The sequence below is a fragment of the Ischnura elegans genome, chromosome 6 (genome assembly GCF_921293095.1).
Source record: "Ischnura elegans chromosome 6, ioIscEleg1.1, whole genome shotgun sequence".
NCBI lineage: Eukaryota > Metazoa > Arthropoda > Insecta > Odonata > Coenagrionidae > Ischnura > Ischnura elegans.
This window is the reverse complement of record NC_060251.1, coordinates 101,037,406-101,109,494: the sequence shown is the minus strand read 5'-3', so window position 1 is coordinate 101,109,494 and position 72,089 is coordinate 101,037,406. Positions and strand designations below refer to the sequence as shown.

Sequence of the window (72,089 nt, the reverse complement as noted above, 5' to 3'; positions counted from 1 at the left end):
CTACACTAAAAGTCCTTTGGCATTGCAAAATGTTGGATTCTATGAGACAAGCATGAAATTTGGTACAGTTGTTCCTTGAACACATTCAAGCGATTCTGTCAGAAGCACTCAATCCTGTAGGGAATGGGGTGGGGTGAGATAAAGAGGTAGATATTGAATGTTGAGCATTTTTTTTTTGAACCAAAATATTTTTTTAAAAAGTTTGGAAAAAATATGGAAAAAATAGGAAGCATTAATATTTTTTTCTTTAGATACCTCACGGAAAGGGCGTAAGCTCATTCATCGGTGCTATGCGGGATGATTATGTTCTTCTTCGCTTATTTCTGGCACTGCTTGATGGGAAAAGAAATTCTTCGTTACTGGCCTCTTTCTTTCTGGGGAATGATCAAATTTAAGCCACCCAAATTGACACATACGAGAATTGTCCGCAATATTAGGTTCCCAAGACGCTAAAGAACGTTGTTACGCGGGACCTGACGATTATTAAATGTAGGTTGGTCCACCCTCTCCTAATCATTGCCCAGGCGTATTGACTGTAACCATTAACAATTACTTTTCAATTGGCAGCCGTTAGAGATGAATCTGCCTCTCGCTTCTCCCATCAGGTGCCAACTATCCTCTAAGATTCGTTTTTTGTGTGCAAAGAACACTGCGCCAATGGAATATCATTCGCAACTGTGTGAAGTGTACGGGACCATGTGCATGAGGTTGCAGCACGTACGCAAGTAGTGCGCAGAATTTAACGACGGACGAATAGATGTCCATGACGAAAATCATTCTAACAAAACATGTTTTGCGAAAGTGGAAGCAGCAATGCTGGATGAAGGAAGCACCACCTTCGTGGATTGGCGCGCCGCCGTAAAAATCATGACCATTCCCGATTCGAACTAATTAGGAATTTTTTAAAATTAAATATAGAACTAATCCGTGAAAACAGTATACTATCTCTGAACGGAATTAATAACTTCTTCAATTCACTTACTTCCTCATTATTTTCCCAAACTTAAATATTTGATACACATGAATTGTCATGAGTAAGAATTCCCGGTCCAGGGAATTTTATCTCATTGTAATGCCGTGCATTGTAATATCGCCGTTCACGTGGCAGACTTCGAAATATTACTTAAGTATTACTTTACTATTATTTACTAATAATTACTTAAATATTACTTTTGTCCCGTCAGGTCGACCTTTCCGACCACTGTGTGCCGATAGAGTTGCACGTTGCAGGCGTTGAAAATGCGGTACACCTTAAGCAAAGTTTCATTAATCACAACGGCCATTATGTAGAATAATAGCGAAAGGTCCATAACCTCTACAAAGATCTTATTTGACCCCAATGAACTTGTTTTTTTTTATTAAAAATTATTGGAAACCATATTATACTAATCAATCTTGTGCCTTCAACCAGTTTTTTTTATTTCCGAAAAACATCTTCTTTTAAGTTAGACGTCGTCCATCGAGCTGCTGTACCATTTACCATTGACCTTTTACTCTTATTCGTTTTTACGTGCAACAGAGGAGGGATGTTGAAGTTTTGAGATAATACCTCGTTTTTCCAGCTGTATATAAGTGGTTCCTGCGCCATCACAGTAATGATCTTTCAACCATGGGAAAATATCCAGCCTTTTATTCTAAACTCTAAATGGTCGGAAACATCAACCACTCGAAGAAGCTCATATGCAGATGATTAGATGTAAGAATCTGAAGCGTTTAAAGAGATATTAATACTGATGCTTAATAGGTACGATACGAAAGGTATATTGCCCGCGTATATAGTGATACATCTTTGTCCCACTATCATTATTATCACGATAGCTGGACGACAAATATTTTAAAAGTATTCTACCAGTTATGGAGGACATTTTGTATAATATAAGGCCAACATTTCGGCGCCATAATGATCAAACTGAAATGACATCAAAGAAATGCACAGTAGCCATTATCTCCTTCCTTGATACGGTGCTAAAAAATCATGATAACCGTTTTCGGGCTTTGAAGTCTCCGGTATTATGTACCATTAGGTATACCAAAGCAAGGTGGCATCCTGGCTAAGTTCTCAATTCCATCTCTCGTAATCCTGTGAAACTTACATCCTCAAGCCAACAGATGTTTACCTATTTTGTATTAAATACCAAACAAGGTTTTTGTATATTAGATGAGCATATACAAAACCTTTAATGAAAACTTTTATAGGAGATCTACGAGTAAAATCGCAATCAAATACATATGCTCTAAGACCAAGAATAAATTGGCACTGTAACTCTAAGGAATAAAAATATTTGTTTTTAATCGAGTTCGTTATTTTTGATAGATGCAATTTTAAGGAGTTAACTCATTACAATGGTCATCTCGATCATCAATGATGATCTTCTTTTCACCTATATCAAGGCTTCTTCGGTTTCCAGGCAGAAGAGACGGTCGTTTGTTTCTGTTATCTCTTTAGCCCTCATCTTTTTCTCTTATAACAGCCTCATGTAAAAATTATTCGCGCCGTTGAATTAGCCCATTCTCTAACGTTAACAATTCCATTCATCTGCATCTACATGCTACCACGAAAGCTGCCTCAAAAGGCGTGTGGAGGAAGGTGTTAGGATACGAACCGTTAGCAAAAAAAGAAGAACGAAATACCGTTGGAAGAAGTAAGAGGAAATGAGATGCGCCAAATGAGCCTAACCTAGGATTTAAGTCCATTTTTGCTGTGGAAAAAAACAAATTTTTACACCTGCTCGTTCTTTATCGTTTATATAAGATACACAAATACTATGGAGGTTAGTAAACTTCTCTCGGGTTTCCCACCGGGTTAAAGGCTTCATTATGGCCGACGCACAGTGGGGCCAAATGCTTAAAAGGTGGTCATAATTATTAAATATCATGTAATGTGTTTGAAATTTGGAATATAACAGTTTTTGAGGTCGCTGATTCCGAATATGATATTGAAATATAAAGAAAATTTATATTTTGCCAAAAAATTGGAATTTTTGCTAAAATAAGACTGTAATTGTTCCTTATGTCCAGTAAAAAAGGGGGAATATTTTTATTTATATAATATTACGAATATGAAACTGATTTTGAAAATTATATGAAATGCATTTCAAAGCTTTAAGGCAACCGATTAATAATTTTATGAATTAAAAAAAAATAAATATCATCATTGTATGGCTATTTTTAATTTTCAAACATTCTAAACGAATTAATTTCCGATATTGTTATATGTATCTTAATTTACACGTTATAAGCATGTATAAATACTTAGAGCTTAAAAATATATCCTGGAACACAATAAGGTAGCAAAGAAATTATAAACATTATTATATAACAGTCAGTCTGCGTAGAATATGAACAGGCCCGCGACCACTCACTTAAAAAAATGCAAACACTAAATATAATCCTTCTCTAATTCGTCCCATGAATAATTATCTAAGCACAAAACTGCATTATTGAATAAACTCACTTATTATTTTGAATATTAAATGAAAACTAATAAGTTAAATGTCTTTATAAGAATATATAAAACGTTAACAAACACATTTACATCACACATTATTATATAGTAGGTTTTCTACGTTGAATATGAAAAGAGCTGCGCACACAGGCTTATAAACGTAAACACAAATTTCAATCAGACTTCTTTCCATCCAAGGAATCGTCTACCGATTCCGATGAAGATCCTGATTCCATCAGGTAAGATTCATACAAAATATTCATGGCTCGGGAACATAAAACTGTCGATGACTTGGACCGCATCACAATCTGACTTACAATAATCGAGTCGGAATGTAACATCAATCTCACGACCAAGTACACTACAGTTTTTTCCTTGAGTACTTTCGGGTAAAATTTTCCCTGAATTTCCTCAACAATTTGTTGTACGCTTCCTGCCCTTCCTCTGACATTTTTTCGATTGGCAACAATGAATTTTGTATGGCATTCCTTTCGTGCAACAGTATTTGGGGTAAACATTGTTGGCATGCAAAACCAGTGATATAATTCAACAATAGCCGTGCTGTTTAGATAGAATACACTTCGCAGATATCTATATTTATTCTATAGCCAGAAGACAGCTTGTAAAACAGTATTAAATCTCTGAAGAAGCTCCAAATTGAGGCCTGTTATATTGGCGGAAATTTCAGAGCTCTCGAGCTGTGTTGTCGTCATTACTACAACCATACACCTGCTTTGGCCGGTTTAAACTAAGCTCCTTTTTAAGTCCTTCTCCTTCTTAGGCTCCTCCATCAATTTTTTAGCGTTTGTATTGCAGATCTGCCAGGTTTTAACTTACATTCTGAAAGCCACTTGGAAGCAGCATTCGAAATTTCGAATCCATGCATGCAACGTGGTTAAACTACATTAGGGATATCATTCTTTAGTGGACGAGATATTATAGCATCAACTTTGTATATACTTTGTCTTGAGTCTTTGTTGCGTCAATTTATTGCAAAAGAACTCATTTTGTTTCGCTTATTATAAAGTAAGTGCTCCCTGTTGCATGCAGCATGTCAACGAACTGCGCTTCGGCGTCAATACGGTTGGAGATTACTTACGTATTTCTTCATTAATTCACGAAGGGGCGGGTTGGGGCGGTCAATTTTTTTTTGTTTTGATAGCCGAGAGTTGTGGCTACAATAATATAACTATATAAGAGCACTGCAGAGCACTGCTATATAACTTAATGATGTTCGTATTTTTATTTTTGAATAAAAGTTGTGCAATTTATTGGCTAATATTTATGTAAATAATAATTTTAATTTCATTTCAATGTCATGGTAAAGCAACATTTTTTATCTATGCACATTACTGCGTAGATTCTATTTTTAAAATTTTAAATTTAGCCAATTGGGTAGCTGAGGAGGAGTCTAGAAGAGGAGGGTATTTCGAAGCGAGAGGGAGGATGTGTATCCCAGCAGTACACCTGTCACTTTGAAAGCGATTTTTACGAAGAGGTGCACACTTACCTGCTTCTCAAACTTATTTCTCAGCAGCTCAAATAAGTGTCTTCCCAACCATGTAAAAAGAAATCATAACCCCGAACTTTTATTTTTCTAATTATGGCCACCTTTTATAGATTTGGCCCCACTGTACGACGTTTCAAGCGCCGAGTCGGAGCTCGAAACGTCGGCCATTATGAAGCCTTTAACCCGGTGGGAAACCCAAGAGAAGTTTACTCACATCATTCGCCGGGAAAGCATCAAATCTTTCTTCACTATGGAGGTTAAGAAATTGATCTCATTTCGTACTAAAAGGTCGCATTAATGAGATCACCGAAAAAGGAGTTGCACTGGAGCAGTGGCGCAGCGAGGGAGGGGTTTTGAGGGATAACCCCCCCCCCCCCCCAGAGCTCAGAGTAATTTTTAAGTTTAATCCATTTTACTAAATTGGATAAGTATTACTTGTAAAATAGTGTTAGGATTAATCAAATATCCCTCAGAAAGACGTAAAACTCGCCATTTTGGACCATTATTATTTTTTTTAATTCTGGAGGAGGGCCCCCGCAACTCCTCCTTACCCTGGCGGGTATGCAATACCCCCACACCCCCAAGTATTAGTTGCGCCTAAAACCCCCCTAGCCTCAATTCTTAGCTGCGCCCCTGCACTGGAGAGCACCACAAGGGCTTACTATCCTGAAAATATCAATATTCAAGGGGAAAGAGCTTTCAGAGAACTACCTCAATACCTGAACAATTTCCCCTACGGCCACCGCGTTGTAGCACAGTGTGACTGGTCAGTCATTTCTCGAAGCGGCCGCTACTTGCCTGACCACTCGTCGCTAATTGGCGGGAGCTCAAGTTTTAGCTCATGGCGACCAGATGTTGGCTCAAGATGACCAATGGTATGTTGTAAAATGGTTCTAACGCTCCTAGATAGCGCCCAATGAACTTTTTCCGTTCGGGAAGTCTAAGAATGTGCTACGTTCCATACGTTCCCTTAAAGAGCTATAATAATGCTCTGAGTGCTCACAAATCCAATAAGAGAAGGTGGCTAAAATGATATTTCCTCAGTAATCTCATCTTGTCCGTTCCATATTATGTCTCAATGATTCCAATTACATTAACCGTCAACCGCTTCCACGCAAGTTTTTTCGTGAACAAAGCAATTAATTTTCTACCATAAAGCATGTCACTCTTACATTCCATTTCTTTTCATTCCGCAAATATAGCTTAAGCGTGTATCACTCACGCATATGGTTTCAAGCGATAAAAGTGTCTAATACTGGTATTGCAATTTAAAGCAGGTTGGAAAGCGGTTAAAGCTAGGCATTTGCATTCAGGTACAGACGAAGGTATGAGAGAAAGAGAGCTTTACCCATTATTTCCCATTGGTTTTCACTGATCGGAATTTCCTATCCAAAACCAGAAGTGAAGTCTCTAATTGCCTTGATTCTTTTTTGTGCTCGACTTTAATAAGCCAATATTATTCCTAGTCAGTAATTATTCAAGTTATAGCCTGGATTCTTTCACATCAAGGATTATTTATGCAATTCCTGATTTTCTCTTATTTTTTATTTCCACTCTCTCAAAGGTTTCGTTCCTGCATACAAAGTCACAAAAAATGTGTGATAACATAATTTCCGGCAAGTTTTTCTCGGAGGGTTATGATTTTTGTAGAAAAATTCTTATCATTATTCTTTTTTGTAGTAAATTATGAACGCATCAACCATCAAGCTCAAGGAATCACTTTTCCATAGAGTAGCATTTTCACTGACGATGAAGATAATTGCATTTTTTTACGTTAGTTTCCCTATCAAAGTTGAAGAGGAATAGATAGCGGTGGTGAAATCTTACGTTCCATCAAGTTTTATGCTTTGTGACCTTAATCTAAATTTAAATTTGTAAAGTCATACATGGTAGGCGACAAGTGACTGGTTATAGCGTAGGCCAAATCCAGCAAACGTGAGAAAATTTATTTCAGTTCGTATAATGGGCATATGACACAATTTTCATCGCTAATGGAGAGCAAGAAGGCTTTGCCCTTCAACCGAGAGCAATGCACCTTTTCAACCTTTCAGAGAAAAATTTAATGCTATACGTGGTAAAGGCCGACGAATCTAGAACGGCAATTATAGTTTAAAATATTTTTTTTTAAATTTTCCTCACTATGACGATATAATTTTTTTCCAAGAAATATTTGGCATTCACGAAATAGAAATTCATATACCTAGTTGGTGATGGATTAAAATTTGTCACATATTCATTTTTGAACCTGTCTATTAGCTCGGAACTGGTTTTCTTGAGCTTTATATGGACAACGACAATAGGGATCACTGCCTGAGGCCAAATACGATGCCATCTTTCGTAAAAAGTCCCAAGTAAGATGTAAATAATCGAAGGGGTACTAACTTATATCACTTATGTATAGTATACTGCTGAATATCCTATATTAAAAATTTTTTCATAGTATATTTTTAAATTAATCTTCGAATTCATTTGCATTCAACCATCAACTAATCGACGCATGGCGGGCCAATTTAATAAAATAATACCTTCGAATAACCCTAAATAAGAATTGAAGTGTAATATTTTTCCTGTATTTCCGATATTAAATCCATTCCTTCACTGTGCATATCGTGCAATGGACTGAGTAAACATTGAATAGAACAAAATATTATTATATCATTATAACATCTCAAACTTTGCAGTATCCGACTACCCCTTTCATTCCTTATAGAGCTGAGTCGTTCATGAATGAATTGTTCGATATGAACCAAGGACATGAACCGAATGAATTGAATCTGCGCTTTCCACTCGAATTGTTCAAAATGAAGGATTTGATGGACGATTCAAATCCTCTAAATCCAAATTGTTCAATAAGAACGAATTGAATTCGGCTTGACTGCGTTGATGCTAAGATTCTGACTAATTACCTCACAGGTTGGCAATAAAAATAAACTCTTCACCATAATTACGAGTACCATGGGGTTGACTTGTAGGTATATGCTGTGTGTATTTTAGTGTGATAGAACTAAATATACACTGATTTCGTAGAAAGTGATAAAAGCTTTTACACGAAGTAATCAGTTTTACAAGCATTCTTCTGACTATATCAGTGAAATCGAAATTCTTGAGGGATTTTTTAAAATGGAATTAAAATGAATTCTTCACTCTCACAATATATTTTTTGTGAGTATGAAAGTGATTGAGAAATAGGTGCATACAATGAACAGTTACAAAAATCTGTAATCTGGTGGATTGAACTTTGTTTAAGAGGTATTTACAAAAAGAGTAATTGCATTTCATAATTAATTTATCGTGGACTACTAATTTTGCATAGCAAAATATTCAGACTAATCGAAGAGGTTTTGAAATCTGAAAACAATTTATTAAAGATGCCTTTAAAATGAATAATAATAATCACTGTGATTTGCTATCCGTCATAATATTTTTAATGCAGTAAGTTGACAGATTCTCATGGATTCAAGATTCACACAGATTCGAGATTCAGATGTATTCGAGATTCCCACGGTTCATTCGGTTCATTATGAACGATTCAAAGAACCGATTCATTGCCACGAATCAACTCCAATGAACCAAATTCACAAAATTAACAGGAATTCCCACCTGTAATTCTTTAATCGAAAAGTCTACCCTCTTTATAGTAAGATCTTTGCACCCAAAAGGATTTTCATATTGGAATATATTTAAAATGCAACAAAACATGTAAGTTATTAAAATATAATCACATCATGCATCCATACATCCCGCTCAAATTTGACCCAGCTTTTATAGCTGGTAAGGAGCCAGCTGCTGGAGTGTATACCACCTCTTCAGCGGCGAATATTGTGCGAAAATGCACGTAAGGGACAAATGACTCGACAAGCGTAAAGGCAGAAATTATAATTGGAAAGATAAAGTGATACAGCGTTAATACCACGCCGATAACGGTTTCAAAACACTCGATTATTACGGTAATTCTTTTGGAAATTGGTTAGGGAAAAAATCAGCACACGCTTCGGATCATAAGAAGTTTAATTTCACATGCTGCATTTTTTGCTTGAGATGATATCACAGATAAAGCTGTTCATGCGATAGAAATAATTTTATTGCGGCCAACGCCCTCTGATTGAGTAAAATATAACCTCATTCATTTTGTCCGAGAGCGGTAAAAAAGATCTAATGCATGCTGCTTGATCCCATGATCATAGTAGAGGAGTAAATAGTAGTGGGAATAATTCGTTTCGCTAACGTGCATAAAATCTATCTCCCCCAGATACTTTCCCTCTGAACGTATAGAGAGAGCTTTCGCAGGTAGAACCACCAAGAGATGTGGGGAAAGACAAATGCTGAGAATATGGGATGGAAATAAATGCAAATACATGCAAGTATGTTTATATGACATCATAGTATAGGTGTTATAAATATGCAAATTATGGCTAATTATTTAATTTTTTCAATGTTCATTTTCAATACTGTATTTGAAAAATAATATGGAATTAAAGGTAATTAAACATTAAAGGCATACGGACCCATTAGTCTATTCAACGATCACACATACCTAAAAGGCATTATGAATATTTTATTTAAGAAGCAATAATGTTCCTGGAGTTATGTATGGACAAATTATGTATGATCGTTGTACAGGATTGTAGAGGCTATCGTGTTCGTATACTAAATTTTTACCCGTTTAATACTAAAGCTGGCTTTCCTCCCCACCACTATATATATACCCTATAACCATCACTCCAATAGTTACTTTTTATTTACCGGGGATAAATTATGTAATAATGTACCAAAAAAGTTAATGAAAAAACAAGTGCTTCCGTTGTTGGCGCAATTTATTTCCTTACATTGCTTTGCTCCGTTCGTTTCTAATTTTCTACCTAAAGAGTTGAGCTTCTCCCTCTCGGTCAAATTAGTTTTCTACAAAAAAATTGAAAAACATGGATATGCTGCGAAGCGGCTAAATAAAGGAAAGGAAGTGCTAAAATTCCAAGGACAATTAGTTAACCACCTTGTTTTGGCCTCAAACTGGAGATTTCTTGTCAAGTTCTTTCACCCAAGTAAATTATCAGTTTCCCCTGGAAATCATTTGGAGAGCGCACTATACTTACAGGTAAACGATCAGCCTTAGCCTCATAGGCTTATTCGCATTAATACAAATCACTGTGGTCTCTGGTGGCAGTGTTATACCCGGTGTTATGCAACGAAAAATATCCAAAGCCTACATGCCGACAGTGGAGAGCAATGCCTCAATAGACAAATTTCGTTCGGACTCTGATATAAAAATTCATTATTAAGGTCCTAGTGCCGGTTCCTCTGTTGAATTACCTTACTTAAATTCACTTCATGGTGAGTCCATAATGGTTCATCTCTGGGTATTCCTCGGTTATCATCTAACATCTACATAAAAAATGAGAACACAGGCATTGAATAACCACGGAGGTGTTCGCGCTAAAACCTAAAAAATGTTAGCACAACGGTACGGGATGAGTTTAATTGTCCCCTTAACCCTTTATAGCCCAATGTTGCTTCTAAGTAACATAAAAACTGTATACATTTTCAACTCTATTCAGGAAAGAATTGAACTACGTGTTCTTTTGTGGTGTAAATTTTAATAGCGAAATATGTAGCTGCCACAATAATTATGAGCGAGTAGAAAATTTCCACACTATTATAATGAGAAGTCTTGAAATTTAATATCTCCCAGAAGCAGCTCCTGGTTAGTAAGGGTTAAAATGAGAGCCAACCTCTATTATGCGGGTGACTGCCACTGTTGAAAATCCGCGATAATGAGTGCAGCTCATCCAAATCCTCCCTACCTTGCGCTTTCGTTGCTGTGGGTGGACACACATTAGTAGAACCGTTCTTGTCTTTCCCCACGACTCTTGGTGGTTCTAACTGCGAAAGCTCTCTCTATGCGTTCAGAAGGAAAGTATCTTGGGGAGCCAGATTTTATGCACGTTACTCAGCAAAACGAGTTATTGCCACTACTAGTTTCTCCTCTACCTTTATTATACGACTGTCACCCTGCATACGATAGATCTTTTTTACCTCTATCGGACAATATTAGAGAGGTTATATTTTACTCAATCAGAGGGCGTTAGCCGCAATAAATTTATTTCTATCGCATGAATAGCTTGTTCTGTGACATCATCTCAAGCAAAAAATGCGGCATGTGAAATTAAACTTCTTATGATCCGAAGCGTGTGCTGATTTTTTCCAAACGAATTTCCACAAGAATTACCATAAAAATCGAGTGAATTGAAACCGTGGTGGATGTGGCATTAACGCTGTATCGTATGAATATGTTTCCAATTAAAATTTCCGATGTCATTAAAATTCTATGACTATGAATTCAATGAATATTCCAGGATGGAAATCCTATTGGGTGCGAATATGTTGTTGTGAAGGAGAATGGATATTTTGATTAAGGACTGGAAGGGGTAGTCAGATGCTGTAAAGTTTGAGATGTTATAACGTTATCATCAATATTTTGTGCTTTTCAATTTTGACTCAATCCATTGCACAATATTTACAGTGAAGGGGTAGATTCAATATTAGAAATATAGAAAAAATTGCTCTTCAATACTTATTTAGGGTTATGCCAAGGTATTATTTAACTAAATTGGCTCGTCATGCGTCGATTAGTTGATGGTTGAATGTTAATAGATTCGAGGATAAATTTACGAAATTTACTAGAAGAAATTTTTGAATCAAGGTTAGTCAGCAGTATGCTATATTAACTTTGTCCACTTCGATTATTTACATCTTATACTTTTTACGAAAGATGGCGTGAATATTGGGCATCAGGCATTGTTTCCTATTGTCAGTTGTCGTATAAAGCTCAAGGAAACCAGTTCCGATCTAATAGACAAGTTCAAAAATTAATACGTGACAAATTTTAATCCATCAGCAACTATATGAATTTCTATTACGTAAATTCCAAATATTACTGGAGAAAAAATAAATTTTATATGGTGATAATAGGGAAAATTTTCATTATTTTCCAGTTAATTTTCTAACTTCTCAACATTCAGCAATAACATTGATTTAACTATGACTGCACCTGTAAATAGTAAGACCCTGTGAGTATAAATCACCATCATTATTCACATTAATGAGTGACTCTTAGAACAGAGTGGTGGGTATATTATGGGCAAGATATATCTATTTTGACTAGTTGAGGGTGTGAGATGAGCATTAGAAGGCCCTGAATAGGCAAACAGAGGGTTATTTCATATCACAAGGTGATTAATTATTTCGAAGTTACCCAACCTCTCTCCCTAGCCTCCCTTAGTTACCTAACGTTTATGCATAGGTAAAGCTTATATTTGCATTTGAAAACAATTTCTGTTTATTTGCAGTCATGGAAAGCCATTCAGCCATCTCTTCGCTTGGTAAAGGAAAGAATATTTCATACCCCTTCCGTATATATCTTGCATGTCCTTATATTCCATCATGTCTTGCAATGAACCCAGCTCCTACATTGACCTCATAAATCTTCCTCATAATATGTATTGAAAAATCTCTTGAAATACTTTAAACTATAATTGACGTTCTACATTCATCGACCTTTACCAAGCTACAAGCGTAGGGCTCGTCCATTGAAAGCGAACATGCGCTGCCAGTGGACGTGTGCATTCGTTACAGGCAGAAGTCAGTTTCGTTATGTTTGAAAAACGACCTTATCAGCAAATGTGGATTTCTAGGAATTACACCTGCTTGACAGTACTTACCTCATAAGACGTCGGATGCAAGCTGGTAAGGAAAGATCTTGTTTTGTGAACCGAATTTATCAGATGAATTGGACGATAGGCGAGTTCAACCATTTGTATATGAATTTGGAAAATGAACCGCCAAAGCTTTTTTTTACTACTATCGGATGACACAAGGCACTTTCCGTGATATGTTTAATAGTAAAGAGAAAAAAATTGCAAAATTTTAAATTTGGTGACTATCTATTTGATTATATGTTACAAATGACTATTTTTTTACACTCATGTTAAACTATTATTTGAATATATATCTATCGAATGTATTATTTATTTTAATAATTATTGTATCCTTATAATAAACCATATTATATTATTATTAAAATAATTAGCACAGTTCCGTCTCCGGTTAAGCATCTACCAGCAACAGATCCAACGCAAACAGGATATTTAGCACGAGCGTGTGCACGCCTGAAGCTCCGCACAGGTTGGCGCCTGCAATGGACGAGGGTATGTCTGACTCTGGGTTATGGGATTTGCCGCGCGAAGCCGCTTGCGTCGCGTGAGCGCGTAGCCGCCTGAATACGTTCCAGTGTATGACTAGCGTAAATGTGGATCTAGATAACAAAGTCGATTTTTTATTGGCAATGGAAAGATTGCTTTCACAAAATCCCACGGACACTCCCATAATCACTGAAGAAAGAGATGATCCAGGGAAAGGAACTGGCTATTACTCTGAATACGTAAATTTTATACACCGTTAGTTGAACTTAGTTTAGGGTGAGCTCTGCCCTCACCCATTCAAGACAATCAACCAGTGGTTGATTATTCGGACCACCGACGGAAAATCATTTTTTTAAATCAATGACTTCTGGCGATTGCTGAAGAATAATTTCATGGCTTCAATTGGACTAAAAATATCTACTGTATAGCTGACGGTATAAAAATCATCCACTATGAATTTCCATTCATCGAATCGACGAGCAACCACGGAAAGTTATGAGGGGCACGAGGGGAAAACGCTTAGTCGAGTCGTGACGAAAGTTTTTCAGCATGCTCTCATCTGAGTGGAGTGCAGACGGGAGGAGGGGGAGAGTTTGGGTGGAGTGGGGGAGCTCGTGAGTAGAGAGACGGGAGTGCGTTTGGAGGGGAGGGGAGGGGGGTTGAAATGGGGTGGGGGGAAAGGGAAAGCCCTCGGAAGGAGGCATTAGGTCAGCCAGCCCTCGTCCGCGGAAGGAGATATTTCTCCTGAAGTTCATGCTGCTTACTGCTTCGTTCATACTGATTACTGTGTTAGAGCTTGAAATCTATGGGGATCGGGTTGGTGTGGTGTCTAGAGTGCTGGCTTCCCATCCGGCGGACCCGGGATCAAATCCCGGCAAGTGGTAGAGAATTTTCAGAGAATGTCCGATCCCTGTTAGAATGTTATGTGGAGGATATCTCAAGCTCAATACTCTGTCCATCGGATGGGACGTTAATCCCCTTTGTCGCCTTTCGTTAAGAACAGGCTAATGCCGATACCGGGTATCTCTCCACCCTTCCTTCCTTCCCTCATGGCGCAAATGATCTCAGTTGTCGGTCGCCTTCTCCAAGTACCATACCATACCACCTCGGAATCCGGAAAGTGTGCATATCTAGAATTTAATTTTTACTCATATTTGTTTATTTTTATTTTTTTAAACTGGTACACACTATATTTGTCTATTTAGAGTGCTTTTTATAACAATTATGAAAAATGAAACAACGAAACTACTAAAATTACAAATCACTCGGTAACAAAATGGCAGACCGATACGTTGGTCATATTCTGAGTAACTAGCAAGTTATTTAGGTATTTATGATAAAAGAAGTTCATGACAAGTCAGAAAAATTTTAACGAATGAAGATAAGGGTAGAAGTTCATATGGGTTATCAATGATCAACTTATTCAATTCAATAATATCTATTTTTGCATTCTTGTTGCAATTAGTTCCGACAGTTAGTCAATTAGACAGTTAGACAATTAGTTCAGCTAATTATCATGCGCTGTGCGAATAAACATGCCGAACAGTTTTTCGGTGAGGGTTATTCAGGTGTCCTTGTGCTTAGATCTTTCTTTATCCATTGAGGCGACCTCATTTTCACCCTGTAAGAAGCTTACAGGCAGGAAACAAGAGCATCACGTTAAGGCATGAACAGTCTATCCATCCGACCTTAGTCTAGGCCGAAAGTAACTTACCTCCGGCGATTAGCCCCCATGCTATGCCTTCTGAATCTGCATGTAAGATATCACTTACAAGGACCACTGTTGGAGGTACTTATCTCACGTTGATATTAAGGCAATGAAGCAATTTGAAAATCGATGAAAGTTTGTCCCTAGCAAATGCAAGGGAGCGAAGAGATTGATTGGTTAAATATCATATCAGTATTCCAGGAGATATTTCCTAAAAAATGGTCATATTTTATAAGTTTGATCCCATACTATCAGGGAGAATCTGAAGGATCTTACCTCCTAGAAGCAACTGAGTATAAAACCCATAGACAGCGACAAGATATGAACAATTATAAGAAAACATTAAGTGCCATGATTAAAAATTTAGCATGTAAGTGGCGCGCAGTAGCGCGCGGCTCTTTTATTGTTCTCAGATTTTTTTATTAAAACCCCATTCAAATATGTTACTGGCATAGCATAGGATATCTAACACAATTAGGTCCAATTCTCCACATTGACATATTGCTAAAGAAGTCTACACATAAAAAAATTATTTTTCCTCAGAAGAGAAGAAGACTATCCATAAAGTTCTCACTATATTTCTAGGTCCAACAAAAGCGATAAATTAAGAGGTATATTTCACCAGCCGCAGAGGTATAAGAATTATTTTTTTACCCTGAATAGTAAAGGATAACAAATTCTAGGAGGCACTATCGTTCCAGCTTCTTCTATTCTTTTAAATAGCTAGTTTCCGATCACCCACCTCCACATGCCTATTGAGGCTGCTTGAGTAGATGTAGACATAGATTAGGGTCATGCTAACGTGTGTAGCTAAAGAGTAAAACATAAAGCTTCGCACGATAATGAGCGAATTATACCTTACAGCTATGCAGGCCAAAGGCTTGCACTCACGGCTCAGAGGGTGCCGGATAAACGTTTGCGTGTACTTGCAGTCATCAACATTCATCGTCCCACGATTTAACGAGAGACGGAACTTAAGGGTGAGTCATAAGTGATCCAGAAAAACCATCATCCTTCCTGTTAAGTGGAAAATTCAGACATCCAAGGCCAAAAGATTGCCGAGCCCCACCGTAACCTCACTACACAATGGTGGCAGAGTCTGCGGGGAGGAGTTATTTCCCACAAGTCCGAGACAAATATTTTTACTGAGGCTAGCACAACACAAAAACTCGAATGGTGTCAGAGATGGTGTCTGCGTTTGAAGCAAACTTTCGATTCGGGACATGACTTAGGATGACAACCTCAAAATGGGTGACATTGCGCAATCGTATCGTTGATACTCGCTTTCGCTGTTTGGGGGGGGCTCTGCCCTCCCAGAACCCCCGCAAAAGACGTGCGACCTGTTATGGCCTCTTTGCTAGACCTTTTTTTCCGCCATTTGTTAATTATCGTTTTTATTCAAATATGCAGATTAAATGTAAGCAATATTTCCTTTTTCACAGTAAAATGAGCGTATAGTACATAAGTTACAATATAAAAATATTCAAAGAAACGCTTTTCTAAGAGACTAAAAATGGAAAAAATAAATTTTCTATGAGCCTGATAAAACATTTAAATTATTTGCTTCATATACAACGAAGATCGTTGAGAAAATTTTCCACGATAACACTCAATTTGTACTTAATATCATGGCATAATGAATTAAAATGAACTTGAATTGAATGAAATTGCACTTGGTAGCGACAAATTCTACCAACCAGACTAATCGGTTGTCATAATAAGCCATGTCAAAAATGCCTTAATTTATTATTATTCTAAATACTTTACCAAATTCTAATAAAATATGAATAAGGTGTGACTACAGTTTCCTTTCGTAAGCTTAAGAGAGAATAATACACACAATAGCATTAGGAAGGGTCTGAATGGGTCTGATTATGAATATCGAGCGCAGATGCGCAAGAACGCTTTTCTACAGGCGTTTTACATTGACGTAATAAATTGATTGTAACATGCTAGGTGAGATCCTTGGCATGAATTGGGTCTAGTATGACGAATTTCATCACATCACATGATGATGATTCATCATTATCGCGAATGATAAGTCTGCAGGAATATCTCTCAATAAAGTTTCAATGCGCCGGAATTAACAAACCTCTCATTACAGCTTTAATATCCATGATAATGCGCAACAAAGTAATCTCGTGATCAGTAGATGACAGCTTTTGATGAATAAGACATTACAAAAGTTATGACTTCGAAGATGTTAACTGCAAAACACCTTAGTCACTGAATGGAAATGTGAATGATGAATATGATTATGAAATACCTATAATTGCACTTATTCTATTCAGTGCCTTTGATGCATCAGCTTTCGAATATTATTGCATATTAAAACGCAAAGTAACAGAAAAATGAACTTAAACGTTAATCTTGCTGTTGTTTTTTTAATTTTTAATAAGGCATGTGAACTTGTTAACCTTGCAATTATTAACCACACTTTCGATCATGATGACACCGAAATTTTATATGCAGAATGTAATTAATAAAAAATAATGTGATTTCCTGCCTTATATTTACTTTATTTTTGTTTCATTACGCTTTGATTTAAACAATCTTTTGTTCATGTGGAAACAGGCAATGAAGACTGACTTTTCAAAAATTTCATTGCAAATAGCCTACCTTATATTTCTCATCTTTTCGTTTTCGCTCCATCCTCTTCTTTTCCACTTTTCCTATTTCACTTCTGCTCCTTTTTTGCATAAACAAATTTTTCTTCGTGGTGATATGGTCGCAGCACCTGCATGTGATTTTGGTGGCCATTTTCTGAACTAATCCCCAAACTCAATTTTAAATTAATAAAAAAGATAAATGAAAGAAAGATGTAAAATAGGAAATTTAGTGATTTGACAATATTCTTAGGGTGTCAGACGATTTTGTTGGAGGCTTTAATAAGAAATGTTGTCGTATCTCGTCTCGTTCACCCCAAACATTTGTATGAGTGAGTGGTCGGAAGTGGGAAGTAGTATATTGAAGACTCGATCACATCTCTCGTTTGAGTAAGCTCAAAGATTGTTTCAGGCAATTATAATCCCAAATTTTCGTCCAACCTTAATTATTTAATGTCTTTTAAAATTCAGGGTAATGAATAAAATGTCGAAAAGACTGGATAACCAGGAAAAACCGTTTTCATGGTAACTGCAAACTGCATACAAAATAATGTATGCGTTGCCATTGGTCAATAATTAAGGAGCTGCGACCCCATAATTGTTGACAAAAAATGCTTCCAAGTGTCTTACCTACTGCTTCTATTGATTGATATTGGGACCCAGAAGCATTTTTTTTCTGTATCACTAACTTTTAGTATTAGAGAGGGCAGCATAGACGTGTTCCACTGAAATACCCGTGGGAAAACGTTGAAATTGCCGACGAATTTCCTCTTTCAAATGTTTTATATCGGCACTATACTTGTATGTACAAATTAATAAATTGTACCCAATGGGTTTTATTCATATACTATATTATAAATGCTACGTCCATAAATACTAGTGCAATTGTTTGTGGTATGGCTCTCCAAAAGTTTGATTTATAAGAAACAAATGTCTGAAACGAATGACTTTATTAGAAATAGTAATACATTGGTTGACATAAAGACCCAAAATCCCCGAATTTTATCTGTATAACTTCTTGCATTTTTAGATACAATCTCGAGGAAAACAAACTGAAGGACCGACGAGTTTAAGATCATATCTAAGGGGATCTGAGTTTGACCTTTTAACGCAATATTGATCCTAGGAGCTGTTTTTAACCTTAAATATGGAATATCATAGATATTGAAAAGGCAGGAAGAAATTGTGCTCACAGATACTCATATCACATCGCTTTTGCGCACATTTTGGAGGATACTTCCCTTTGGTATTAGCAAAATATTTTCAATGGTCAATATTTTGAACATAATGAGCTACGCCGTGGTCCTCAAGAATTGCAGATTCCTCTTGAAACATCCTGTCAATATTCAAGAAGTTGAGAATAATCATTATTATTTTAGTATTCTACCGATTAAAGCAGGTTTATATGAAGTACTTAAATTGCATTCTGGGAGCCTCCCCTTCCTTCAAGCACTTCCCTCTTCATTCACAATAAGGCCTACTGACTTTCATTCTATCTAAAAATCCTATTCCCTTCCTTCCTCTCCATCGTTCATCTAGCATTCTACATTCTAACACTATTTTCAACATCCCCTTCCCGCTAAGTACTCGCTCCATCCATACCTTCTGTCTCCTCCGTATCTCATCAAAAAGCTGCCCCTCATCATCCACCATGTCCAGCACTTCGTCGCTCCTCCTCCTCACCGTCCACCTCACCTTTATAAGAGTTAAAGAGTCACAGTGGTTATTCCCCCTGAAGGCGGGGAACTTTTCCTCGGCGAAGACTGCGTACGGGGGAGAGTGTGGTACGTTGGAGGAGTAGAAGGGGAATGCTTTGTTTGGGTTTGAAAGTGGAAGAAGGGGGAAGGGGTGCACCCCCCTCCCATGGCACTCGACTTCTCGCAAGGGCGCCTCTCTCACTATTCGCTCCCTCGATCGCCTACAGAGTGGTCCTATTTTTCGACGCTCTTCTTCTGGATTATAACACAACAGCAGCACTCTTCCAGTGAGTCCACCGTCCAACCCCGAGCACGGACTGCAGTCCAGAGCATCGCATCTCTTCATTTTCTTCAACGCAGCACGTTTCCCGGCGGCAGTACTTCCGTCGGAATTCCATTCGAGCAAGCCGACTGAATTGGAGTTCGTTCCGGCTTCGGGAAAGTTGACGGTCTTTGCCAGGTAAGCAGTGAAACTAAACGATGCTCTGACCCATTCGCGAGTGAAATCAATCTTAATTAGCGTAAACAATGAATGTACCTTGCACCAGGGTACGTCGTAAAGAGGTGTTATCAATATTTTATTTTTGACAGTAACGAATGATTAATGCCAAAGGGCCTAAGGGACAATAGGCTATGGAACAATGAACAAAACATAATAAAGACCTCGCAAGCAATAAAAAACTAAACAATGCGCTAACCCCTTCGCAAGTGAAATTTATTTGAACTATCACAAAGATTGGATGAAGGTTTTACCAGCATCGGTCATCAAGCGAGAATATCGCTATTTTAAACTTCGAATTTAGGAATTATTTCTTCCGCAAAGTCTCATTACTATCCAGCTTATATTTAGGCTACATGAATTTAATCTACGCTATACTGCATGTAAAAAATATAAAGTTACACCTGTGGATGTAAAGGGCAAAGGTTTTTATAAGAAAGTTTACGAGAGAAGAGGGTTATCTGTGGGATTGAAGGGATTAAAAATGAAAAGTCTGACGCTAAACTGCCAATGAATTCAAGTAAATTAAATTGTACAGAGAGGGACAATACATTCACAATAAGTTGGAAAAAGAATGAAATAGGAAAACATCTTAAATCCTTACTATATTTCCAGATCCGACAGAAAGGGTAAATTAAGAGAGATAGTTTTCCGCACGGATAAGTACAGGAATTAGTTCGTCTCCCAAAATATGGAGAACATTAATATATGCTTAGTAGGACTCAATGTGCGCTTCTATTTAAGTACTTTCTTTTCTTTCTCCTTTTTCGTGAATATCTGGTGCCGTACACTTCTCGTCACACCCCTAACGAGGGTCCTTGCGGTATAGTATGTAGAAGTAGATGTAGATACAGTTAAGGGTCATGCCTCCGTAGTAGCTACTGTATTCTAGTATTGTGTTGTGTGGGATTTTTTCGGAAAATCTCTCATGTCTCTGTTATGTGCTGTCATTTAGAAAGTTAAGGTGATCCATTTGATATATTTCGTCAAGGGAGCATTAATGTTGACGGAGTGATTTCCTTTCTGCTACCCTCTTACCTTTCCTCTGAATCCCAATGCCTGTTGTCCAAACTCACAATCAGACGTTGCTTCGGGTTGCTCTGACTAACAAAAAATAATTATAGTGAGGATGAATGATTTGTGACGCACGATTTTCCTCTTTTGAGAAAACCATTGAATAGTGACTAGTTTCCTTGGAACAAAACTTAAGTTATTTTTGACACTTGGGTTATTATCTATATTGAATACCTAAACAATTGAATTTGAAAAAAAGTATTTCCGCACACGCATCGATACTTTTAATGTGAAAAAGGCGGCAATTTTTTGTCTGTACGTTTCCTTCACACTTGGAAGAGAAATGGGAAGAAAGCTTTGATATTACCGAGATGAACGGGTTGTTGACTAGCCAGCCATTGGAGCATGTCATAGGTCAAGGTCATGGGTTAGTATCATATACTTACAGTCGCGGAAATATTGCTTTGCCCGAGTAGGCAACAACTGCGCTCATTATGTTCACCAAAATATTGACAGTTGAAAACAATTTGTTAATACCAAAGAGAAGTATTCTCCACAATGTAGGCAAAAACGATTCAATACGTGGATCTAGGAGCACAGCTTTCGCTATGCCTCCTCGATATCTATAGTAATCTATATTTAAGCCTTTAATACAGCTCCCAGGATTAATATTGCGTATAAAGGACAAAATGCAGTCCCTCTCACATTAGATCTAAAACTCATCGTTCCTCTACTTTGCTTTTTTTTAGATTGCTCTAACAATGCAAGATGTGATATAGATATAAAAATTTGAGGCTTCTGAGTCCTTGCTTCATCTAATAGGCTCCTATATTTCTGAAACAATTAGATTTAGATTAGATCTGAAGACCAATTAGATTATTATATTTTTTTATTTTATACTCAAACCACCGGATACAGCTCTTGTTATATCATATGTTTGGAGAGCTATACCATAAGCAATTTTAATGTTAGTATTTATGAACTAAATACGTAAATATAAGGCCTAAAAGAAAGCCCTGTGAGAACCAATTTTTGTATTATCTGTAAAATTAGATTGTCAATTTATAATATATAAGAAAGAGAAAATTTATACGAAGTTTTTATACATTTTCACATTCCGTTTTTCAGTAATAAACGTCTATGCATCCCCCTCAAAAACCGGCTTCGCAGAAATGACAGCAATTCGCTCCCCCATGCTATGTAAACCGCAGTATTCACACAGATCAAGTTTGGATACCGCAGAAGTGTCATCTCCCGAAATTAGAAAAAAAGCAATCAAACACCTCCAGCAAGGAAAGGAAAAAAACAGCGGAAATTGTCTCAGTGCCTATCCGCGCGATGAAACATTAGCGTTTCCCCATGGCCGCAGCGTGGTTTTCTGTGACTTGTACAGAGAAAAAACGATCCTTTCAGGACTAGAGATTCTATTTCGAACCTCATTGTGGCTATTATTTGACCTATTCACATGGTCAGGAACCAGGCTTACTCATTTCCACGATAAGGTTGTTTCGTAACTTTGATCGCCGCATGATAATCTCCGAAATTGAAATGATAAGGCACGAGATGTAGCAATTCCCATTCTCTCTTTCCCTACAACTTCGTGACCCCATCAGTTTTCCCACAGTTCTATAAATGCATTCTTTAGTGGCAAGAAACTTCTGTCCTAGGTTTTGTCAATTTTTTTATTTAGGTGTGGTAATAATATCAATTATTTTCGAATTAAAAGTACATTTTTCCGAGAGAATGACGTTTGTTGTCCTTAAAGTAGGCAAATAATTTCCGTGATAAATAAAAACAAAATTAAAAAGTTGAAGCAATGATTCAGAAAATGTAATAATACTCATATTTGTAGTTAGAAGAGCTTCATGGGCTCCTAAATTGTACAAAATTTAATTTTGTAAGATTGTCACCTGAGGTGCAAGAGGATTTTTGAGTCTGCAAGATCTCTCAAAGGAGGAATCGCTTTAAAAAAATTGGATGACGTTTCAAGAATTTTTCAACTATTTATCCATGTCAACCGATGATCTGATCACTTATGACGATTGATAAATTTAATTACTATGCAGCTTAATCATCATAGTCCATAGTTCTACATTACATATGTTAATTTGTGGTTAAATAATCAATAAATCCTCATAGGGATTGCATATTTATCACAATTACAAAAATACAATTTTATCACATGTAGATGTTAAAATGAAAACAGCAGTCAAACGTGCAGTTCACACAACAAATATGCGATTGGATGTTATGGATAACTCACAGAGGCATAATTAAATTTTAGGAGCATTAAATCAACTTAATTTCAATACATCAAATGGTAGAGATACAGTATTCAATCCAATTAAATACACCTACCTGCAGCAACAAGGGCGCATCCTGCTCCACATTTTCCAAAATGATAATATAGGGAAGAGAAATCGAGATATAAGCTTCCTCAAAGTTAAAAAAAAAAACATATTCACTTGGTTTCCAACATTTAATATACAGTGAATCCCATCCACTGCGTACAACGGCATACAAAACTTTCCATTTCGACATTAAAAAAACTATAAAGTATTAAATGGAGAGTTTCCAGGACGCTAGCGGCTTTTTTTTTCACTCTCAGCCCTCGATGTGTTTTCGAGTAGGAGAAAATGATGTAACATTTTTGTAAATTCTGATTCTTGCATTGCGAACATGGAGAACTTTTCAATCGCTGAAAACTTCAGGCTCATGAATGTTAAAATTTTAACAATTTTTCAAACACGCGGAAATGAATCACCATATTGCCAAACCAGATTCTTGTTTTGTGCATAATGAGAAATTTTAATTAGAAAATGGAGTAAGAAAAAATGACCCATGTCCTTATTGCTGCTTTGAATAATGCTAATTGTATTTGTCGATTGTTCAATAATACTCTATATTTTCTAAGTCGATCAAGTTGAATTTGGATATACTTATTGAAAGTCCTATTTTTAATTGATTAAAAATTTTACTATGCATACTTTATAAGTGTTTTAAGTGCATATTTTACTTTTGAATTCAGAATACATCAAAATATTCCCAATCAATCGAAGATTAAAAAAAAACGGATTGGGTATACTTCAGTGGTCCATATTCGCAGCCTGCGCGAAGAAGTGAAAATTTCTGTGGTCACCCTTTACCGACCTTTACCGACCGGCAGCGTGGCATTTTAGCAATTCCACACACGTTGAGGGACTCCGTTTTGAAACTCAGAGACCCAGAGAATGCTGCGAAACCGCTTCTCGCGGACTGCATTTAAAAACAATTCCCATTTGACTCGCTATCCATGCGATCGGTGCATCTCGCTCGACGAGTTGAATACTTGCCTTGCCTGTTTCTCAGAAGGTGATCCGGACAAGGCTTTTGGATGCGTGGATGTCAAAGGCTGGCCAAAAAGAGAAAAAATAAGAAAGAAAAAGGGATTGACTTGGGGTATCGTTGATAGTGATGAGCGTAGGAGGGTGAAAAATATAAATGGAGCTATATTATAAAAATATGTGAACAATACTCCGTTTAGTGACACGTTTATGAATATATTAATCCTTTTACCTAGGCTACCTATTGTTATTTTGATTTTAAATTATACTATACATGCCACATTAAAAGGCATGAAAAGTGCATGTTTTTCTTTTAAATACTAAATATATTAAAATATTCCCAATAATCGTCAGAAAAAAACGGACCGTTATGCCTTCAGTAATCGCATTAATGAAGGTCTTTCTGTTTGGTACTCATAGCGTCTCCGTTTAATATTTTCACGACATTTATGGAGAAGAACCTTTATGAAAAAAACTATGGATATAATAATCCTTATAGTTTCTAAGGTTTGTGTGTTCCCCTTAGATTCATAATGTAGGTTAACGGGCGACACCTTGAAGCCGCCTTAACAAACGGTTAGCGGTGGGGTGGACCTAGGACACATATTGTTTAATTCGTGTAAAATTATACTGTACATAGTTTATGAAAAGAGTTGACAAATGCATATTAATATTTAAAGAATAAATACTTTGAAATGTTCCCAATAATCGTCAGATAAAAAACGGACTAGGTATACCTCAGTGGGCCGTATTCGCATTATTGAAGGTCTATCTGTTTGGTGCTTACAACGTCTCTGTTTAATATTTTTCTGGACATTTATGAAAAAAACCGGATGAAATATAGGCGATTTAGTTTTCACCATCGGTGCCAACCATTTTGATTGATCTAAAATCTAACATTTATTGAAGTCACCTATTGAACGAGGGGAAAAGCAATTTCCTTCACCTATCCGTTTGAAAAATTATATTTTTCAAATTTATCGTCTCTCGAACATGAAAATACACCAGTGACATTCTCAGAATTATCTGTCCACGTCAGTCTAAAATTTGTCTAATTAATCAAGCAATGCAAGGTGTTCGAGTCTCCAGTGGCTACCAACCTAATTCATGTCAAACCTTTTTTAATTTTTTCGCTGTTCGCGCGTTTGAGGAATCGCGCCGCTGTACTACGTATTTTATTGAGTCCACGAAGAAATCTTTGTGCGACGCCCATGCTTAACGTTCATTCGAGGTGAGTCCAGTCGAGTACGGAGTGGCACTTACCTTTCTCTTTTTCATCCGAAAACCTTACCACATCACGATTTAAGAAGTTTATTAAAAAATCCTGCTTAAAATGGGGTGCATGAAAAAGTTTTTTTTTAAGAAAATTTTAATAAATCGTCCTTGAATCAAATCATAAAGTTCTTATAAACGTTTTCAAGATCAATAGCATCCACCATGGGGAAATGAATAAAATTATTCAATATTAACCCTTAACCAGTGACGTGCAATTCTTGTTACACTACCAGTGACGTGCGGTCTGGGAGACCGCATTAAATAAAAAATTCATAAAATGTTGCAACGCCATTTTTATTGTTTTGTTTAATTTTTCTTTAAATGCTTAACTATTCTAACACTTATATTAAACGTTTTACATTCCTAATACGAACCACTTTGTCAGTAAAAATTGTTATTTGAAGTTGGGTCAAAAAACTGATGCCAAAAACACTTAAGTTATAATTATAATATTTATGTATCAATATTTCGCCAGATTTAAAAATAAGGCCTTAAATGCTAAAGTTGGAAGACTAAGTAGTAAGTGGACGTGAAATTTATCCCGCTTATTCCTTTTCTTGATGCATTCTGCTGGCGATCAAAATTACAATTTTTCACAAAAGCGCAGGCACAGGCTTTTTGCATTGGAAAAATAAGAAAGAGGTTTTCCGTGTTTTTGTACGGCGGGAAAAGTCTACCTACTGTCCGCATTTCAAACATTTCAACTTCTTCAGCCTCTTCCTATGCTAGATGGAGACTTTGCACAATAATTTATCCTACCCTTCTCGGGAGTCTTACATTTGACATTCTCCTTCCCATATCTAACGAGATCTCCGCCATCGATTTAATGCAATAAATCGTGTCATATCTCTCTTATCTTTCTCAGACAGCTGAAGCATAAAAGAGTTGACAAAGGAAATATTTAATATTCTGAAAAATGCTGTCATTGGCAACCTCCCCGATGTGTATGTACAGTACAAATTGTCTTAAGTATCTACGCCACCATTAGTTGCGCTGTAAAATGCAAATACCACTGGTTTCCCTGACTCTATATCATCACCTCCCCTGTAGTGCACAATTGAAACTAAACAAACAGCCTTATATACTTTGGAGACATTGGATATTACAGTCTTGTTCGCCGAGAATCCGTAAAATGAAGAGCCCATTTCGCGTCCTTAGGATGACGCAAAATTATTAGGCCCTTTTTATTTATTTGATCGTACCAACGTATTCAATGGTAACATTTGCTCATCAAAAATCTGAGACTTATAATCAAGAGGTTCAATATCCCTACCCAGTAATGTAATGTAATCCTTCAAACCAGGTTTCTGCGTAACGATGTTATGAAAGGGTATACGAATTTTCCTCTTTGGCTCATTTGATTACCACTTATAGCGATTTCTCCTGTAAAAAATTGTTCTTGCCTGGGGAGATCTTTTACTGCATCACTTCTGTCATCATCTGTTCTCCCTTCTTCACTATCAGTTGTATTTTTCGGCATTTGTCGACAAATTTTCGCACTACCCCAGAAAGTACGAACTCGAGGGTTTTCTGGTTAACTTGAGAAAAAAAGGGGCCAAAAAAACGCTTCGGACAAATCTAGAGGTAATGTCACTTGCATTTCGACGTTTCACTTTCGCTGTTTCTCAGGCTTTTATTGCTTCTTCTTGCGGTAAAATTCAATGCTAAGATGCTCCGTCTCCAAATATTTAAGAGGAGACCGACTGCTGAAAAATACCCGTAAATAAATATTGCGCTCCAGCCGTTAGCGCGCGAAATTTCGGGGTTCAATTGGTTCCAATTTACGAAGTACATTGTATGTGTACTGCCTGCTAAGGGTACGAGAAATTTACCACTATTTTATTCTAATTATTTATAAAAAATGTTAGCATTTAAACAACAATATGAGTGATATTTCCAATAAAAACTGTCTTTCATTTGTTTTACGTTCGACTTCAGAAACTTCTTGATAGGTCGTTTATTCTAACGCAATGAATTTTAGAAAAATTAAGTGCTTATATATCCACTTTGTACAACTAAAGATGCTTCCTAGCAAGATATAAATAATTCTTATGTTTAATAAATCACAACGAATTGTTTTAACAATTTTTTTTATCATTTCCACCAGCATTGCCTTTATTGATTTTTCTAATTTAGTGACGTGCGGTCTCAAGGACCGCTAACCGAATTCAATTGTAAATTTACAGAAATCAATAAAAGGAACGTTAAATTTTAAGAGTGGGATAACCTTGTTATGCAAAAATATGAAGCTAACGAGAATTATAGATATTTTGAAATATTAATTTTGAAAATATTCATATTTTTAGAAACGCAGCGGTCTCTCAGACCGCACGTCACCGGTTAAGGGTTAATATACCGATGGGAATCAAAGATCACTGCTGAAACGGAAAGGGAGAACATAGATGGGACTAGAATTGAAAACTCTGACGCTGGAGAAAAGAGTCAATCCTTAGTGTTCTATTAGAATTTTGCGTATTCGTAAAATATGTGGGATTAATGGAATTGGTATCAAAATTTTAATATCAGGGAATACTGATAAAATATAGGATTAATGAATGGGAGATTAATGTCGAGGATTACATTGTAAGTATTAGCTACTTTTTTTCGTTTCTTTATTTCTCACAGATGTTTCAAATGATCGATTCAGACATATTTATATTTCATTCGACTTTTCCGAGCAGCAATGCACTTCTATATAAATCTCTATATTAATATAAAATCAAAGCCATTGGAAAATTCTAAAACTTCGAATGGTGAATAAGCTACGAAAAAGTTTTGATGGCCATTAAGACGAGATGGTGAGTACTGCATGCATGATATCGTACTAAAAACTCTTAAGGCCATCTGAGGGAACCGATAACATAATTATGACACCGAATTTTAGTTGAACTCGTAAGATCTGATAGAAATAATAAAATCGCCATTATTTCATTAATTTCGTCTGGTTTTTTTTCGTAAAGGTCTTGAAAAATGTTAAATAAATACACTAAAGGTACCAAACAGGAAGACCTTCAAAAGTTTTAATCTTAATTAAATTATGATTCACAGAACTTTTGTCCGAAGGGCTGAAAAAAATCTCAAAGAATCTCAAAACTACCTAGACCGTTTGGTTATTTAACCAACACCACCGGGAGTCAGAAATTAGTCCACACGGCGTAACATAGTTTATTTCAGACAATGCATGTATATTTAGAGCCTGAGGAAGTACATCTATTGATTTATTTGAGAAGAACCTTAAATCCTAATGCATCCTAATTTTAATGGAAAGCCGGATATCCACAGCAAGAAGTAATCTCTTCGTCATCCATCCGGAACGTTCGGGGAAAAAATGACGAGGATTCTCGCCATCCGTACGCAACGTGTGAAGAGCCGCAACGATCACTTTACATAAATTTGTCGTTTGATTCTAGTTTCTCGCAGTTATCGGCTGTAAATCACATGCAATATAACTTATAAAAACTGGGAATTATATTTTATTCCCTCATTTAAATACTTGCTCAAAATTTCCCGTTGCATTGTAGTCACGAACTTCCTGAGACAATAGCAAGAAGAATTCTGTAATTTAAAATGACACAAGCTTGACTGATCCATTTTGGTAACTAAGGATTCATTTAAATTGTAAGTCATTAGGTGCATTTTTTAATTTTATCTCGGTATTTTCCAATGCATGAAAAACTTTAATTTGAGACAAATTATACATAATCAAGAGCCTATTTCACATGCTCCGTTAAGTTCAAGATAATAATTTTTCAATAGATTTTAAGTTCTAAATCTATTGAAAATTTTTTAATTATTTTTATGCCATCTCTAGTATACCTCTCAATTACTTTCATTCGAAATAGATATCTCAAATGTTTTTATTAGAAAAAGCAAAGTTTTGCACGAGGGAAAGAATTTACAGCGATGTAGCGCCGAAGCCGTATTTTTGCCCATAACCTTCATGGTTTGAAGTGACATTGCCATGAATGGCCAACGGATATTGAAACGCCAGGAATTTTCGGCATCAAGATGAGGCTCAGACCTTCTCTCTCTCGATAAATAATAATGACGTTTCTTCAGCAAAAAATTACTCTTCCTACCTAACCTTGGATCCGGAACAATGGTCGAGGTCATTGGATTTTGATCTAACGGTGAAGGGAAACAGCAAGATGCTTAGTAATTTCAACTTACGTTGATATAAAATTGATGGCTAATCATTATTTCTTCATTCTACGTATGTCTTGAGAGTTAATCTTCTTCAGCAAAAAGAGACAACATATAAGGTATAGTTATTGCTTCATTTCTTGCAAAATTATAGCGTAGGTACGTTTTTCAAGTATGCCTCTGCAAATTGATGATATGAATTTATAAAGTATTATAAAACAGGTACGAGTGATCACGCGAACGCATTTAGGTCGCTAGTCATTCTTGATTTCAAAATATTGGGCGAAATCCAAGTTTACATCCATAACAAGAGCTAAAGAGATGTATTAGCAGGCTGCTTTGATCTTGCAGGCTCGAGCACATTTTTGGGATCTGACAGATAGTAATGATATGGAAAGTGAAATAAATGTTTAAATGAGTTTATTAATACAACTTTGTGAATTAAGTATAATACTATTTTATAAACGAAAAAAGGACTAGTACGAAAAATTTATAAGTAAAGCAATGACAATCTTTTTAACCATATATGTAATTATTTACAATCATGCCATAAAAACATGCATCAAAAATAATTTTACCTAGTTATAATTTTACCAACGATCTTTGCTCACGTAGAGACATTGCTTCTTAATCCATTGATACGGTGGTATTATCTACAGAAAGTAGGGGAGTGTCCGTCGTAATCAGCGTTTTTTTTATCTTGTCAGATGGAGATAGAGAAGTAAACGACTACCTACTTCCTTTCAGAAATCTCAAAGAAGGCTAGTAATAGTTATTTTTTCAATTGGTTAAAATTTTGAAAAGAATGGAAGGTTAGAAAACAAAGTGCTAATAGCAATGTGAAATAACGATTAAGGGTCTAGAATGCTAAAAGATTACCGTTACCAGCAATTCCCTGTTACTCTTGACTTCGGGCTAGGAAGCAGAGTGGTGAATGGCATGAGAAATAATTCCCTTGGACCGGGAATCGCACCGCGGATCTTTAGCTTTCTTGGCCACTGCGCAGACTTGTAAACTACCCAGGTACCCGACAACTTACCTCAAAGCCAAAGGTCCATGGCTCCAGTGGCGCAGCGAGGGGGGCGTTTTGGGGGATAAACCCCCCCCCCCCCCAGAGCTCAGAGAAATTTTAAGTTCAATCCATTTTACTTGTTTGGATAAGTATTACTTATAGAATAGTGTTAGGTTTCATCAAATACCCCTTAGAAAGCCGTAAAACTCACCATTTTGAACCGTTATTCTTAAAACATTTCTGGAGGAGGGCCCCCGCAACTACTGCTTACCCTGGTGTTTATGCTATACCCCCACACCCGTAAGTATTAATTACCCTAAAACCCCCCCTAGCCTTAATTCCTAGCTGCGCCCCTGCATGGCTCATTCCCAGCGCAGGGGACTTTTTTCTCAAGGCAATGAATGTGAATTGCACTGCGACGACGTGGCAGGACTGAAATGTTCCACAATAGGGTGGTTTCATTTTAATTTTTTCTTGTCTAAATCGAAAGATTATTACTCCCAGAGTACTTATTTCACGCTTTAGATTTTTAAATGACGATTTCTATTTTACGCGATTAAATGAAAAGTGAAAAATTTCTAGCGCGCGAAAACGCGACGGCGAAGTATGAATACTGGGGAAAGCCAGCGTGACGTCATTCTGGTTCCGGCTGCCACCGTGTGAGGCCAACGTGGTGCGAGGCTATCAGCGCCACTACGATGTAGGCTTCTAGCAGGTAGCGCTTGGCTTCAATAAGGATTATTATTCCCCTATCAAACGAAGGAAACTTTCCGACCATTGCCAATTTTAATAGATGATTTTTAAGAGATGTTTCCCGGAGCTCTGTGCCTCATGCATGCATTGGTAATCTCAGACGATGTAAAACTGACTACTCGTATAGCATCTAAGTCCCTATGAGGTCACGTGGAGTGGCATCGCATGGGCGCCAATCTGGCCTTTTTCAAATGAGGTTAAAATTGACCATTAATATTCGTCTAAACTGGGATTTCTAAAACCAAATAATTTGTATATTATGAATACACTAATGGTGGGTAACGAATCGCAATCAATGCCGCTCGTTTTCTTTGATGAAGAAAACTACCCTATTGGAATTTTGGATCGGGGAGAAAGAGTACCAAGTATGTCCAAAAAATAATAGTAATTTTTAAATTTCGCGAGTTTGGAGAATCTATTAATGTTTTTATTACGTTGGCATACACGCCCCTGAAGTATGGTAAAATTTTCACTGCATTTATTACTTTGGTTGCCGCTGAGGTTAGACGTGCTGTTATGAGCTCGGCGATTTTCGTTCGTTAAAATAATTGGATCAAATAAAATTGTTAACCAGGGAGAGGGCGCGCGTTGAAATGTAACGGTAGAAGGCGCGTGGGGTGTCATCGACATCCCAAAAAATATATTTTTTATCTATCGTTGGGATGATATTCTTATGCTTCGTTCTTTTTCAAATAGATTCATCCAATAAAATTGACGCAAACTATTTACTTTTACACCATTACCATGAAATTGATAATAGAAGAAAAATATTCAACTGAAGTTTTCAATGTAGGTTATTTGACATTCGGTAACATATTCGATGCTAACTTTACAACTTTGGGATTCAAGACATGAAATATCTTATTAACATGCTGAATGTAATGTTCTACGTGCTAAAAGAGAAAAAATAATTAGCTTTCATGCAAGAGAAAATCTCGGAGGAAGTCCAATGGCACGGAAGAGGAACGCGAAAGGGCTCGTGGGATGAAGGTGACACCTTAGGACACTTTAACTCGTTCCAGCCCCGAAGTGGAATGACAATTTTATGGATACTGGCAGTATTTTGTCAAAATTAAGTGTATCAGAGTGTGTGAAATGCTTACAATGGTCCATTTAGAGTTTTCTATGAGTAACACGAGAATTTAAGAGCACCTAGTATATGCGTTCCCAAGACGACTCCAAAGACGTTGAAGATGACGAACGCCCGGACACCCCAGCACATCGACAACCGATGAAAGCGTGGAAAAAGTGAAAGAAATAGTTAGTTATTAACGTTGAATCGAATAAGGACTCTTTTGAAGGCGAAAATTAATTTAAACGAATAAATATTTTTTTAAACTAAAATTCCCATTCTTTTCCAAACACATCTCATGTACTAAGATGTAGGTACTCCGAGAGAGAAATTCTATTTAAATCGAAACTTTAAGCTTTTATGTGGTGGAAGGGCTCCATATCAATAATGAAAAGCACTTCGTTACTTCCACAAAATTCACAGAGTTTCTATTTAATTACCGGTTTCGGCTATTACACCATTTTATAAATTAAAAGTATGTATTTGAAATGGTGTAATAGCCGAAACCGATAATAAAATAGAATCTCTGTGAATTTTGTGGAAGTTACAAAGTTTTTTTCATTACTAATAAATTCTATTTCATAAGACAGTTGTAAGAACAATGCTGGACAAGGACTGATGGCCTTTGTGTTATCATCCTGGCACGCTGCCAACTTGACGGTTCGGCTGGCAAGGGAAGCACATCTACCCGAAATTCCAGGTCTCTTACTTTCCCCGATGGTCCGCTTATTTTCCGTCAGCTCTTCCATCGAGATAATTCCGCCGGAGGCATTAAGAAGTTCCCAGCGGGGATAGCCGCAATCAAAAATGTCTGCCGCTCGCTTTGGGTCAAGGTGACTGCGGTAAGGGGCGATCACCCGGGCGAACCATGCCTGGCATCCGCCCAAATTCGCTCAGTCAGAGCGCGCGCACCCGGTGTTCTTCAAGCTGGCGTTAAACTCTCCGCCTTCATCCATTGAGTCGCTGCGGAGTCTCCCGAACGTAGTCCAGCGACCTACTTTCACTTTCCTAACTCTTCCGTCTCGTTAGGTTTACTCACTCATCGTCTGCTTCTGCCTTCAATTTAAAAAAGTATAGATTGTCTTCGTTGACGATGTCAAATAAAAATGATTCATTGCTACCATTTAACTATAGGCCATGAAAGCTAGAAAAACTAGATTCAGAGCTAAAAAAATGTCATTATTGTAAAAGATTGACCCTTGCATTTCCAAAACATCCTTTTAGATTATTTCAGTCCCCAAGTTTGACATAAAATAGTCATGAATATATTCCAAAGACATTAGGGTATATTTGCCAACTATTTTTAAAATATTGATTTCCCCCTCGCCTAAAACGAAAACGTAAGATTCGTTAAATAAGTCTATAGTGAATTAATTGACTTAACTGTTTAATTTACAAACAATTCAATTCAAGATTATTTGTAACTTAATTCAAAACTAATTTCAAATCAAGTTGATTATTTCAGAATCCGAACTTTTAATTAATTAAGCATCAAGGCATTCTATATGGAGTAGGGAATATTTTATTACATTTGAAATAAAATATATTTCTTCCTAGCCTCAAAAACTTTCCAATCCCTTCAGACTATTTTAGACCCAAACTTGACGGTAAATTGGCATCAAGACGAATGTGTGGGATCATGGCGTATTATTACAATTCTTGGATTATAAAAATTACGAAATCAATCTTCCAAAAACCAACAAAAACTCTCCATAACTATTGATGGACAACGTACGTACAGATATAATTTCAAGAATAGCTGTTATGCTTTTTAAACTAGGAAATATATGGTCTACTTGATGCCAGACGTCCGTAAAAATATCGTTCGCTAAAGAGTCTAGTCTGGTATACATAAAAATCGAAACAATTTGGATTCTTTAATGTGTCTTTATTCCCTAACTATCAATAAATTTTGGAAATGGTAACTAATTCTTATCAATAAATAATTATTTTATGATTACATTAACTAAAAATGGTTCTCAAATAAAGGTTCTATACCGCTTTACTCTATACTTGCAGGTGAATCGTCATTTCCGCCCGCTTACCTTCCCTAGAATCATGGAAGGTGTCCTGATATTGCTCTTCCTCTTGCTAATTGGAGCAAACGCGCAACTCTTCGATTCAGCACCACTAAGTAAGTATAAATTTATCAATACTAATTCCATATCATCAAAAAATGAGTTAAGGATTTATTTTAAAGAAATCCTTAGTTTTTGTGTTTCTTAGTCCTTGTCAGAGATGATAAATTTAACCAATATTATTTTCCTTTTGCAACGGAAAAACTTAGATAAGTATCTCCAATGTTAGCAAAAATGTAAAATGGAGAGAAATCTACCTTGCTTATTTCAACCTGTTACTTCGTTTTTCAAGAGTTTGTCCTATTTCTCAAGTCTCCCTCGGCTCCCGTCACCGGAAATGCAATTATTAAGAATACTTCAATTTTCAATTTGGACAAATAATTCTATATTCGGTTCCCATATGTGACAACTGAGGATGATTTTATAATTTATCGTAAATTCTGGAAATTAACTAATTTTAGCTATTCTGCCTAAAGATCATTCAAGAAATACGCTCTTATAATACGCCAAGTTACCACAGAATTAAAACTGTGTGAAATGAGGATATTTTTATATTTTATCGTCATGAAAATAAAACGGTACTACCCGGTGAAACATACACATAAAATATGACATATTGTGATATAAGTAATTTAAAACATTTTAAAAATAAATTTTTACAAATTCATATTATTTCGTTCGATAGTTATAGCAAAAGATTTCGTTCCAATATACAAGCATAGAAGTAAGGAAACAATTCACCAGATGCTACATATGGAGTATGTTTTTCTATGGAATCGAGGCTTGGACGTTGACAGCAGCAAAGAAGTCAAGAGTGGAATCATTCGAAATATGGTGCTACCGGAGAATGATGAAGATAAAATGGAGTGACTGCGTAAGTAATGCTGAAGTTCGTTGAAGACTGAGAGAAAAGAGAAGTCTTCTAAAAACCTTAAGCAGATGACGGGAAAACTTAGTTGGTCACATTAAGAGACATGATGACCTGATGAAGACAATCATTGAAGAACAGGTGGATGGGAAAAAGGGCAAGGGACAGCCTCGAATAGGTTACATAGGACAGGTTATAAAGGATGTGAAAGAGAAGAAATACGTCGCTATGAAAAGGTTAGCGGATAGAAGAGAGAAATGGAGAGCTTCGTCAAACCAATCTTAGGATTGTTCACTATTGATGATGAAGTAAGTGGAATACAATGTGGTATGGAAATGGAATTATTCCGACCATTCGGTAATTCTCACCTCCCTCATATTCGGGGAAAACATTCTGAACGTTTGATCATCGATCAAAAATAGATATTTTCAGTTTTTACCGTTACTCGCACAAAGTCTAGGAAGTACTTGACAATACAACTCAACAGCAAAAAGAACGCATATCTGACAATACCTTAAAAAAATACGATTACATTCATATATTTTTTATACAATATGATATATTGCACTGTTGATATAAAAAATTAAGAAATTGTCGATGAAAAAATACCTAGTTTTACTGACCATAAGTTTGTTCTCATTTTCTATGTATAGAAATTTCTGCATCAGATACAAAATAATTTTCATTAGGTGTCGAAAAAAATTTCAATGCATGAAAATTGGAAACTTAAGTACAGCATTCATAAGCATTAAAAAAATACGGTCAGCATGAACTTTACTAGGAAGTAATTTTATTCAGTATTTTTTACAGTTTTAAGGAAACCATATGGCACCCGGGAAGTTTGACAAGCACGAAATATAACAAGAATGAAGCAATACTTCTCTACGGTTACAGGGCAATGCCTTCTTTAAGGCACATATACTTTCATAGTAGTCAATCAAAATTATGTAAGCAGAAAGCGAAAGTTGCGCGTTGGAAATACTTATAGCAAGACGCTTAGTTCAACGCTCACTTTTAACGTTTGATGGCGGGAAGAAGTGCATATAAGCAGAGTGCACCCAAGTGTTTGATAGCTCTCAATGCAACGCAATAAATACATAGTTAGAAGCGCAATAGACGTTCACTTGGCTTGCTTAGCCTAACAAATATCGCTCCTTTTTCTCCTGAGTTGTCGAATTGGACCGACGCGACGTTCACTTCGGGTGAAAGGATTTCAGAGATTTTTTTGGTGATACTTTCAGAAGAATACAATGGTTCCTAGTATGCCACGCCCATTTCTTTCGCCATGCTCAACTCCAACAGAGGAGAAACAAATTTGAATGCATTGACACTGTCTAATGTTTCATCGAATGATTGAGTCTTGTGACACATCCCTATTTGAAAAACTTTCCCTCGCTCAGAAATTCAACCGTAGGCAATTTTGATAAGTGAACGTAAAGTTCACCCTTGACAAAACAGCATGACTACGTTTAAAACCCACATGTTTAGCGCTCTTTCCCTGTCAGTTATTAATCTTTTGGTTTTGTTTGGATAGGTTTTATCTGCCCTTTGAACCTAACAGCGTCACATATATGAAATATAATTCGGAACTTGGATGATTTATGGATACCAAATTCTGGGATAAATTTTGTGTCTTATTGCTTAATGATGCTCCTAGCACTGAAATTCTGATATTCACATTCTGCAAACCAGGAGCTCTTTGTTTATCTTACGCCGTCAATTCACGCCATTTCTAAACTTTTATTCATTTAATACAGTCTATTATCTTAATTTAATTACCTGTTGTTGCCCAAATTATCTCATATTGGAGCAAAGGACCTCATACAGATATCATCCTTAAGCAATTTTGGAGTCAAAATGAATCAGTCACATAAAACGCTGAGTTTAAGCTTCCAATTATGCCTCACCCTCTTATTTGACAAACTCTTTTTCAATCAGCGATTCAAATCTCAGGGTGGTTTGGATAGCTGAAGGTAGAGCTCATCTGAGACTAAGCTGCAGGCGTATGAAAATGTCACAATCAGGGTATGGGAGACAGGTTTTTATCCTAGGTCTCCGCAAGCTTCGAGAATTTTCGTTCCGAAGAGTCTGAAGGCTTCACTCTGGACTTGAATCCGTGACCCCTTGTTCTGTAGCCCTACACTGTACTCACAAGGTTACCACTCTCCATATTTGGAAAAATTGTTAAAAATTTCCCCTTGAGTGATAAAATTTCTTTTACGTAACTGCATAGAAGAGACGTATTCATAATCATATGACCTTGGCGATAGTTCCACTGGATTGGACACGTGAGAAGTGAAAATTTGTCTTAAAGCATAAAATAATATTTTCACAAATTCTCCGGTTTGTGTTTTTTCTGCGACCTCACAGGCGTAATAGAGTGACTGGTTGATTTCTACATAATGATCCAGATAAGAAGTCAAAAATAAATTTGGGTCATGAGGAAACACCTCACACACAGCTCACATAATTTCCATCATGAATAACTGAGGATAATAATACTCCAGGATTATAATTAAAGACCCATTTACCTATCAAAACAAAGAATCATAATGGCAGGTTTGGGATTTATTTTGCTGGCCAACTGCTTTAAAATGGAATGTTATCCCTATCCAGTTATGGGTGTACACTGTACAGTCACACACGGTAAACTTTCTCACGAAATTGATTCACGTACGTTATTTTCTGTGAGTTAATCGCAGAGCTATTGGCTGCTAAAAATGACTTTGCAATTACACTCGAGGAAATTTTGAAAGCTAGCAAAGAGATTCACATCTATAATTATGTTGTAGATATACCAGTCGGTATTCAGGTCAATAACTCAGGATATTCGTTCACTAAAATTATATTTTTATAGTGAAGTAGTTATACAAAAAGTTGAATTTTAATACTTCCGCTGAAATAATAACATTTCGGATCTTTTTTTTTCGAGCCGCTCTCCACGTTACCGTTTTAAACATTTCGGCTAATTGCATCATATGCTTGACTCTGGGAAAGTGGAAATAGCACAAGCCCTTCAGAAGGCACGATTGTGACACCCGAAAGGCATCCATGACTGCCGAAAATTATATCTTACTTTTTCTTAAGGTTATCTCTTCCTCCACAGCTGTGATCTCGTAATGGCCACTATCTTCTTAACCTTCATTCAATCTAAGCAGTAGTATTTCTAGGCTCACACGAGTGGATCCGTAGCAATTGATTACCATGTATTAATTTCCTCCCATTCAAAATGTTATGTGATATTTTTGGCGCACATCCTGCATTATTTCTATTGGAGATCATTGTATTCTTAACCCTGTCTAACACAGAGCTGCTTCTGGGAGAAATCAAATACGAAGACTTCTCATTTTTAAACTGTGATAACTTTCAACTTAATCATAATAATTGTGGCAGCTACATATTTTGCCATTGAACTTTGCAGCACAAAAGAACACGTATTATAAATATTTCCTGAATGGAGCTGCTAATATAAACATTTTTGATGTTACTTAGAAGCAACGTTGGGTTAAGTACTCAGCCAAACGACTCGAGAAAAGCACAACACGCTATCGGTGCAGCATTATATGGCGCTGAACCTGCAGATGGAGAATGAGTATAGTCTTGAGGCGTTCGAGATTTGGATGCGGAGAAAAATGAAGCAAGTTCAATGAAAGAATAAGAAAACGATATAGAAAGTAATCCATATATCTCGAAAAGAGAGGAAACTGATAGATGAGATGAGTAACTGACAAAATAAAAGGCTAACGCAAGTACGGATTAACGGAAGTAGCGAATATAAGGGAATAGAATACTTAAGGGAAGGAAGAAAATAGTCTTTACGACTGTAATGAGCATTCACTCAGAGATTTGATCGGAAAATTGGTTTTAACCTGCTCAGACCAACCAATTCTTGGATCAAATCGCTGAGTGAGATATAATTTCACTGGATGCAAATAGGAATCTTAAGTACGAACGAATATATTCAGAAGCATAAAAAATACGATCAGCACGAATTTTATCGAGAAATAATTTTGTTTAGCATTTTTCAAAGCTTTAAGGAAACCATATGGCATCCGTGAAGTTTGACGGGCACGAAATAAAGCAATGAAGTAATGCTACGGTCACAGGGCTATGGGCAATGGTTGAACAGGTTCAAACCATTTTTCGGGTTTTGAACACGTAGATAAAAGCTCGACTCAGACTAACCCAAAGGCATGAGAATAGCACGCAATAAGGGCGAGGGGGCCAATTCCTGGGGTCAACTCTCAATCCGTCCCATAAGAAAGATATAAAAAACACCCTATTTTCAAAAACAGTATAAATGTAGGTACTAAGAAGTAAAATAATAAGCTTTTTCATCATTCGGAGAATGAGGCGTGGGTGGTGATAATTTTTTTATTTAAAAAAATGACTGTTTGCACATGAATGTAGAGGAGGATAGGTAAGGACTGGAACGCAATATTTAAATCACAACCTAATGAGAACCCACGTTTTATTATCTGAGAGATGAAAATTTTATTTTTTATTTTTAGTGTATATTATGCAGTTTTTGGATGAAGCGTGTCATATAAAAATCTTTCATTATTTTATTTTTATTTTCTACTATTTAATGTTGAATCGTGTGATCGATCAAACCAAAGCTTATAAAGAATTACGGCAAAAAAATATACCTAACGTCATATTTTGAGAAAATTTAAAACTATATTTCAACTAGTAATTTAGTTATGTTGGTGGTGGTTCTCGGGTGTTGCTGTGTAGATAACATTTTCACTCAACGTTTTACTCCTCCTACTGGGAGCGTTATCAAGAGAAATTAGTTTTTGTTAGTAATTTAGTTAATTAATCAGAGCACAATGGAACAGAATTTCAAATGTATATTTATAATACATTGTATTGTCATCAAAATCAAGCGAGAAAATTTTCAAGCCGATCCGACATTGAGAGAATGGTTAAAAATCAATTTCATTGAAGAAACAGAAAGTTAAGCAAGTTAAGAAATAGCGTGTAGTAAAAGAGAATCGCACGCGAGTGAAGAAACAACTATTTCTTTAAGTATTTTTCATATTTTATATACTAGTCATTTTCTTGAGTTATTACCTATTTCTCGGAAGTCTCCCATGGACGTTTTCTCCATATAATTCAAAGAATCTCTTCTCAGGGGAAATGAGAGCCGCATTACGTTTGTGGGAATTCCCGCACCATTTCTCTCTCGCGGATATTTTAATGATCGGAGAAAGGGCGGTCGGGGTTGATCGCTTTCATACTTTCCAAAGCCACACATGCTAAAAGTTTTTTTAAATGAAAATCCTTTTTTAACATATACGAGTATGACATCATGTGGACGTCAGAAGATGTATTTTGCATGCGTATCCTAATTATTTGTGCTCTGTGCACTAATGGTGCGTGACTTGCCTTGGGAAATGAGTTGAGGAAAGTGGAAGGGAAAATGAGGAAAAACACCAGAGTTATTACAGTCAAGATGCACATTTTATTTTATCGAATTTATGTTAAGATACGAATGCTTCCAGGTAAGAAATATAGGGGAAATATTATTCGCATATACGACATAAAGAGTAAAAAAAATGATTTTTTCACAGAGAAACGTCAGATAAAATAAAAAGCTAATTTTTGCATCAGACAGGTTCGAAATCATCGCCGAAGAGGGAGCATTTAAGCAATATATAAATCTAACGTTGCAACATTCATCGCTCACACACAGTAATTAAACTCGTCGAGTTAATTATCATAGGCAAAGGTAGAGGTCTCCCTGGACTATATTACAGGGGTATTAAATCTACATGCACAGGGAATGGAGGCCAATTCCTTTCCATCGCTATTTGAGAATTTTTCTTTGAGTGTTGTAAGGCTTCACCCAAGAATGGAACGTAGAATCCTTATTCAAGATACCAACGCTTTATCCACTGGGCTACCATGCTACGCCTTATATAGTGTGACAAATTAAGGGCATTGTTAGGGCTCTACAGGGTGCTGAGTTTCTGACTCCACTCTAACTTTTATCTCGAGTACTTTCAAGTTAACATCAAGATTCACACCAGTCGCCTACTGACATAATCTGTAAGGCCATCACATACCTATTGTGTTTTCGACAACTAATCATGGGAAAAATATTTACAATGCCAAATAGCTAACACAGCTCATAACATAAATTAGGAGCCCCGTTTTGTAACTGGTGAAACTCAGTCAGAAATATGATTACTCTTTCCAGAGAGTTTTTTCGCCAACTGCCACCCAGGAACTGAGGACATGGATGAGTGCATAAGGGAAGGCATCAACGCAGCATCATATTTAATGCCAGTAGGTAAGTGAAAGCATAATAAACATTAAGTTATAAAATATAATACTCTCAAGTCAAATTTTAGTATAATACTGAATTTAAAGAATCCCAAGAAAATGTATCATCAAAATATAAATCCTGATAGTTACATAAAATTACAGAGGAAGTTTCAAAACAGGTGACTTGCCGCTATTTTGTGTATCTACGATTTCTGCCAAACTTTGTACCCAATTAATAAATTCAGCATGCTATTAATTTATGGTGATGAACACGTATGACGATAACTGTACTCGGAGACGTCCCTTATAAAGTTCTCCGTCTCTTAATTTTACTAAGGTAAATATTTATACGCTTGAACTATGAAGTTTATAGTTTAAGAATACATATGAAATACAATATAAATCCACTCCAAATATGATAATATAATTGGCAATTTTTTTAAAATCACATTTTGCAAATCGTCTTCATTCCATGATCACAAATAACAAAAAAAACATGGATTTTCTCTGGATTAATTATATTTAAATGAGACTGGTTAACTTTTTAGCATGAAAGCTACAAGACCTGAAAACTACCGCATGGTGAAAAATACTTCCAATTTTTATTGTATAAAAATTTAATAAAAAATGTTGCCAACTGCTTAAGGTTTCCAAAGGATAAGTAAAAAAACATTTAAAATGAGAAGAGACAGCCTATTACGGCAAATATACTAGAACGTCTCATCGATTTAGTCATGCTCATAAGTTAACAATCCGAATGCTAATTTGATGCATCTCTCCTCTCCGCTCTACATTCTGATAAGGTTATGATATTTACGTTTTCCTTCTTTTATCTTTTCGTTATCTACTTTTTCAGGCGCTCCTGAGTATCAGCTACCTCCATTTGACCCGTTCTACGCCAAAGAAGTTGTCCATAAGAGATCTGGGCCCCTCATGCAGTACAAGCTAAAACTCACAAACGTTGTAGAAAGTGGTTGGAGATTTTCCACAGTGACCCGATTCAAGTACGTCATATTTTGATGCTAATCCTAGACTTCATAGTCTCTTTAGCCCTTAGCATAAAAATAATTCTAACAAAGACGACGGTGCCTCTAAAAATTTCGTGAAGAACGGGGTTACACCTAGCAATGTGAAAATAGTTCACAAAAGGCATGGAATTTCACGTAAATTGCCGAATAGAAGGTTTCTCTGGATAAATTATTGTTCTCGGGTATCCAACAGGGAGAGGGAGTTCACTATACAGTTAATTCGTGGGGAAAGACACCAGATCAATAGGCTATAGTTCTTATATCTTATGAATAGATAATCCTCTCTATTTTAACAGCACAGTAGCTATAAAATTCGCACGCATTCAACTAATAACGCTCCAAGAGCGTACCCAGGATGAAAACTAGGGGGGGGGGGCATCGGGGACAAGCCATTATTGTTCAAGTTGAAGGTAGGATTTAAGCATGGAAAAGGTGAATGAAATCAACATTTTGAGGAAACAGTAACAGCTCTTTATTAGTTTTTAAAATTATTTTCCTTAAATACATTTGGGATTTTTGCTTCTAGGGGGGCAGCTGCCCCCTCCTGCCCCTCGCTGGGTACGCCCATGCAACGTTCTATCTACCGAAAGATGATGAATTTTCTTCGTGGAGATGCAGAGCTTCTTTGATTTGGTATCAGTTACAAAAGCCATTAAAATTCATCACGAAGCAAATTTATTCCCTCTGTCACGAAAACTGTCGTTCGTATGGATAGCTCACTTTCCATTCAATAAAACACCTTTAAAAAACTGGTTAGTTTTTGAAATTGCGGACGATAAATTTTATGGATAAACCAACGTAGCGGTAAAGATAAATATGTTGGATATTAATTATACGAGCCAATCTACTTAAAGAAGCGAATTTCATACAAACACAGAATAAAAAAATGCGGTAAATATAATTTAGCTTACCGTGAAGTTATTAATAACTTTCGGTACCAGATTGTATAATAGTTTTTCGATAATTTAGTTTTAATAATACACTTAAGGAAACATGAGTTTCATTCCGGTTGTTTACGGCTTTCAAAATTCAAGGAAGTCTAAGACCTTCAAAAGGTGGGGCGTTTGAAAATGGATGATTAATTTATGTCCAAAAAATATAAATAAAGCAATTTTTAGCTTGAGTCAACATAAGTTTACAGTGTCGTGCTTTGTTAATCCTCGGTAGTAAAGGCCTCCATGTGCTGTTTATGGAGAAGTTGGAAATAAATAACTAAATAAGTCGTTTTAGAGGAAGATAGCACGGCTTGTTAAATACCTTACACCTAATGAATTATTCTTCTGCTTGTTTTAACTGTATAAATTTTGTGTAATATAGCCAATATTATTCTATAAAATAGTTCTACTCCCGTTTGTTCCATTCATCAATAGAGGGATTCGGCTTAAATTTCCAGAAAGAAGCGTTAGCCTAAATAACACGAGCTAGCATTATTCTATCGATTTTATTCCTACCATTTCTTAAAAGTCGTCTTGATTTTTCAGGAGTGACTTGGCAAACCAGAAAGTGACATACGACCAGACCTTCCCCGAAAAAGTCGTGAGTGGAGACTATGAGTTCGAGGGTAGTTTCATACCACTTCGCCTCAACAATAAGGGCAGATTTAATCTCACACTCTGTAAGTAAAATTCATAGCATGAATCCCAGTTTTTTGCATTTTTTACCATCATAAGTATTATTTTGGCTCCTCGCACTGACACAACACAACTAAGTACGTTGTACACTTGTTTGAAACATAGTTTTGAAGTAGGTTTATACAAGCATGTAACTAGGGCGTCCCCCCAGAAATTAGTTCCCTTGTAGAAACTGCCCGCTATACATCACCTAGGGACCAAAACAAAACCAGGGGCACTCATCTCTGACTTTCTGAATATTATTGCTATCTCAGTAAATCTAGTAACTACGATTAAAAATTGTATTGAGTTAAATACGCATTCTAATAGAGGCCTTTAACTCTTTTTGACGAAAGCAAACAAATAATCTTTCACCAATGTGCGTTCTCCTTGAAAATGAAAATAATTTCAATAGAAATAAAATGGCAAGGTAACTTTTGCTAAAACGACTGAAGAAGTAATTACCACAAAATAAAATCTATAATTAGTCAAAATAATTGGTATCCACCATATGAATCAAAAAGAAAGCTATTTAAGTACGATTAAAAATGGTATTAAGTTAAATACGCATTCTAATAGAGGCCTTTAACTCTTTTTGACCACAGAAAACAACTAATCTTTCGCCAATGTGCGTTCTCCTTGAAAATGAAAATAATTTCAATAGAAATAAAATGGCAAGGTAACTTTTGCTAAAACGGCTGAAGAAATAATTACCACAAAATAAAATCTATAATTAGTCAAAATAATCCACCATATGAATAAAAAAGAAAGCTATTTAAGGACCACACTGTAAAATTTAAGATACTTAAAAAAGGTCTCAAAGTAATTATTTGTTAGTTCGATAATTTAGGCGCTGGATAACTTAGTTTCCAATATAAAAGTTACTGGTTAATTAATTATCTTTTTCCATTACAGATGACTACAATCAAACCACAACAGTCACCATGAGAAGAGGCGAAAGATCCATTGATGGCTTACCGCTCTCCGTTCGCATTGTCAACACGGGCGTCAGGGACATGAACATCTACATATCCAACCTACTCCGACCAAACACAACGCTGAGTAAGATCCTTATTATAAAATCTTTTCCACGAAGTAAATATTTGAGAGATTCAAATGCTGATCTTGTGTTTTAGAAAATGCTCATTCAGTAAATTACACACCAATATGCTAATGTGCTCTTAAAAATGGAAACGCATTACAGCAAAGCAGGAAAAAGTACGCCGACGAACTTGTGCTGAATAGGGACGTAAAATTCTTCAAAGATTTATCTTTTTGGTATTAAGGCAATGGAAACAGACGAAGTAAGAAGAGAAAGAAGGAAAATTATCATATAGTTGTTGACTGTAGACTGTTCAAGTATATGGAAAGTCGGGCTGCTCATGAGCTGCTATTAGTACGATTCCGTATCTTACAATTAAGTTGCTTTTCCCTGTACTGCGCATGAATTTTTACATGAAAATTCGTGTAATATTTCGCGATGATTTACTTTGTGTAGCTTCAATCAACTGCAGGCTTGTTAGCTTACCAATCAATTGCTTTCGGCAACCATTAACTTCCAAGTGCGACGTGAGGTAGTCAACGTAATGAAATAAATATTCATACACCATTGCACGCAATTAAGCTACAAAAAAGTCTAGTTTCTTGTTTGATGACTACAGCCACCCGCGAGAGAAATCTTTTCGTCGTTTTTTTGCTCAACACTAATGTGTTTACACATGAATGGATCATTCAAGGTCTTAAAGCTCTGAGCAATCCATTGTGAACCTGACTCCAACAAAAGCTCAGCAGTTATGCTAATTTCTAGTAGCAACCTTGAGTTACACTCATCCGTGAACTTTCTTGAGCTATTCAAATATAGTCTTTAAGGGAAAGCAAAAACATAGCTCACAGTTTATGTCTACGTTTATAGTATAAATTTTTAATCAGCACTAATTAAAAAAGTCCTTGAAAATTTTTCGGTCGAATTAATATTGCCTATGCCTTAAATTTCTGCATTTAACCTATGACTTAAAGTTCTGCATTCATTGCATCACTTCCTAATACATTCATCGGCAGTGAAAACAAGTGTATTTTCCATTGTTTAAAATAAAAGGAAGAAAAGAGGGTGTGAGGGGGTAAGTTTTAAGGATCACTTTTACATATTTTATCGGTCAAAATATCAATGAAATAATAGCATTTCATTGAAAAGTAATTAATAATTAACTATGCAATTTTTATCATTTATTATACATTAATCATTTTTAAAAACCAAATAGGAATAAGAGAATAAGAAATATAAACAAAATAATTACAGCGAATTAACTATGCAATTTTTATCATTTATTATACATTAATCATTTTTAAAAACCAAATAGGAATAAGAGAATAAGAATATAAACAAAATAATTACAGCGAATGACTATTAACTCAAAGCTTGTGACTCGAACGATTGGGTACTCGTCCATCTAGAGGATCTCGAGTCATTGCAGGTTAGAGGTGGGCGCGGCACACCTCTTACCCTGAAAATTAGACGAAGCCGCGGCTCCAACTCTGCAGAAAATAAAATGGCGAATAACCCATAGTATACCATACAATATGATGCATAAACGACCTCATTCTTGCGCGTCTTAATTCTTGGAGCTAAATACTTAACCCTCATTGACGAAATCACACTGTAGGGACCATCGGAGTGGGAACACCGGCGATTGTCGCACGCCGTTAAAAAAAACACCACCGAACGCCGCACCCATCGAGTTTTTATGTCCGGCATACACTTCTATTTGGAACGAGACTTATATTAAATGGTTTAAGGCTGAAATTCGTTGGAATCCGAGCGGGACTCTTGAGATATCCAACTATTATGATTAATATCCAGAATATATACAAAATAATTCTCAACTCGACACTCGATTACCATAGAACACAAATGATTTTGAGCTCAAGACGGGGTAAGCGGGAGGACACAGCAAGCCGAGTGGCATCTATCCGGTTTCACACCATTTTACGGCATTGTTACATTCTATAATTTCTACCACCGGTATTAGTTGCACCTAAACCACCCCCAGCCTTAATTCCTTGCTGCGCCCCTGCTGCGATTTGCCCTATGATATGAAGGAAGCCGCGAGCATCGTCGAAGAGGATGCAGTCCTTGAGAAATACCACCCTTGCTTTCATTTTTCGCCGAGTTTGCTAAACCAGTTTCAATTCGCGGAGATTCCCTCAATAAAAAACTCAACTGCCTCTTCCATCCGCACTTTCACCCGCATCTCTCTCTCTCTTGCAGGCGATATCTTGGGCAACGTGATCAACGCGTCGTGGCGTCCCTTCTTCCCGCTCCTGAGACCCGCCATCAACGACATGGTCAGCAGCGCGTTCACGCTCATCTTCAGCCGCGCATTCGCCTCCTTCCCCTTCGAGGAGGTGTTTCGGCCCATATGAGGCAGCCTCCTCTCAAATGGACTCGAGAATGCTGAGGGGATGGCGGTGGAGTCAGGACGTCGCTGACGGAGCCACGAACGACGAACTTTGCTAGAGAGAATACTCAAGTTGGTCTCAGGATGTGGTGTCACCCATCACGCATTCAAATGTGTTCCCATAAGCCGCCACTCACGTCGCTGACGGGAAAAGTGATCCTGGGAATTTCGCGTAGAAATTAGACATATTCAGGGGTATAAACTAAAAAATATACTCCTGATGGTGTGATCTTTCAAATTCATAATTTTTCAATCTTATTCCTCGCAATTGAAAATACACTACTGTAAAATGTTGTTAAATAGTGGATCGCCCTTCACCCATTCCTTCGCTGCGGACATTTTTGGAAACATATTAAAAAGCTGAAGAACAGAAGAAGTGGCAGCAGAAGACAACCTTCAATGGGATGGAATCAGGTTTCATCTACCATATGAAACCCCCAGACGATAGAAAATGGATTCCCAATGCTACCACAACGGCGAACCCTAACCCCCACATCAAATGGTGCGTTGCCAAGATAATCGCTACGCCGCCAACTCGGTGGTAAGAGCACAAGTTTAAGATATTATGAATGCATGTTCAGAAAACCGGAATTAACTTCAGGATCACAAAATTTATTTATTATTATCTTAGATTGCTTTTAATGCTTCCAACCTATTAAAAGATATCTTTTTTTTAATTGCGAAAAACACGTGAAAGACAGGAATTTAAAACACATCTACAAGAGCTGAATAGTTGGGAAAGAGAATCTTATATGCAGTGCCCTCTTCCGGCCATGATCCAGCATTTATATGCGTGGCGCGGCTTTGAGCCACAATGCGGAACCATGAAATACTTCAGCGGTTGATTTGTCGGAACTGAGCCAATTACAACGGACCAAGAGCTGTATTTGAAACTCGATTGAAGGAGAATCTATACTGGAATTGGCATGGCAGTTGTACAAAAGAGATACGAGCGAAGCAGAAATAGGGTTGCATGGGAAGGATTAGCCCACTTTCTCCAAAACATTGTGAGTAACTCTATCTCACGCTTAATGGAACAGTAAATTTAATTCCCTTTCTTGATTTCTTAATTCGGGTGCTCAATAGAAACAATTTCTAGATTCGTGCTCAGGCTAGTTGATGATAGTTCCTGTAGGACTACCGGACCAGCCGGCACCAAAAACGAGCCCACGCGCCACCGCCAACTTAACTTGAAAAAATATACGTATCCCTTAAAGTACATCTAATCTTGGTGTTGCACTTCTTAATCCTTCCAACGCCCTTTTCAGTCATGCCAAACGATGATAGAATCTACTGCACTCCGCGAAACTTATTAGTTCCGCGGAGTGTAGTAGATTCTATCATCGTTTCTGAGTTTCCATCGCGTTGCTTTCCGCCTGATAATGATAATTTCACACGCAATCTGCCAGCTTCTTACTTAAAGATTCTGGCCACACGCCGCGAACATCAAATTGTTACTACCGGCGCCTATGCCTATTCTTGAGAGCTCTCAAAATAATAAGATTACTATTTCTCTTCTTTGCTATCATGCATGGATAATTCCCAATTTGAGATTTAAATCATTATTTACTCAACCTTTTGCCTTAACTTTAAATATCACTGATGAAGATAGTATCGGGTTTTCAAGTCTTATTTCCATTTTGCATGCCTAGACATGTCATTTTAACGGGCACGAAGAATTTTAAAATTAACTAAAACCAACGGTGAATAAAGCAACAGCCAAACTACAATGGAATCACCAAAAAAAAAGCCAAATGTAAGCGAACTGTATTACTGTATCTTCATGAACCATAGAGACTTCTAAAACAGCGTTATTGTCAATTCCAACAATGCTTTCATCAATGAGTATTCTTACAAATTAACTACCACTGATTATCTTCGTCTGGTTTCAAACTCAGACTTCACCTAAGATATATTTTTCAACGATTTACTCGGTTTATCCCTGACTTTATGTGTGGTTTTTGAGTGTCAATGGTAATAAGGATTGTTTGTAGTGATCGAGAGGGTATTCTGCTCACGAGGATGAAAAGAAACAATTTTACTGGTGAGACCTGTTGAAGATAGAAAACGGACTAAAATCTTCAGGAACTTTTAAGTGCACAAGACGGAATGTTTATTTATGTAAAATACGGTGTATATACTTAATCTAGGAAGTATTAAAATTTTACGAACGAGCTGTAAATTTATTGATGAGTTGGAGCAGAAGAATGACTACAGCAATGGATTCACTTACCGAGAATCCAGTTGTGATTCCCACTTCCTGCAGATATCTTTCTTTTTGGAAACATATATTCTCAATTTTCCTAACGAACGAAGGTTAATATGGAGGCATCGGATGGGTTCGTTGGCTAAAAGTGGCTTAATACCCCGAGGGCCTCAGTTCAAGTCCCTGTGATGTAAGAGATTTCACGGAGATTGACTGATCCCTGCTTGGGTCTAGAGCAGCCCAGTGCAACCCTGGTAATGCTACGCGATGTCGTCCTGAGGGCAGGCGCGCACTAGCGCGACCACGACCACGAAATGCGGCACACGACCAGTTTTAGCATTGCAACTAATGGAGCGACGCGCACTAGGCCAAGTGCGACCCGTTGGTCGGACCGGAGACGTCCGACCAAAATTGTTGAATTTGGTCGTCCCCGACTCAGCGGTCGTTGCGGCCAGAAATTACACACATTCTTATGTCGCGCCGCGCACTGACTCCGACTTCACTCCGACCCGACCATACGAACTGAGCAAGTGGACGGTGAATGTGTTTTGCTATCGTGGGTGTGGTCGTGGTCGTGCTCTGGTCGGAAGGTGTGCGATAGAGATCTGCCGTGGCCGTGGCCGTGGTCGCGCATGTGCGCGCCTGCCCTTACTGTCGCTAGGCGATGGTTTCATACGTAGATGGTAGCACTAAAGCTAGCCCGCGTGCTCCTATTAATTTACATGGCTAGGAGTTAACGGAATAGGTTCTCATTATGAATTCATATCTTTTCACTACTGACTTAAGCGCTAAAACGTATTTCTCAATTAAAAATATTTTTCTGCGATGTGAATGCGTGGAGGACCATGAAATAAACGCCTGAACTTGACATTTTCTGCCTCATTGCATTCCGTATGCTTGGCTTTTAACAGATTAATCAACAGACCAATCAAGTACAAACTACACAGAATGGGATAACAGTTAATACTTATCTCAACAGCTCAGGGGAATTTAACTTCGTGAGTTGTAGGCACGCAATTCCGATTCGAGGATATATATCATGCTATGAAACAGCCCCAAACTAGAGGTGAATTTATCAACGTAGGTTGCAAAAGAGGTTCTAAACAACAAATTTAAATCCTTTAAGTATCGAATCAAGCCCCGAATAGTATTTTTAATCCACTAAATTTCTTTCCTGCGATATAAACGTGGAAAAACGTAAGTGTTGGCCCCCGAACTTCGTATTTAGTTATCATTGAATACCATCTGCTAGGCTTTCATTAGGCCAGTCCGCAATCTTAAATACGTCATAGCTGTTGTATTAATCGAGGCAGAAGAAACAAAATAAATTAATAAGCCCCTTTATAATGTACTAGCTGAAAAATCCCTATTTCAACAGGAATAGCTGCTTCCAATAAAGATTCCCAATGCGGCAGTCAAAAAGTTTGAGGCTGAAAATCTTTTAAGACGGATATGGAAACGTCAACGAAGTCAATTATATAGCAAAAAATTAGCTGTTTCTCTCGAAAGGATAAAAAAACTTCATCGAGAAAAATTTCCTTATATGTTCCTCTCAGTATCTCACGAAAATTCATCGTTCCAAAGTGGCTTCTATATTATAAAGTATGCCAATAAAGACCACTCCCGTACAATCACCATAAAACTCCTTAGATGTTTCGGGCTAACTACAGTGCTGCCGAGTAATTTCCCTGCAGCGACATCAGCGACGACAGATGAAGCTGTAAGTGCCCAGTCCTGATTATTCCATGTCCAATGGACATTGTCCATTCCATGAAGCCCATGGTCTAGAGTGAAAGGTTAATCAGTCCGTCGGATGGATCGCCAACGCAACGCAAACACCGGATTTTTCTCTAACCTTCTTTCCCTTCCCTTATAACACGAATGAGCTGAACTCCAATCCCCAACTCCAAATAACATATCATACGGACTAAAAATAGGTGCTTTATTCGTCAAGTTCTTCTCCAGCTCCCAATAGTTAGGTAAGTTTCAAATTGGAATCTTCCTCCACTCTTGAAGTTGCATCACCAGGAGCCATATACTGGATGCCACTGCAGGGGGGTGGAAGAGGAAATTTTCCACTAAAATACACAGGGTTCTTCAGTCACCGTAATACGAGAGAAAAATGTAAATGAAATAATCGAACTTATTGTTAAACAATACCTACGTTCGTCAAAAAGATTTTCACTAGGCAATAGCTAAAGATGCTGAAGTTATCTAGAAAAAATAGTTTTTAGGTTAGGGAACATGGGACTTGACTTGATTGGTAATACCATAGAGTAAGTATATATAGAGAGCTCACCACACGTACAAAAATCGTATACGTTTTTGGTGTAGTTCTAGAGCGATTAACCAGATGTCACTAGAAGAATTTTGGCAATTTTTTTAATTTGCTCGTTCCACAAGTCTAAAAATACATTCTGAAGCAGAAAGGGTTTCTACGTTAAGTGGAGACATTAATTATTCGATTTTGTTTATAACAATTGTTATAAAAAATATTTTATCGAATTTCGGCTAGTTACTTGACTTTTCCGAGTTTATATTCCTAATCCATTTTCCGGCAGACTGTTCTTAGTATAAAGTTGAAACTTTCAGGAAATGTTTATAGTACATTTTTTTCCATACTGGTAAACTTTAATTTGTTCATAACTCAGTTTCAACGTTGTTATGTGTGTTTATATATCTTTCGGACGAAAAATATGGAATTTTGCAGGGTAAAAATCAATCGCCTGCTAACTTTCGTATCTTACGATATAGGTCCATATATGCTGCGTATGAAATTTGAACAAAACTATAAATTTATTTTTGGTGAAAGAATTGTAACTTTATCTCGATTACAAGGGAAGTTATGCATTTTTAATGAACGCACCTCGTCAGGCTTTCCTTTCTGGCCTGGGTGCATGCTGAAAGCTTCCGCCTCCCAAGGATATCGTTTTGCCATCAGATAGGTAGGCGAGGTGAGCTGTTGTTTTGACGAGGAAGAGATTTTCCGTGAGGGAAGATTTTTTCCCTTCAAGAGACTTACAAATCTTATTGATGTTCATCGCTTCATTGAACAATCAACATATAGAATGAAATACATTTCGAGTGGTGTGCTTCAGAACTTCAGTTATGAAATACCTCACTTTGGTGAAGTGTAAATGTTATTTACAACACCAAGTGCCGGAATATTACAATAAAATAGGAATGCGAGATAGGATCCCTACACTGAAAAACAATGCACTGTTTGCCTTTCGCTAACGGTCATAGCCTCTTCACCACAGTTGGTAACTAAAGCTTAAAAGTATTTGGCAATGAATTCTTAAGCGCGCAGCTTCAAACGAACACAAAGAGGTATGGATCAGCAGTAGCATTTTTGGGAATAGGGGTGGTCGGTGACCTTGATTTGTTTGCTCGATAGCGGGATGAGTAATGGCCCATTCTGTTACCACGTCGAAAATGGAAAGGTTTCTTTCGGCTCTACCATTTTTCTACTTCGGGTCTTACGTATGAGGCAGAGGATCATCTAATGCATGTTTTTGTCTTTCCTTGAGACCTTATTCTGATCATAGTTGTGATAATCGTCGTCTCGTCAATAACAAGGCGCATTGTCGTTTGAGGAAAGTTTTATTTTAAGCGTTAGCATTTAGTTGAGGTTCTTAAAAGTAAAACAAATAGCGGCTGCAATTGAGCCCGGGTTCACTCATTGCTTAAATTCTTGCCTCATTATATGAATGAATCCCTTCTCCCAGGGGCCGAAAAACTAAATATCCAAAGATACATTTTACGCGGTGAGCATTTATACAGGAATATCGAATGGAGTATTTTTGGCATATTCCGATTGTAAGTTGTTGCGGCACTAGAAAAATATGGCGATTCAAAATTATACGCCCTCCCCTTTTTCGGAATTAAACCTCTTATTATGCAGTTTTGTGAATCGAAACTGCAAGCAAAATTTGCTTCGTAGGCCTCATGGGGAATCCTAATCCGTAGGCTAAAATATGTTATCGCGTTAGAATCTTGAGTTGTCCATTCATTAATTGTTATAAAACATTTGATTCTATGTATATTAGATATTGATTGCTTTTCGTACACAATTTAACAAACCAAAACCTATTTTTTTGTCTTTGATGACGAGTTATTCATTTAAATACAGATTTTCAACACTAATACAGGATTTATTATAATCTTGCAACTTGTAGGTTCGAAGATTTTCGCGGCGTTGATCAGATTATCTCTGCATTCTCTTCGGGTTTCCACCGCGTCCGTTGGCTTTTGTCGAAACTGTTCTCGCCAAAAGGCAACGGACGCGGTGGAAACCCGAAGAGAAGGCAGAGATCATGCAACATAAAGTTTTAAGTCCAAACTTCGAACTGTAACAGACCTATTGACGAGCCTTTCCGGAGATACTTCCTCTGAGTGGCTGAAATGTCACCTAGCAATGATTTTCCCGAGGTGTAATCCTCATTTTCCTCCATTGTTGGGGACTCATGTCCTGACGAGTAAAAACTAGTGATGTGTTTTTAGAAGGTTACCATCTGATGTAAAAAAAATTCGACGGAGTCGACGTGAAAGTAGCCCTCCGGCGCGAGAATGTAGGAAAACAAAATTGTGCGATATATATAATTATATTACTTTTGCTAATCCAAGTAAATCTCACCGTATGAAAATTAATCACAAACAAGTTGATTTTGATCAATCAATTAGAAGATAAACGAAGGAGATTTGATTATTTCCAAAGCAGAAAAAAAGAACAGTGTGCTAATCCGTAATAAGATCTCATGCATCGCAAAATGTTACATTCAATTTAATGTTACATAGATAGGTCAATCTACCTTTAAATGCAGTCAATTTCAATTGTGAACTTTCCACAATGAAATCAATTGCAATTGCAAATGGCTACAGTTTAAATACTTAAACTAAAATCCTTCAGAGAAAGATGAAAACGCGAGCTATTTCTCAGCTTTGCTCCCTTCCGCCATCACAGAGAATTCTAAAAATTGGTGCTGGTCATTTTTTATGGGAGACCTTTCCAACAGGCTTGCAAACAAATTCCCCAAAAATAAATTCTATGTTTCTTTCTACAACCCTTGCACTCTCGGTGAAGTTCTGTGTCGTGACAAAGACAAAATAGAACCCATCCATCAATCCGGCATTTACAAAGTTAATTGTGAATCATGCAACTTGAGTTTCATTGGTCAAACAGGCAGAAGTTTTATTATCAGAATGAAAGAACATAGAAAGTGCAGGAAATTGGGATGAAACATCACTTCTCGCCAAACATTTGGTACAGACTTTTCATTCTTGTCATTTTCAACCATAATTTTCTTCACCCCTTCAGTAATGGCACAAGGCTTGATGTTTTAGAGAAATTTGAAATAGTACAAATTTATACAAATATTCTTATTAGACGTTCCCGTAGACATACCCCGTTAAGACGGTCTTAGGCACAGCTCCGCGGTGTCATAAAACGTCCGTTTTCGCAGTAAAACCCTGGGGGTGAGGGATCGGAGAGTACAGAAGGTATAACAGTCTCAGCTGGTATCTTTCTGGTAGGTCTTTTGTATGATTCCCGGGAAAACAAGTCACTTTTTCGAAGTGTGAACGCTTTTAAAAGAAGCATAGTCTTCGATCGTATCCAGTGAAAACGAAATGAACTGCAATGAAACGTGCACTCACCTCGGCTAAAATACTTCCACTGACTTCACCACAGACCATTTGAGAATCGGTGTCTTGAATAAAAGCATAAAAACGGTGAATGCTGTGCGTTAAAACCCATACAGTTTCAATAACATTACCACGTCGCGGCTAATCCAACTCCCGACGTGCGCAGATTAAAGAAAGAACACCATGCCAATAGATTATGTGGTTTTTTATTCCGCAAGAATCCACCTACAACTTCACCTTCTACATACTTTGGAAGATTTTCAGAGAAAATTGAAGACGGGCGTTTTCATGGAACGTTGCTCACGTTTAAGCCTGTGTATCTCAGAATCGGGTAGGATCTTTGTCAAATGAATTGCATATCCTTAAATTTCAATCAGTTTTGAGTATACCTGCGAAGTTTTAAGTTTATAACTCAAAAAAAGTCATTTTGTAATTTTGTCCGGCTTTTTCCGATTTCCGCCCACTGTGCGATATCCCACGGTCAAATTTGCATCAAAATTTAATGCAACTAACGCGCACCCTGTCCCACCGTCAAAATTTCATCCAACTGGCTGTTGGTACTATCAATTGTACAAAACGCCGTTTTGTCCAAATGGATAGGGCAGGTTCTAAATTTTCATCCAATAGGATGAAACCAACAATTCACAGGGCCCTTGACAAAAAGCATCGCCTAGCGCTGAAACAGAGGCCACATAGGTTAAGCCGGTGTCCCACGGTCAAACGGTGCAAATATTTTGATGCAACTGGACGGGGGTATCCCACGATGCATATCATTTGGACGAAAAGGAAAAAGACGATATTTATGTAAACAAATTTGGAAGCTTATGGAAGTGAAGGATTCTGTCTTTTTTAGCAAGCGAAATTGTCTGAACAGGCCTCTTGAATATTGAAGAGGCGAAAAAAAGAAAACAGAAGAAATGCTGAGCTTGGCATTGGCTGGAAAAGGGGGTATGAATGGTTGGAATAAGCATGCTAAACATGATGGAGAAGGAGTTGGTCGCCGATGTTACCGTATATTATCGATAATAATTGACGATAAGTGAGGATATTTGCATGTCCCTTATCAGTAAGGTTGGGGGCAGAATGAAACGGCAGGATACAAACGTGACGCAGTTTATTCCCGTGGTGAATATATTATTAATAATTAGATGGATATTGTGGTTGAGAAGATGTTATGATTAGTGCCGTAAACGTGCATTTAAATCACATTTTTCCTCTCCTAATCTAGCAGTTGCTAAAATAAGGCCCTTATCCTAAAATAATAGTGATAGAAACGGGCAGCTGTAGTGTTTCACAGGTATAATCGTCATTTCATATTAGTCATTTCTCCAGCTGCTCGCTCGCTCGGATTGCATGCCCGCCACAAAGATAACCTGTAGAATTCGGTCTCGTTACCTTAAGTAAATCTTTTATTATTTCCAAAACTCCCCTCCTAGTATTGCGATTCTAAAGATAGCTTCCTTCTTATTAAAGATCAACTCATTATTACGGATTTCCTGGTTGAGAGTTTCCATCGCCTATCGAGACCAATTTTTGCTCATTTTTACTTTTAGGACCACACCAGTCGATGAAATAGACGATCACGAACGTATATATACATTTGAAATAATGTTTTGTGAACTCACTTCGCGGTATGGTGACATTATAAATTCAAAACTAAGCCATTTAGTATTCAATACAGTATTAATGAAAAAACTCAACCGGTTTCGATATTTTCAGGTATTTATCTAGAGGTTTACGATAACGCTAATGACCTGAAAAGAAGGAAACCGGTTGGGTTTTTTAATGCATACTGTGTGGAATACAACAAAGTTTGCAAATGAGCATTTTAATTAATAAAATATATATTATGGACACAAAAATAAACTTTGTTGTATTCCACACAGTATGCATTAAAAATCCAACCGGTTTCCTCCTTTTCAGGTCTTAAGCGTTAATTGTATTGTATTCGATCGCTTCTCAGAACGACTTCAATTGCGTTTTGGTGATATATTGAAGTAAATACGATAGGCTACATGCACTGCTAATGGGAAAATCTGCTACCGGCTTCCCTTTCTTTCAATCCGAAGTGGCAAGAGACCCGTCACCCGAACACATGCCGGACCTTAGGGACGTGGGAAGTGGTCCTTAGTCGGGACCTTATGTTATCTTAACTTGGAGCACCACCCAACTTGAGTTAATTTCCTAGAGGTGGTCTGACTTGCAATTGAAGCTACACTTGTTAATAGATGAGGTCTTTACCCTCCACCCGCCTCCTTTTGGACGGGTTGTATTGCAGGTCCGCCGCTATTTCATGGCATTGCATTTTCGCACAAAATCTAAACATTTCACATTCTCTTTACGGGTCCAACCCTACCCCTACAAGTTATCTGGGGGAATAGCCACATTTTCATGGCTCTTCTTTTTAACCCCGTCCAAATAGCGGTCAAAACATTTTGTTACCCTTCAGTTTCTCCTTTTCTGCCGATGTGAACACATACCCATTACTAATTGAGAAGTCCTATTTTGGCCACAGTTTTTGTGTTTAACAGTGATCTCACACAGAAGTTATAGTGTTGTGATAACTAAAGAAATGTGATTCAGTGATTTATTAGTTCCTGACAACCACATACGAGTAGGCATACTATGTTTCATTTATTTCCGTTTCTAGTTTCCGTTTTTTTAAATTGGTCTGAGACGAGGCACAGCACTATTTTTCATATTTTCCCTTCTATTTTATATTTAAACTTTGTAGGAAGAAGACTGTTGTGTAGCTTTTTACAAATCTGTGTAATTATTGTTGACTGTCAAAAATTTCATGGACTTTTACGCGGCGAGAACTGCACGGAAAAATGCTGGAGAAAAAAGAGAAAACCATAGTTGCTCGAAAAAGGAATTTGAATGCATATCTAGGGGGTTGTTTCAGATTACACGGAGATGAAAGGCAAAACTTGAGCTTATTAATTTTTTGAACATGAAATTTCTTTATTCCGACGAGAGAAGATGGTGAGCTAGTTCACGATCAATCTCTTTTGTTTTTTAGAGGAATGGCAAATGGTTGGACAAAATTGTTGATTTCCCTGATGTATTTCGCAACCTTCCAAGCACCTCGGGTTCGTATTTTCCTAGTATTTAATGGTGACATGGGGTCCCCTGGGATATTGTTCTAGTAGTCTTATTTTTTAACAGGTACTTCCGATATACAAGGGGGTAGGCCAAGTAACCAATTCACTGATGTTACTACGCGCTCCAAAATTAGGAAAAAGAAGCTGCTTGAAGTCAATTAATTTGCAGGAGTAGAAGAAGAGTTAATCTTTCAATTCTCAACTAGTTTGAGATCTCTGTCTTGCGGATTTTTGATTGATCCGGTAAAATTTAAGAAGTTCTGCTTAGATACAGCGGATAATTTTGTGAGACATTATGGATGGTTTTACATGCCACCCATGGAGCACGAAGTATTTCTACATGGTGCAGATGTTATCGAGTTGGCTCTTCTTCCTAATGGAGAACTGTCAGAGGAAGCCCAGGAATCTCGCCATAAAGATATTAGAAAATACCGCGAGCATTACCTACGCGAGAAAAATATTTCGAATTCATACGAATGAGAATATTTGCCGGTGACTGATCCTGACATCGGACCCTTTTATTAGCACATGAGGAACTGACTGAACAAATGTCGGGGCCTTAAAGATCTTTCGCAGGAGGTTCGTGATCTCTTGGTCTTGCATGAGTCTCAAAATTCTGCGAGCGAATGCGAAGAGGAGAGGGATGGGTGGGATTGAGAAGAATCTGATGATGAATAATTATAATACATAATTCGTAAAGTTATAAATCATTAACCATGCTTATATGAGAATGAAAGAGTCACTTAAATACTATTTTGACATTTATTTAAAAATTACTTTTAGTCCATACAGAAGAACCTCTCGAAATTCTGGAAATCGCACCTCTTTAACGTAAGTCAATGAACCCAAAAACCCTACTTTTAGCCTTTTTTGTTTATTGACTAATTTCAAAGATCATTAACTCATACTTTATAACTAATTATCATTTATTTTCATGTTTTATCATGATTTGGGTTCGTCTATGCAGTCAGCGTTACAATTGGCCAGTTAATAAGTTAAAGTTCCACGTATCGCCTAAAATAATATTTTTTCGTGAAAATAACTGCAGAAATGAAAATAGCATGCCAAAAAACGTGTAAAGAGCAATTTTCAAAGACATCCAACGAAAATCTGATTTTTGTCCAACTTTTTCGCGATCTGGGCCATTGTGCGCCGCCTGTCCTCCTATGCTCTATCAGGCCGATATAAACATCTTGTTCCCTTCCTTCGATGCTTGGGGCTCGGGGGACTGAGTCAGGAAGAGGGGGAGCGGGAAGGGAAGGGGATAGGCGAGTTGACCTTGAAGCGATCTCTCTCGCCTCTGGCTAGCTACTGTCGTGCCATCTTCCCGCTTTTTGAGAATTAAAACTGTCGATACGATTTCCTCCTGTGCCGTGAGCCCTCTAGAATATACTTACTCTATGGTAATACCTGTTCTTAGCTAGTAATAAAAAGGTGCATCATACGCCTTCATAATAACAAAAAATGTACAAAAAATAAAGAGCAAACAACCAGATGAGCACTATAAAAGTAATAAAAATTTCCGAAAAAAATCAACGTTTACGATATCTCCAAGTATCAGCCCCATTGCAAGTGTTAATTCATTGACAATAATTTATCGAAAAGTCTGAGGAAAAAGCAGGCACACATGCAATCTACGAATAGTTCCCAGAATTCACATACCAGTGGTAACTTTCAACTCTGTTCGTACCCTTATCGATTTGTAGAAAAGTACTCTTCAAAAATATTTGGTTGCATTGGCACGCATTATAAAAAGATGGCCATTATTACGGATTTCTATCCTAAAATAACGTTAAAACAAAAAAAAACTGCTGTAATTACTATTTCTATCATATTCTCCACATATTGACGTATTTTTGTGCGTTTTTAATGCACTTCAGTAAATTAATAATAATGTCTTTATCAATTCTCAGGCTTATATTTTGGTCGTTTAGGCAAATAATTTTGCGTCGAGTAATAAATTTCCTAAAAATATTACCAATACTTATGACTTTAAGATCTATTATGAATTTTAAATCAAACTACTCATATCTTGAGAAATTAATAATTAAATATGTATAGTTTTTTGCGGGTTACGTGGCGCCTGCCGATAATTATCCTCAGATGAAGTAAGTAATTAGAATTCTAAATAACATAAATAAATAAAAAACATGGTAACCCTAGAATAACCGAAATTATGCAATTGAAGTATGAAACTGAATCGATCGATTTTCGCGCGATAAGTGCGGACAATAATAATTAATATTATCATTCACTTAGAGCTGTGAGCCGAACTGAAATCTTATGGGACAATGAACGTCATAATTATTAAAATTTGACGGGATCGATTGTATCAAATTATAGTTTTACTGCGCACATTGATGTATGCGTACTTTTATAATGCACTTAATTAAATTAATAATAATGGCTATCAATTAAAAGGGGAACATTTTGGTCGTTTAGGTAGAAATATTAGCGTAGTATAGTAAATTTCCAACAAAAATGACCGATACATATGACCTTAGGAGCTATTAATAATTATAAAGGCTCGATTCCTCCTAGTTCTATCGTTTACTGATAAACGTATATCAAATTCGACAATCTTGTAAGCTATATTATGGACTTCTGGGTAAAATAATATTTTTGATCAAAAAAAAGGACAGTGACCTCTCATATCAACGACAGCAAATCTTGTGACAGAGTATTTGCGCAAATTTACTTTCAAATCAGACTACTAATTAAATCATTACACTGTTTTAGCAACGCTCATAACAGAAATTGTTCCGATAATTTTCTGCTTATGCAATGCAGATAAAATAGGAGAGGGGAAGCTTATTAGCATAAGTGACATCCTTGGAGTGAATGACCGGACTTTAAATATGCATAATTAGGTGATTCCAATGGCGAGAAAATATCTTATGGAAATGAGAGACAAATATTTCCCAAAGCAGAAGAAACTTGAAATCACGCGACTGTTCGTCAAGTATTGAAAATAACTCTTTATCTCTGTTACTACTCTAGCAATTGACAGCTGAGCAACGATTTATGACAGTAATCATTCCACGATTTAAATAAATAGTGAACACTTTTATGAATTGTTGTTAGAAATAAGTTATCACACATGCATTACTTTTGTGCGCCTTTATCGTGCCAAAATCGATTAACTTACTTCAGTGGCATCATTTCGGTTTTTATATGGTTTCCATGATTTTTACTTATTTATATTGTTTAGCGTTCTAAATACATGCGCCGGGGATATTTTGGGCTCCAAACAATATTTATTTATCAATAAATAAATTAAGATAATTATGCACCTCAAGATTATCGAAATGCCTGCAGTCGAAATATACAAGAGTATCTACAGCTAACGGTATTCATTATAAGCCATCAAATTAACTTTTACTCCAAAATAAAAGAGGAAGCTTTATTTCTGGTCACTGCAAAATTAATTTCGCATGGAATCAACGTAAATTTAATTTCAATCATGATAATCTTCATAGGAAATAATCTTTTTGAGTCTTGTAATTAGATTAAATTTTGATCACATAATAAGTCATTCAAATATTTTAACCACTTTCAGTAAAACAGGATTGAAACTGACAAAATAATTACATATGCACTGGAACTTAATGCACAATCACAATCAAAAATCAGGAAAATCATTTGATGTACTCCTTTATTTTCCTTTTTGCCCGTCTCATCTTTTCTCCTTCCCTCCACATTCTCATATCTAACGCTTCGAGTCTATATCTCTTCTCCTTTCTCAGCTCATCTCAGGTTATATTATCTTTCACTCTCTGATTGTTAACCACCCTTTTATTTTTACTCTTAAGGCGTGTTTGCATGATGAATGTCCTAGAGCGTGCGGATGCAGAAACACATTCGTCAAATAACCCAGGCCTTAAAGGCCTAGTTACACGGTACATTAACACTTACTAGTTCATGCACGTTTGCGTGAATGATTTTGATGGACCGGGACGGTACATGTACGAAAGCATGAACCTAATTAGAACAGGTTCTTTTTTCTGGGCATGTATTCGCGCAAGTTGGGTGGTTACACAATGCATTTTGGCGTTCATTCTCGCTTTCATACAAACTAAGTGTTCATTTGTTCTGTAAATTTTAATGGAGAAATATGATATTAATAATGAACAAGTAGTAAATTTTGACATATTTAAAATGAAAAATCTTGAAATTAAATTTCTCCCAGAAGAAGCTCTGTTTTCTGTTTCAGAAGAGTTTATTCACCTACGTACTTAAACTGGTCAATTCATCGATTAAGCACTGCTTTACGACCAATTCTACGCATCAAATCCTTCCAATCCCGTGTTAGACTTGCATTGCTAGAAAAATCAAGAACAGATATCTTTCAGAGCGACATCATCTTTGAGGCAAATTATATTTCTAGGTCAGACAGAAACGATCACAAGAGATATTTTTCCAAATGAATAGGTGAGGTAATTTGTATTTTTTCCCAATGAATAGACGGCTTAAGCAAACGATAAGTAGTACAAACCTCAAGCAATCCAATCATTCACAACGCGTATCCACTTATTTCTTCTTTTTTGTATATTCTTTGGATGGTGACCAAATATCTCCTAGTCCATAGATTATAGTCTCCTAATCTACAGGCTAGCATGTATATTTGAAAAACCCCACGCATAAAGAGGTAATTATTTTCCTCATATATCAATGTTAAATATTTGTTCCAATATAATATAAGATTTCGAAAATAATCGAGTGATAACTGCACATCGGACAACTCACCCCGCACTCGGTATAGAAGATAGTTGGCCGTAGACTTCATACAAAAATATAAAGCTATGGGCACAACAGTATGAGTGAGTAGGTTTGAGTATCATAAGTGGTATGATGAAGGGAAAGAAAAAATATATAAATATATACCTAAACTACAAATTTAAGGCTGACGTTATGAAGATAATATCCTATAAAACGGAAGGGGCAATGTACTTCCAGCAGTAAAAGCTGAGCCGTTGTATCAAATAAGATATCAATGAAAAATACGAGCTACTTGACCCAAATTCCGTCTCAAATATTTGGAACTGGAAGCCAGTTACTAATGGAAAACGTGTTTTACCGATCCAAATTGCGTCACTACTTGATATTGATAGAAACCTAGAGCTAATCAGCCATGATACGAATTTATACTCAACACTGTAGCCCTTTAAGTAAATTACCCTGCAGTTCTTCCAAGTTTAATGTTTTCCAATTGATGCAAATTACTTCCTTCTCACACGATAATAAATTTTGTCTTAGATTCAATGAAAACATTCCACTTACAAGCATAAATTACTGTATTCCCTCGTCCCTCAAAATCTCAACCTCGCTAAACCAGAAACCTATTTACAATTAATTTACCCATTATCAGAATACTGGGAAGGTGATGTTCGACATCAATAGAACTTAATTTGATCGACGTAAAACGGAAGTTGGTAAAAAATTCAATATTACAGCTAAAAATTTAACCGGTTATAATAATTATAGATAAGCGAAGTTGAAGTCAATTCAAAATGCTAAGTGCCAGCGATTTTCATGTTAATTGTTTTAAAAAGCCGTCAACTTTTTTGTGAATTTTCGCTTACTTCTCATTCCCAAAAATGATAATATTTTGGCCGTTTATTCAAAAGTAAGGAAACCTCACAAAGATAAAATAAAACATTCCATTTAAACTAGATATCTCGTAGAATACGAGGTGTTCCCACGGGCTAATCTGACCTTCGAGGTTTCTAATTTATATGAACGTACAACTATCCTCTTCTGTGAATTTTTTGCAGTGAATTTCATTCAATATATATAAAATTGACCGACCGAATAAAAAACGCTGGGCACACACGTTTATCGAATTCACTTAGTTATAAGTCGATAACTATTCAAATTTTTGAGTTTTTTAATTTGCATTCCTTATCATGCATACGAGGAACTTCTAAATTTCCGGTCCTAGGATTCCTGAGATAGAAAAATATCAGAACCGTAAAAACATAGGTCGATTTCCTATAATTTACTTTCATAAATAAAATTCCAACGAAAAATTATTTTTCACGGTTATGGGGTATCTGGGATAGAAAAATATTTCAACCGCGAAAAAATATAGGTCGCATCAAGCCTAATCAATAATTAATAGCATTTTAATCCAATACAATATAGGCATCCTGCATCCCTCTATTCTCCCTTTACCAATCTGGTCTGTATACATTTCTCTTTTGTTCTTCTCATCGTATACGTACTACACATAATGCGTAGGTACTATGGAATACATAATACACACTACTTTTAATAGGAATTCTAATGGAAAGAAGTCCAAAGAATAGTTAAACAGCCTAATACATACAATATTTTACTCTTAAAATTCGACAAGTAACCCCAGTCACTTTCCTTGAGCACCTGTACGTTCCCAGATATTTTACATGTAGAAAATTTAACCAGGATTGAGGCCTAGATAACCACAGAAAGAAAATCACATACGATAAGGATGTGGGTTATTCCGGGAGGATTCATCCTGATTTGAACCCATAATTACATACTAAGTAAGTAAGTATTAATTTAATGTTAATTTGAATAAATATCCTTTGAGTAGGTTATTAAATAAATAGTTACACTGCCCAGCAAAGACAGCATTTTTAATCAAGCGGATGCCTGTATGGGTATTTCATTTTCCAATTTTGATTCGGCCAGCGAGGCCAGTTACTCACCTTGAGCCAATATCCTTCCCCAAATAGACTTAGAAAATAACGACAAGAATATTGCACGAGGATTGGGAGGAGGATAAATCTGCTTGTCTTAATCCTGATTTGAACACGCAAACCTCTTGACGATATCAAGACACAATATGGTTTCACGCAATGAGGCATAATATCGCCGAAAAACGGGTATTCGCATTGAAATAAACGTAGATAAACAGAGGGATAAAGCAAAGTGTTGATAAGAATTCACTCAGTGGGTCATTCCGCCTGGGATATAGGACCCTCCACGGCTCGTTCTGCCTTCATTTCGCAGAACGGGTTCGAAGGAGACGGAGTCATTTCGAATAGCCACTGAAAATACGGAAACGAAAGAGGAAAATGGGGAGTTCAATGATCTTACTGCTGCTCTCTATGGTCGCATTCGTCGCCATGACACAAGCAACGCCAACATGTGAGTTGAACAGTGAATCAGATTCTCTATTTCAAGTGTCACAAGAGTCCTAATTTCAGAAGTAGCGCTATTTTCCATAAGTGTGGATCAGTTATCAAGCTGAAGTTTGCACATTTTTAATTCATTATACCAGTAACATTTACAATACTTCAAATACTTTGTGAAAAAATTAAGTGCAAGTTTTTCTTTGACCATAGTGGATTGTTAAAGTTACTGGTATAATAAATAAATGGAATTCCACCAAGTGAACGCTATTACCATTTCATTCGTTGAAGTTAGCGGCTAGATTTATCTGTCTGCATCCTATTTTATCAAAAAAAGTCTTTTTGGGTGTTTGTGCTTCTTTTATCATAAAAGAAGATATTTTCCCTCCAAAGCCGGATACTTTGTCAGAGACAACTAACATTTAATGTGTTAAGAAAGAGGAAATACGGAGGCGACAGAGGATTTCGATATAGTTGGTTCTAAGCGGGTAACGATAGCTAAAAACTCTTTTCGCAGAAAGAATGTTAGATGAGCGGGGAAGGGGTAGGAAGAGAATAAGATTCGTAGAAAGCATGTAAAGGAGTAGGTCTTTCAGGTATTTTAAGGAGGAAGTTCATTTTGGGAATGGGAGACAAGTGATGTGATTCGAAAAATGTTTCATGCCAGCCTAACATATCTGGTAGAGTACTACACAATTAAAAATTGTCTATGCATACAGAGATTGGATTTGGAAAGCGACTGATTTTCAAAATTACTCTCCAAGATTAAGATCTCGATTCAAATTGATCTATTGTTGGCAGCTTTTATAAACTTCCTAATCAGGAGAACCTTCAAAAGTTCTGTGACCCCTTGTTAAAGTTATTGAATTTTGAAACGTTTAATATAGGATTATGGGCGCCTTTGGCACAAAATAAAGACGGTAAATTTTACACAAAATAACACAGAATTCCAAAAACGCCTTGCCGTCAAATCCAGGGTTTAAGGATGGCTTGACTAACCGGAACAGCCATTGATGATTTTAGCTATTTCAGTTGTGAACCCTGCTGTCGATGGCAAAACTGGATGGCTAATTTTTTGCTAAAGAATTACTTGGTTCTTCAGATTCCATTCCAGCTTTGCCATACAAGGAGGCATTTTGAATCAACTTTACAATTACCTTATTTGGATGGGAAATTCAGGTTAAAGTGCTTTCGACCTAAATTGGAAATTTGGAATAATGTATATACTGTCTTCAAAACGCAGCAGCAACAGAAGTATGAAACCTGTTAAAAGCATTTAGCGGGTGCTCCCGTGCTGATTACTTAGAGAAAGTATGCATAAAATGGGATTTAAATCTGTATCAACCGGATAGTCTATAATCCTCAATGTTGAACGCCTTTGAATGACGTCAGTGATGAACTAATACTATTTAAGTATGCTACCGATGAAGGTAGGTCTCCATGACGTATCTAACCGTTTACAGTCCAACATTCCCATTTGGGAATAGATTTATAAAAATTCATGAAAATTATATTTCACATATGCGATTACTTTTATAGCTTTTTTTATGTAAATAAAGTATGGAAGTGTTTTTTAAACTGAGTCGCATAACTTTTGTACACATTGGTCGTCAAATAACTCTCATACGTTTTTCAAAATTGGTTATTTTCATCACCTCTGTAATGAGTATGCGCTTTAATCGATATTTTCCCCTGTACTCGCTCTCCAGTAACAAATGCCCATTTTTTAAAACGATCAATATATATTACGTTGTCAAACTTGGATTTTTGGTCAAGAGTATATTTATTTTTCAAGCAATAACAAATTTTTACGGCGTGTACCCATTTTGGAATATGCTTGAAAACGCATTCAAATATTTTTTTCCTCGGGTTTTCTTTCATAATATCTCTTAATTAGTTATAAAATAAATAGGATGCGCAAAAAATAATAAAAATCATTTGGTAAGTTAGTTCGGTATTTAAAGGGTTAAGATGTTTTCTGGAAGTCTCCCTTTCCCTTTTCTATTCACAGTAAGACATACTCCCTTTCATTTCATCTAATAATCCTATTCTCTTTCTTCCTTTCCCTTCTATTACCTAACATTCTTCCCTCTAACTCTGTTCTCAACATTCCCTCCCCCCTTCCTTCCATACCTTCAGTCTCCTCAGTATCTCATCTAACATCTGCCTCCCCTCACCCACAATGTCCAGTACTAGTGGTGATTAACAATGGAAAATGTATGCCTACACACATTTAATAATAATAGACGACTATCAATCTATCATTCGATTTTTCAGCGCCAATCACCGACCAATGAGTCCAGAAATTAATTTTTATCGTTAAAAGCAGAGAGCAGAAAGAACTGATAAAAAACTTTGACTATCATTTTCCCGAGGGTTTTGTTATGCTGTAAACACTTCGATTATAATAACTCGATTGATGGCTTAATTATATGCATATGAATTCCCGCCGACTGCCGTCCACACGAGGTGACAAGAAATCACTTGGCAGCAATCGAGGCTAATCTGTCCGGAGCCATTCTTTTTACCGGTCATCGACCTCTACAGCTGATTAACCGTCTCATGAGCGCCAATCTTCTCCTGCCGTGGTTTCCCGCATTACATCAATATTGGTAGCAGGGTATTTATAATTAGATTAGTGATTTAATCAGCATAATATTATTTTGTTTTGCATGCATTAACAAGCGAATGATTTCTGAGAGCTCAGATAATTTTGTGCACATTCCAGGCTTATTATTTCAGGCTTTCAAATTTATGTAGCATAGCTAAATCAAAGGTAAACGTGCTGCATTGCTACCGCTTTTACAATGGCTAGGAGTGAACTCTGTCAATATACTATTCTATATTTAACCCGCTTGCTATTTCCTGGATAATTCTCGAATCCAAATGGGCACAGTAATCCAGGAAGCGTATATTTGTATTTAATAGGATATATTTGTATAAAAATCATTATATACTATATTTAGTTCAGGGGCGAATATAAGGGAGAGGCTCAGGGGGCCCGCTCCCCCTCCCCCCTCCCGAAATATAAAAAATAATTATTATATAAAAAAATGTAAACAATGCGCGTTATAAAATTTTGATACAAAGTTAATACTTTTTTAAGCCATATTATTTTAAGAATGTACCAATTAATATTTTTTTATATTTACTCTCTGAATTTAGCTATCAAAAACTATTGTAAAACATTTATTATGATTACTGATAGCTAATTATTGGTATTGGACCCGCCAAAATATTATCTATATTCGCCACTGATTATTATTAGCAATTATTACTTAGATAAATTTCAACAAGTTACCGGTAATCCTAAAGCTCAGTGGAATATATTCAAAGAGCTAACTGGTCAGTCACCACGAGGTTCACAACCAATTTCTTTGGATATACAAGGTGGAATTATTACTGACCCAATTCTACTAGCTCGTTTATTTAATGACTTTTTCATTGGTGCATCAGACAATAACCAACATAGTTATTCCAAAGGTATAAATAATATAGTTAATGAATACTGTGGATATTCTTGCGTTCATTCCATGTATTTTGAGCCGATACTTCCTGATGAGATAATTAAGCTAGTGAAATCCCTTCCCTCGAATAAATCAGCTGGCTTTGATGAAATCACAAGCAAACTTTTAAATTTAATCATTGTTGAGTTAGCGCCTATTCTGGCGTACATTTTTAATTCAAGTATTACAACTGGTGTTTTTCCCGAAGTTCTAAAAAAAGCTGTAATCAAACCCCTTTATAAAAAGGGAGACAGGTTATTAATCCAGAATTATAGGCCTATTTCACTGCTGTCAATATTTTCTAAAATACTAGAAAAGCTTGTTAAAAACAGGTTGCTCAAATTTCTAGAAAAAAACCACTTCCTCAGTAAAAACCAATTTGGTTTTTTATGTGGAAAGGGAACGGAGGATGCTTTAGAGAAATACTTAACTCATATATATGAATCTATCAATAAAAACAAACGTACTGCCAGCCTGTTCATTGACATTACCAAAGCTTTTGATACAATCGACCATGGCATTTTAATGCATAAGCTTCATAGAGCTGGTATTCGAGGAACTCCACTAAAATGGTTCAAGAGCTATCTTTGTACACGAATGCAGTGTGTAAGAATTGATAATGTATATAGTGATTATAAAGTGATAACAAGTGGGGTTCCCCAAGGATCTGTCTTGGGACCTATTCTTTTCCTAATTTATATTAATGACTTATGTAATCTTGAAGTTAAAGGGCACATCACTGCCTTTGCTGATGATATTGCCTTAAGTTACGATAGTGAAAATTGGGACATTGTAAAAAACAATATGCAAATTGATTTGGTTAATCTTAGGAATTGGTTAGAAGCAAATAATTTAAAAATGAATGTAAATAAAACTAAATACATTTGCTACAATATTTGTAACAGGTATATAATTGACTGGGATTTGTACTACCACTCAAAGGATTGTCACATGTATGAGTGTTCGGATTGTTTGCCCTTAAAGCGCGTGTCTAGTTTCAAGTATCTGGGAATAATCCTGGATGAGTGTTTAAAATGGCGTCAACATATTGAAAATGTTGCAAATAGTATGAGGCAAACTATATCAAATTTTTATTTCATCCGTAACAAATGCCCAACATATTTTTTGAAACTCATTTATAACGCCCTAGTAAATACCAGGCTAAACTACGGTGTGTTTAGTTGGGGTGCAGCTTATAAAAATTCTATAAGATCCATTGTTGTATTGCAAAAAAGGCTTATTAGAGTAATTTTAAAAAAGAGCCGTTTTGAAAGTTCCTTTCCTTTATTTTATAGCATAGGCTTGCTTCCCTTGAGACATCTTTTCATTTACAAGGTTTTACGTCGTTTTTTCATGAGAAGTGGAAATACAGTTAAGGGGTTATTATTATACAACCATCCTTCCTTCACCCTACGAAGATCATGTATTGCTTTACCTAGGACTAACCTTACGTTGTATAAACGTTGCTTCTTGTTTATAGGGCCAAAAGTGTACAACTTATTACCCGTATCATGTCTGAAAACAAAAAATAATAATGTAATTATGAAAAATATTCAGTCTTGGCTGTTTAAAATGCAAAGTGTGGAGGATTTTTTTCTATGATGTAATTCCTTGTAATATATATGTACGTACTTGTTGCAATTCAAATGTTGTGCTTGCTTATATTCAAATGTTGTGCTTACTTCAATTCTAATGTTTATATATATGCATGACCCTATGCAAATGATGGTAGCCAAAAAACAGGATGTCCTTAATGGCTACCTAAAGTTGCTCCGTTTTCGGTAATTAATTCTATTCTGTGCTTTTATTTTGTGGAGTAATAAACAATTATTATTATATTATTATTATTGTTAGTATGTAATGCAAGTTCCATAGTACTGTCACTATCGAAAGTAAAATTACAAAGAGGAATTTATAGCTTTAAATTTTTTCCCTGGGTCAGGGATTGATTAAAGGCTAGAACATTCTGAGACAAGCCGAAAACATCCAATAAATATCTTCCTCCATTTTCAACTTGAAATTCTTACATTCCCTATCCCTTAATAAATTCTGCTCTTAATTCCACGAACTTTCGCTGAAACAATGCCAATTAAACATCTGCCAATGGATAAAGGATTGCAGGTAACTCATGATCAGGTTCATTTCTGTTATAACCAAAACCGTGGCAAAAAAAAGTAAATCGATTTTGGCGCTTTAATCGTTTCAAAAACTGAAATAAATAAGTATTTTCATTGCATTTCCGAAATTTTCTAAAATAAGAGTTCAGGGCTTCCTTTCAAATCCAAAATCTCAAAAAATTAAGATTTGTTAAAACTACATATTTTTACCTAATCCTAATAATTTAAACGTGAGTGACCACAAGTTCTTCTAGTTATGCTGAGATAAACGTGATAAGCACAAATAAAATCAATTAAGTTCAAAGACAATAAAGGCAGCTTTCATGGCTTAAAATTTAAAAGGCCTGACTCGCTGGATCCTCGATGTATGTTTTTACCACTCAATGACTGTCGAAGAAGTGTGAGGCAAATAGCGATTTGGAAAGAAACTATACCTAGCTAAATACCTTTGAGTTGGTTTTCATAATACTAATTACGTTGATGCAGACATCATCATTGTTAGGAAGGGAAAATGATTCAATGAGATTCCTCCTCCTCACCAAAACGTGCACATATTTGCCGTTGGTAAGTGGTTGGCTTTCGAGGTTGAAATTGGTGCCATAATCTAGGGATGGTGACCTATTCATATCAAATTGTCACATTCAATAATGTTCCCTCTCTTTCATGAATGAAGCCCACAAGTTGGAGGTATGCGATCAGCACGCAAAAGATGCAGAGGAATGCAACCGAAAATTCTTACAGAAGGTGCTACACAAATTTAAGGACGGTGAGTGATAATCTTTAATTTTCATTTCCTTGAATTTTCAGTGTACTTGAAGTAGCTTAACGTCTTGA

The 72,089-nt window shown here is 36.6% G+C and overlaps 1 protein-coding gene across 1 annotated transcript; it reads left to right on the top strand.

Moving 5' to 3' along the window:
• The first annotated feature begins 19,360 nt into the window (after positions 1–19,360).
• Positions 19,361–49,738, top strand: LOC124161267 (circadian clock-controlled protein daywake-like). Its single transcript, XM_046537555.1, has 7 exons — positions 19,361–19,621; positions 34,272–34,386; positions 41,404–41,496; positions 42,328–42,475; positions 43,981–44,114; positions 45,025–45,171; positions 47,375–49,738. The coding sequence occupies exons 2-7, from the start codon at positions 34,311–34,313 to the stop codon at positions 47,527–47,529; spliced, it is 753 nt and encodes a 250-aa protein (XP_046393511.1). The 5' UTR covers positions 19,361–19,621; positions 34,272–34,310; the 3' UTR covers positions 47,530–49,738.
• The last annotated feature ends 22,351 nt before the right edge of the window (positions 49,739–72,089 follow it).

Bases quoted from the DNA above. Each gene is read 5' to 3' on its own strand.
- LOC124161267 (XM_046537555.1), top strand. From the start codon at position 34,311: ATGGAAGGTGTCCTGATATTGCTCTTCCTCTTGCTAATTGGAGCAAAC. The intron at 42,476-43,980 runs GTACGTCATATT...TTGATTTTTCAG, and splicing joins TCCACAGTGACCCGATTCAA to GAGTGACTTGGCAAACCAGA. The intron at 45,172-47,374 runs GTAAGATCCTTA...TCTCTCTTGCAG, and splicing joins CCGACCAAACACAACGCTGA to GCGATATCTTGGGCAACGTG.